The sequence below is a fragment of the Aplidium turbinatum genome, chromosome 9, assembly GCF_918807975.1.
Source record: "Aplidium turbinatum chromosome 9, kaAplTurb1.1, whole genome shotgun sequence".
In the NCBI taxonomy this organism is placed as follows: domain Eukaryota; kingdom Metazoa; phylum Chordata; class Ascidiacea; order Aplousobranchia; family Polyclinidae; genus Aplidium; species Aplidium turbinatum.
This window is the reverse complement of record NC_137480.1, coordinates 27,397,703-27,469,791: the sequence shown is the minus strand read 5'-3', so window position 1 is coordinate 27,469,791 and position 72,089 is coordinate 27,397,703. Positions and strand designations below refer to the sequence as shown.

The 72,089-nt window shown below is 38.4% G+C and overlaps 1 protein-coding gene across 1 annotated transcript; it reads right to left on the bottom strand.

Annotated features, from left to right (window-relative positions):
- Positions 1–17,505: 17,505 nt before the first annotated feature.
- LOC145777591 (DBH-like monooxygenase protein 1 homolog) lies at positions 17,506–65,772 on the bottom strand. Its single transcript, XM_082589012.1, has 15 exons — positions 65,688–65,772; positions 64,954–65,106; positions 64,514–64,604; positions 63,540–63,721; positions 63,141–63,218; positions 56,726–56,830; positions 56,085–56,187; positions 50,148–50,317; positions 49,884–49,978; positions 49,462–49,621; positions 48,152–48,282; positions 46,586–46,688; positions 45,946–46,044; positions 26,702–26,882; positions 17,506–20,940 (listed from the first exon to the last, which is right to left on the bottom strand). Exons 1-15 carry the CDS (start codon positions 65,766–65,768, stop codon positions 20,891–20,893), a joined length of 1,782 nt encoding a protein of 593 aa, XP_082445138.1. The 5' UTR covers positions 65,769–65,772; the 3' UTR covers positions 17,506–20,890.
- Between the last annotated feature and the right edge of the window lie 6,317 nt (positions 65,773–72,089).

The following is a 72,089-nucleotide window of genomic DNA, read 5'->3' as shown; positions in this document are numbered from 1 at the left end:
GGTTGGGGGAGCTGGCACTGCACCACGTTGGGGGCAAGTGCATGACTCCAGTTCTGGTTCGATAAGATTGTGCACCATTTCTTGCTTGATCTGATGTTCCCCTAGAGTTGGGAACTTCGGGGATAGGCAGAGATGGGCGTGATCTTGATCTTGATCTTCAAGATCACTTTTTTTTTGGTGATCTTGATCTTGATCTAAGATCACTTTTTTTTGTGTGATCTTGATCTGGAAGAACAATAAGATCAAGATCACTTTAAAATTGAAGTTTACTTCATAGAAAGAGACATTTTTTTAGAACTCGTACTGTACAAAGAAGTTAGTGACAACTACTAACATTAAGCCACTGTTAATATGATATGTGTCCAACAAAAGACGATTTAAAGTCTCCATCTAATCTGGTTAGTGTTGCCATTTCAAAATTGAAAAAAGTTTTCTGTGTTGGTCATAATAAAGAAGTTAACTTCCATGTACTTTATGTTGACCTATAATAAAAATGATTTAACTTTGTTTACAATTTCCATGTGTGAATTTTGAAGAAACATTTGCCTTCTTTGACCCAATTTTAGATGTTTCAAAAGTCTAGAATGCCAGTGTTAAAAAATCTGGACTCTAGCCGACTTTGGTCATGTAAAGTGGTTTATTGCAGCAAATCAACCAGACCAAGACTTGTTTAGGGTCTGAGTATGGAGCGGTTTGTCTGACCGCAAACCTCTGAACTTTTTTGATAGCAGACAACAGTATCAAGGTTGCTAGATGGGTAAATGGTGCAATAAACATTGACATAATACAGTGAAAGTTGAAACTACTTAGCGACACGTAAAAAAACTCCCACATGAACCAGACAAAAAATTGGTAAAAAATGATGCAGTTCAAAATTTCTTTTTATTTATTTATTATAAATAAACGTATAAAACTATTTGCAAATTTTGCGACTTTTTCGGTACTGCTGTAATTAACCTCGCCTTGGGTGTGACGTTGCGATTTTACGCAAACTACGTCAACAATTGATGGGCCCAATAGCAACAGTCACTAACTTATTGCAATTCTTAGGCCAGCGATCGAGTAGTTAAAAGTAAAAGTTAGCAATACCAAACAGTATATACCTTTACCCAAGGTGCTTATAGTAATTATTTTTGCAACATCATTGATCAAAAACTTCATTTTTTTTTCAAGTACACAAAAAGTGATCTTGAAAGTGATCTTGATCTTCAAGATCACGATCTTGATCTTGATCTTCAAGATCACATAGTTTGGTGATTTTGATCTTCAAGATCACCTATTCTTGGTGATCTCTTAAATGTATTAACAAAAGAAAAATGATCGAATGGCAATTTCTGCAACAAAATACACAACGTAAGATTGTTAAACTCAACACTAGAACTAGAACAAAAGAAGCTGTTGTTCGCTAGCCTGCCAGAATGAAATGATACGAATAAAACAGAGTAGGCTACTGCGAGCCAGATCACCTATTCTTGGTGATCTTGATCTTCAAGATCACCAATACTGGTGATCTTGCCCATCTCTGGGGATAGGGCACCTAAATGCAATAGTGTGTCATGAGATAAGTATAACTTTTCAACGTCTTGACTGATGTAAATCATGCTCCGACATTCAACATTGCAGCCGTGCGCTTTACCCCGAATGATGGCACGAAATGCTCCTGTAATGGAAATAGTAGAGCGATTTGCAGCTATTAGGTTTGGTGCGGGTACAAGGGTCTCTTGTCCAAAGCCGGATTGCACAAAGTTCTTCAGTGACCATACATTTATTTGGGCACCAGTATCTGCGATTGCTGTTACTTGTGCTATCACGCTAGTGTAACTGCCATGATGACATGAGTCATCCATAGATATGTCTACCCGAACTGTGGGATGTTCTCGCATGCGGGATGGTGTCCAATGCCCTTTTTGGAATGTGTGGTGAGGACCACGAATTGTTGAGCACATTGGGTCTCGGGCTACGATGTCAGTTTGTGTTAAGGCAAATGTGCCTATTTGAGGTACAGTAGGTGCTTCACAGAGTGCTCCGACTGATGCATCTTTAGGAGGAGCGCCCCATTTGTTTTTATGTCGAGATGACCGAAAGCATTCGAGACAAAGGGAATAAGGCGTAGTGTTCCAACCTCTGGGGCCTTCTCTGTAACGATTAAATAATCTATTGCATTTAGGGCAGTGAGTTTGTTTTGACCGATTGGGAGAGGAGGGTGCTGCCTGGATGTGTCCACGGTCTCTTGGAATAGGGCTTTGGCTTTTCGTGCGCTTGAAAGTCGATACTGCCGAAACGTCATGAGATGGTACCGCATTGCGAGCCATTTCTTTATTCTCGACAAGGGCGATGATATCGTTAATGGGAATCGACAATACTTTGTCCATTCCCATCATGTCGCGACGAATCTCATTGTCAGAAATTCCACTGAGTAGTGTGTCTCGGATCATGTGATTTGTATAACTGACTTTCAGGCCGCAAGAACATTTAGTAGTGAATGCACATATATCCGCTTTTCTTCGAGCACGAGCTGCAAAAGCGCGGAATTTTTCATCGCGCATTTGGTGCATAGCCATAAACTCTGTCCGTAACACCCCTGTGGCGACAGGTATAACGGCCAGTTGTCGCATTGCAAGCAAAAGTTCATCTACAGGTTTACTCACTGTTTCAGCGTCAGCTTGGAGAAGGCTGTCCCCTAGGGCTTGGCCGGTACATTGGAATAACTGGGCGGAAGCTGCTTCATCAGAAATTTTGCAACCTTCTTTGAAAGCCTTCCATCTTCTGGTGAACACGTTCCATTCTTCCGGAGAAACTCCAATGTCTACAGTAGGTCGAATAAGCTTCGGACCAAGGTTTACGGGTGCTGGAACGTTGCGCGTCGTAGCAGCATGACTGTACGAGTGTACGTGTGACTTTGCAGCACCACACAAGCAACCGCTTCGGGCACGTCGGCTGTTTCAAAATTACAGTTAGGAAAGGCGCATGTTATCACCACCATTCCACAAATTTCTTTAGATTAGCCTTATCCTATTGCGATTCGATCATGAACAAAGACGGTTATTTTTCTTAAATGTATTAACAAAAGAAAAATGATCGAATTGCAATTTCTGCAACTAAATACACAACGTAAGATTGTTAAACTCAACACTAGAACTAGAACAAAAGAAGCTGTTGTTCGCTAGCCTGCCAGAATGAAATGATACGAATAAAACAGAGTAGGCTACTGCCTCGCGGAGTACACGTGACAAAAAGAAGTGCAAAAGTAATCAAGGAAGCATGCTAACTGCAGGCATTTGTGCAAAACCGTTGTCCTCACGAACATAAAGCAAAAGATGAAATCACTGAACCAAACACGCCAACAAAAAATGTTTGCATTCACACGGTGCACCATTCAGTCACATTGCAGTAACATTGCACACACGCAGTCACATTGCATACTCGGACTGACAAAGCCTTGATAGGTTTTTCCTGGTAGTTTGAAGTGCTGTTGCCGGGGAATTATTCCATTCACTAGGTGTCGCTGAATGGAGAGCAGTCCTGAAATGCGTTGTTCAAGCGCACACCCCGAGAGTCGAACCAGCGCAGCTGCGCATTGAGGACATGTGGGATACAAAGAAAATTAAGTGAATGTGTCGCCACAAGCAGCGTAGCCTAATGGGTTAAGGTTAGGGCAAGGGAATAGATATTTCGATTGCGTGGGTTCGATTCCTACCCTCTGCTAATGTTCTTTTTTCTTCTGCAACTGAACTGAGTGCAAGAAGGATCTTAATTGTAATCTTGACTGTAATCAATTGAGTTTATAAGGAAAATTGTCCTACCTTTCGTAACCAATGCGTCGCGGCACAATGGCGGTAGCTGGTTCGAAACGGAAAACTGTCCTATGTTAAAGTGCCTACCAGGAGTGTTTATAGTGTCACGGCATAAAATTTGTTTTGACAGCGTAAAAGTAATTTTTTCGGAAAGGCTACATTTCAAACTTAACTAGTTCAAAAATGTAGCAAGTACTTTAGATGTCACCACGTCACCAACTGAGTAAGGCAGGGAGGGGTTTTAAGTCCTTACCTGTTTTCTTTGTATATAGACAAAGGTGGGCAAAGTTACTTTCAAAAGTAACTGAGTTACAGTTACAGTTACTTGACCAAAATAGTAACTGAGTTACCGTTACAGTTACCGATTTTAAAAAGTAACTAGTTACCGTTACTAGTTACAGTTACTAGTTAGTTTCAGTAACTCACAAATCTGAACATAAAATTCTGCACCTGGCCAGCAGCTCTGCATGCAAGTCCAGTTTAACTGCACTGTTTGATATATATAGTGTTAAAGCCATCCATGCTAACATAACAGCACAAGTAGCCTACAAGACCAACAATGTTTTATTTGAAAAAATTACTCAGTGGCTTATATGTTTATTTCCTTTGAGAAATACGAACATTTCAAAGTGCTCGTCACTTAGGCCTGCCCTTTTGGGCTTTAAAATGTCCTTGCCCAATCGTCGTCGTCGTGTGAGCTTCTGGGGCCGAGGATCTATCCTTTTACCGCCCCAGATTCACGATGTTCCCGAACTACACTGGAAGGCTAGGCCTACTAGAGAACAGCCAGCCTTTGGTTTCATCATCCATGATACGCAGACCTTCCACTCCGTTAGGTGGCTTGAAGATGGTACAGTCATTGATGATGTCCGCCAATTAATCAATCAATGACGTGGTCTGCGGTCTGTTCCTCGGCACCACATTTACAGGAGGAAGAAGAGGGCATTTCCCATTGGTGCATGGTTGATCGGAAAAGCCCGACGCCCGTACGGAGACGGTTGAGGCGCACCCATTTCTGTCTTGGTAGTGTCAGGCGTCGGGAATGAAGGAAAAAAGTCTGGTGATGAGCAAGTGCTGCAATGAAAACAATATTTCCACTGCAGCACTTGACGGAATGGGAGTGTTATGTTTTTAAAACAGTTTTTTCATCGGTCCACTTGTGAATCTGGATCTGCTTAACTCAGGGTCCGCTTCGAAATAGCCTACTCCTGTAACAAATTCAACGTGCATTGCTTTCTTTTCTTGGTTTTTGCGTAAAGTGGTACGAAAAAATCTTCGGTGGCTCTACCACCATCCACTTCAGTGTCGCTGCTACTCCCCTCTTCAGCAGAGCAGTTTGCTTCTTCAATTGCTTGAAGCATGTTCTGTTTTACTTTGGTCTTCAATTCAGCAGTGTCGCTTAATTGTCAGCCATTAAACACAGATAAGTCCAAATTGTGGGTGGAATGCAGTCGCAAGCTGAAGGTCACTGTCCTCGAACTCGAACTAATAACCAAATTTGGTTTGCATTGCTTCCACAAGAACGTCCACCAACGGCAAGCAAACAGCAATGCTGTTGCTGGTTTTAATGTCAGACAATCTTTTAGAGGCATTGCAAGCGTTACACTAAATGCAATAAATTTCAATTTCTTGAAGGTAACTAACTAACTGACTATAAGCATCAAGAAATTGCTTTTAATCGCTGCGTGTTACTTGACGCTTATAGTCAGTTAGTTAGTTACCTTCAAGAAGTTGAAATTTACTGCATTTTTATAAATATTTTCAGGCTTCTGATGAGGGCTTAAGTTAAACCGAAAGCGTTTGACTGTTAAACTATTTGTAAATATGTAAAATATATTGTTATAATGCTCAACCCTGTTGTATTGTTGTGTCTTGCCTGTCTTTGGTAGCCTACATATTGATTAATGTGGCGCCCGAGAGCTCTGACGTGACGTGCGTTACGTCAGAGCTCTCGGGCGCCACAATTAACGCCAAAAACAATTAATTTAGCCAAATCAGTTATTAAAAATCGCCAAAAAAGAGCCAAATCATAAATATGAAGCCAAACATCTTTAAAAATTCTCTAGATTTCTGGATTTTGGCGATTAATTCGCCAATATAGCAACCCTGCTCCACAAAACAAAAGTGAAACCGCGCATGCGCAGCGCTGATACAGCTGCAAATGCATTATTGCGCAAAGCGCAGCAAACACGCACAAAGCAAGACACAGACACGTAGGCTACAGAGAAATAAACGGCAATTAGAAATTGAAATTTCAATACAAAAGTAACTTGTAACTGTAACTGTTGAAAAAGGGCTAAAATAGGAACTACCCAGCAAACATTGATTGCTGGGCCAGCATTGGCTATATGCTGGGTATGTTGGCACAAGGTCGGCAATTTCGTCCAACATTTTGCCAACATTGCCAACAATACGCCAACAATTTCAATACTTCTTATTGAGCGTTGAAAAAGGTCTCAAAGATTTTATTTCAGGTTTATTTGTTTTAAACTTGAAAAATACTAACACAAACCTCTTTTCATGTGGTATTGCTTCAAAACACAGTTGTGTGATTGGTTAACATCGGTCAGAAGCATTGCCAACGTTGTGCCAATTCATAACAATTTTGGCGTTTTCTTTCAAATTATGCAAATGTATGCCATCATTTTGCTACAATTTTAAATTTTAATAATAGGCGATCAATGCTGTTATTATTTTCTGATACCGTACAAGTATATTATGAATATTTAAGACCAGCGTTGGTCAGAAGAGTAGCCAATGCTTTGCCAACAAAGTAGTTTCATTTCAGTTTGTTTATGCCAAACTGAGCAGAGATCTAGAAAAAGGTAGGAGCAACAAAACGCGAACGAGATAACGTGCTTGACCAAAACAGTTTAAAGTTTCCATTAGCCTACACGTTTCCACAAAATAAACAATTGCAACGTTGGCTATATGCTGGATGTGAGGGCACAAGGTCGGCAATTTTGTCCAACATTGCCAACAATATGCCAACAATTTCAATACTTCTTATTAAGCGTTCAAAAAGGTCTCGAAGATTTTATTTCAGGTTTATTTGTTTCAAACTTGAAAAATACTAACACAAACCTCTTTTCACGTGGTATTGCTTCAAAACACAGTTGTGTGATTGGCTAACATCGGTCAGAAGCATTGCCAACGTTGTGCCAATTCATAACAATTTCAGTGTTTTCTTTCAAATCATGCAAATGTATGCCATCATTTTGCTACAATTTTAAATTTTAATAATAGGCTATCAATGCTGTTATTATTTTCTGATACCGTACAAGTATATTATGAATATTTAAGACCAGCGTTGGTCAGAAGAGTAGCCAATGCTTTGCCAACAAAGTATAGTTTCATTTCAGTTTGTTTATGCCAAACTGAGCAGAGGTCAAGAAAAAGGTAGGAGCAACAAAACGCGAACGAGATAACGTGCTTGACCGAAACAGTTTTACAGTTTCCATTAGCCTACACGTTTCCACAAAATAAACAATTGCAACGTTGGCTATATGCTGGATGTGAGGGCACAAGGTCGGCAATTTCGTCCAACATTGCCAACAATTTCAATACTTCTTATTAAGCGTTCAAAAAGGTCTCAAAGATTTTATTTCAGGTTTATTTGTTTTAAACTTGAAAAATACTAACACAAACCTCTTTTCATGTGGTATTGCTTCAAAACACAGTTGTGTGATTGGTTAACATCGGTCAGAAGCATTGCCAACGTTGTGCCAATTCATAACAATTTTGGTGTTTTCTTTCAAATTATGCAAATGTATGCCATCATTTTGCTACAATTTTAAATTTTAATAATAGGCGATCAATGCTGTTATTATTTTCTGATACCGTACAAGTATATTATGAATATTTAAGACCAGCGTTGGTCAGAAGAGTAGCCAATGCTTTGCCAACAAAGTAGTTTCATTTCAGTTTGTTTATTCCAAACTGAGCAGAGATCTAGAAAAAGGTAGGAGCAAATAAACGCGAACGAGATAACGTGCTTGACCGAAACAGTTTAAAGTTTCCATTAGCCTACACGCTTCCACAAAATAAACAATTGCAACGTTGGCTATATGCTGGATGTGAGGGCATAAGGTCGGCAATTTTGTCCAACATTGCCAACAATATGCCAACAATTTCAATACTTCTTATTAAGCGTTCAAAAAGGTCTCGAAGATTTTATTTCAGGTTTATTTGTTCAAACTTGAAAAATACTAACACAAACCTCTTTTCACGTGGTATTGCTTCAAAACACAGTTGTGTGATTGGCTAACATCGGTCAGAAGCATTGCCAACGTTGTGCCAATTCATAACAATTTTGGCGTTTTCTTTCAAATTATGCAAATGTATGCCATCATTTTGCTACAATTTTAAATTTTAATAATAGGCGATCAATGCTGTTATTATTTTCTGATACCGTACAAGTATATTATGAATATTTAAGACCAGCGTTGGTCAGAAGAGTAGCCAATGCTTTGCCAACAAAGTATAGTTTCATTTCAGTTTGTTTATGCCAAACTGAGCAGAGGTCTAGAAAAAGGTAGGAGCAACAAAACGCGAACGCGATAACGTGCTTGATACCGAAACAGTTTAAAGTTTCCATTAGCCTACACGTTTCTACAAAATAAACAATTGCAACGTTGGCTATATGCTGGATGTGAGGGCACAAGGTCGGCAATTTCGTCCAACATTGCCAACAATATGCCAACAATTTCAATACTTCTTATTAAGCGTTCAAAATGGTCTCAAAGATTTTATTTCAGGTTTATTTGTTTTAAACTTGAAAAATACTAACACAAACCTCTTTTCATGTGGTATTGCTGCAAAACACTGTTGTGTGATTGGCCAACCTCGGTCAGAAGCATTGCCAACGTTGTGCCAATTCATAACAATTTTGGTGTTTTCTTTCAAATTAATCAAATGTATAGCCTACCATCATTTTGCTATGATTGTAATAATAGGCTATCAATGCTGTTATTCTTTTTATGATACCGTATAAATATAACTTACCGGTACTATGAATATTTAGGACCAGCGTTTTAGTTGGTTTATGTCAAACGAAGCAGAGATCTTGAAAATGGAAGGAGCAACAAAACGCGAGCGTGATAACGTGCTTGATGCCGAAACAGTTTAAAGTTTCCATTAGCCTACACGTTTCCACAAAATAAACAATTGTAAGGTTGGTTATTATATGCTTGATGTGTTAGCACTTCATTTCAGCACTTGTTTTATAATTTAAAAATACCAATAGCCTAAATGACTCTTTCATGTGGTTCAGTAGAAAAACATAGTTTCTCCAGCATATTCTGGCGCCAACAACATTATGATATAAATCGTTTGTTCATATTCAATTGCTTCAGATAATTTAGTGCAAGAGATGTCTTGTGATTCAGAGGGCACTTCCAGGAAGTTTACGCTTTGGCGCCACCAATATATTGTTAGCAACAGCTAACAAATAATAAAAATAAAAACGTGGTTGCAAATTCAAGTTGCCAGGTCTTCATTTTTTTTCCTGGAGTCAACAACAGCTTTATTAACTTTCACGTTTAACAATACTATAATGTGTTTTAATATTTTGTCAGGAGCAGTCATGTTGCGTCGAAATCTCTCCTCAATTTCTTGAAGCGAGATTTCACAAAACGATCGCTACTTTTCCTTTCAACGATCCGGCAAATCGTTTTTTCTTCTCCCGCGTTGCATAGAACAATACTGCAGGCACAATAATTGTTGTGAAAACTCCATTATGACGTCACTACTTAAACTTTGACTGGGCAATATGACGCGTTGAAGTGAAATAGGCAACAAAGCTTTAGAATGCGGCGATGTGTTATATCAACGTGAGGAGACGCAATTTAGAAGAAGAACTTGTTTTTTTTTATGAAGGAAGACAAAGGCCATGACTTAATCCTTTGCTAAAGGGATTATGACGTCACTCGATTCACTTCGACTGTTCAAGCATGGCGGTTGTGCGCAATACACAATTACGTGGAGAGCCGAAAGCACAATGTTTATGTGAACAGCGCTAAGAGGAATTTTCGCTTCTTGCATCGAAAATATAAAAAAATCGAATTCAATTGAGATATTACGGCCGAAAGGAGTTTTAGAAATAATCAAAATGAAACTATAGGAATGACTTACTACAATGTTTATGAAAACCTGGTAAGTGAATGTCTTTTATTCATTGAACCTGAAATAATTGAATACGTGAATTCAAAAAGGGCCCAATTCCACATTTTTCCAATTTTCACTTTTTTGTGTTTTTCTCCTCTTCTTGGTGTCCTCTAAATGATGCGTGCAAAATCAGCCGATTTACTATAACCAAAACGTGAAAAATGCTCGGTCAATATTTCTACTGAATGCAACAAGGACCCAACTGGTGGAATTGGGCCCTTGTTGCATTCAGTCAGCTAAAGCGAAAACAGTGTTGGCTTTGTGTAGTCTGCGGGACTTTGCTCGTGGGACTTTTACAGCTGTAGCTAAATATAGCAACAGCTTACTATTTATGTATTGAACATTATTTTTGCATTTTTAGATTTCTTTCCTTTGAATAAAGATTAGTAATATTAGAATTGGCAGCACTAGTTTAGTTTGTGATACAGTCTACTGGTCTGTGGTACTGGTTGAGTAGCCCACAGCATCAGCCTTGTCGTTATACAGTAGCCTGCGGTAGCCTTCAGTTTATTTCTGAATAAAAAGGTTAATTCCTATAAAGATGTCTGAACCAACAGTTACTGATGCAACTTGTGAAGAAGCTAGTGAAATAAGAGGAAGAAAAAGAAGGAATGAAAAATAATGGGGTCGGAATGCTGCTAAAAACATGAGGGCTGAAGGGAAAAGTTACACCAATAGCAAAGGAAAGAAGATCGATGCTAGAAAAACTGGAAACAACTGCAGGTATAATAATTTAATTTCTGTAGCAAAGAACAACTTATTTTTTATGGTTGAGTTTTTAGTTTTAGGCTAGGCCTAGCCTATAGCTTACTTAACATTACCGTAACTTACGTAGGCCTATGTGTTTAATTTGGTCTTTCCTTTCAATACTGGTAATCAGTTTCAACAATATTTTTTGTTTCTAGTTGTGCTTATGTATCATGGTATAGCCCTTCATGCAGCTATTAAATACCGGTATCTTTAACTGTCACTACAGTACTATTTGTTGGCACTGATAGGCTAAAGTGTTTGTTATTCTTTTATTAGATGCAAAAGAAGATGCATTATTGGGCTAACTGATGCCACAAAATGTTGGATACCAAGGAACCACACCAAAGGACAAAAGAGGGAAGAATGGCAAACAGATTACTAAAAGTGATGATATCAAGCTGAAAATTGATACTCATATTTGCAGCTTCCCCTACCGGGTGTCTCACTGTGGTGGTCACGGGAACAAAAGGCGCTATCTTGGGTCTGACCTCAATGTCCTTAAGATGTATACTTTGTTTCTCGAGAAACATTATCCACAACATTATGCTGAGTACAAAGATGGTAAAGACCCACAAAAGCTAGACTGTGAAGTGAAGTATCAGTAGGCTACTATTATGAGTACTACAGTACAAACTAAATTTCAATTATGGCTTTGGGAGACCAAAGACAGATGTATGCACAGTGTGTGCTGAGCATGAAGCAAACATAAAGCTTGAATCAAACGCTGCCGCTAAGAGAGCACTGAAAGTCAAACTTGATATACACAAGCGAAAAGCCAAAGTATTCTTTACGGCACTGAAAGAAAAACTGCACTGGCGAAAGACCAAGAGGACACAGAGTGTCTGTGTTTTGATTTTAAGCAAAATATGCCATATCCACACATTGCAACAGGAGATGTGTTTTATAGCCGTCAGCTGTCGTTATTTGTTTTTGGTATACATTTGGCAAAAACTGGTAAAAGTCGAATATATACCTGACCTGGAACAGAGGCTAGAAGGGGTGCAAATGAGGTCTTGAGCTGCCTTCACGACTACATCACTAATCGCCTTGATGCAAATACACGCAAATTGCATGTATTTACCGATGGGTGTCGTGGCCAAAACCACAACAATACCATGGTGCAATACCTGCATACTGCAGAGAATGCAGAGAAGACGAGACCATGTGAAGTTGTACTTCGGATGGAACGAAATGATACGCGAGCGTTTCCAGCTAACAGTCATGAAAGGAAATCAAATGAAAGATTTCAAAGCTGCACTTGGTTAATGCTACAAAACTAACGTGAAGGACTGGAAAATAACACAGTACAAAGTTTTTAACTATGATGCTCCTAACAAGCTACAAATCGTAACCTCTACAGATATGAATGGAACGATCGAACATAAGTTTCGCCTTTTAAAGCCTGCATTCACCCGGGTGGAATACCCCACTGAACCCCAACACAGTGGTCCATGTTCAGTTAATCCTAAGAAAGTAAAAGATGTGCAGTCACTGGCACGATATCTGGGAGAAGAAGGAAGAGAATACATGAAGACCTTGAATACGCACATGCCTCACGGTGAACCTGAAGAAAAGTCCGATTATGAAGAGTGACCATGACTTTGAAATGTTGTAAACATTGCTGCATGATAGTTTTGCCTTTCTCTGTGTAGTTGAATCAATCTTATTATATTCTGTGCCCATTTTCTTATTAATAAAATAGTCAAAAAAGAGTTGGTAGCACATACAATCTTGTTGATTTGTAAAAGGGCCCAATTTTGGTGGATTAACTTCCCCACAGTTTCGTAGCAGAACCTCCTCCTGATGAAATTTTCATGCTTATTACTACTTACCAGTATATCTAAACATATAACCAATATTGAAGTTCCAGCACAAAGATAAATGGCAGTAAAAAATAAAACGCGTTTATCTCAAAATCACATTTCTGGTAATTGGGCCCTTATTGAATTCATGTATTCAATTGTGTAAAGTCGTTTTTGTCACTAGGCTACGTTTACACAATTTAAAGAAAGTTATAAAACTCAATGACCAATGGAAAACTTTCATATGAAATATTCTCGTGACAAATTTAGTGCCAGTGCTCTTAGATGAGTGCTAAGAACAAATCAGCAAAGTAGCAGAGCTTGTGATGCCCCACAACATGTGTAGGGTTTTACTCAATCTTTGATTTTGCTGCTCCGGCGGTGTTTGCTTGACTGCTTGAATGTGTTCGTATGTTTATGTCGTGTGGATAGGTTTGTGATGGTTGTAGAGTATTTGCAAATGTAGCTTTCATTGCAATCAGCTGAATAATAATAATAATAATATGTTTTATTTTGCGCCCATTGCGACAACATATAGACTACAGTAGCCTACACTGCGACCTACATACGCAACACAACAGACGACTGGAATCCCAAAATAAACTTTAAACGTTGGTTGTCATTTGTAACAGTCGAAAATGTCTGTAACAAGTGCTGAAGCTTTTTAATATGATGGATGAAACCCCTGTCATTACATTCGATTTACATTTTGCAGGTGGCAAATTTAAGTCAAGTTGTTGGCAAAAATGCAAGCGATTGTATCAGTGAACTTATGTCAACTATTATTATCTAACACAACACAGTTCAAGTCATGTCGAGAACAAAGAAAGAAAAGAAAAAAACATCGTGAAGTCTAAGCACTCGTTTGATTGTTTAAAAAAGAATCTGAAAAAAGTTGTTCTTGGTGAGTACGGATAAATGTTTCTACTACGACTAAATGATTATGTCATAACTATGCCATTTTGCTCTTTTGATTAATGTATGATGTAATTGTGAAGAGTATTGAGTAATGTATGAAAATGTTTTAGTGGTGTACTCGCATTGATGTGAACAACGAACATGGTGGTTAGTAGGCTATGTCGGCATTTATATACTGATTTAACACTTCTTTTTTTACTTTCATGATTAGACATGGTGATGGCGCACGACAAAGCTGCTACCGTGCAGCAAATTGATGAAGAGTTTCAGAGTGATTTCGAAATTGGAAGGACAGGCAATTGGTGGCCGAAAAGGGCAAAAACTAACTTTTGGTGAGCTTGTTATATGTTTGAAAGACAACAGCGAATGTGTTGCTTTAGTTGTTGAATAACTACTGTACACGCAATTAGAATGTATTGGAACTTGATTATTGCTCTGCGTGGCGCAGAATCGAATGATAAGTTTTTTGTCACGCACGTTGGAGAGAGGGATATTACATTGATATTGCAGATTGTCAATTAACTTCGTATTATCCTGGACGACAACTGATCAAAATCCTACACTGTTGCCAAACAGCCCTCTTGAATTAAATATTTTTGTTTCATTTGCAGGAATTCAGAATGATAAAGATACACAAGAAAAAGCTGCTGATGTGCAATGAATCTCCATCTATCAATACGATTTGATGTGGCTTGTTTCTAATAAATGTGAAAATATACGAAGCTCGGCTGTTACTTTGCTTTGTCACAAAGGGAGTAGTGTTGCTTATAAATCCGTGTTGCTGCTGTTCTTTCGTCCAAGGATTAGCTAGGTTCAACAATAAACTTTTGGTGATGAGCGAGGTTTAGGTACAGAGACGTTTGGCAAATGTAAATGCCAATGCTGTTCAGATGTTTTATGCACCAGCTTGCTTCGCATGTCCTACCTTGGTCAAAGCGCGGGCATCACAATAGTCAATAGGTCAGAAGCAGCATCATGATGCATAAAAGTCAACCAGAATTTAGGCGCCAGATGAAGCAAACTGGTGTACAAGCCATCTTGCCAACGTTGGCCAGACACAGATGCCAACGTTGGCAAGATGAAGCAAAATGGTGCATAAAACATTTTGCCAACGTTGGCAAGATACAGAAGCCAACGTTGGCTAGATGCAGAAGTCGACGTTGGCTAAATGCAGACGCCAACGGTGGCAAGATGCAGACGCCAACGCTGGTCAGATGCATCCAAATGGTGCATAAAACATTTTGCCAACGTTGGCAAGATGCAGAAGCCAATGTTGGCAAGATGCAGAAGCCAACGTTGGCAAGATGCAGAAGCCAGCGTTGGCAAGATGCAGACGCCAACGCTGGCCAGATGCATCCAAATGGTGCATAAAAATTTTTGCCAATGTTGGCAAGATGCAGAAGCCAACGTTGGCAAGATGCAGAAGCCAGCGTTGGCAAGATGCATAATCCAATGTTGGCAAGATGCAGAAGCCAACGGCGGCAAGATGCAGACGCCAACGCTGGCCAGATGCATCCAAATGGTGCATAAAACATCTTGCCAACGTTGGCGTCTGCATCTTGCCAATGTTGCGGCCAACTTCTTGCCAATGTTGCCCCAACAATCAATGTTTACTGGGTAGTTACCGCGTTTCGTTACCTTTGGAAAATAGTAACGAAGTTACCGTTACAGTTACTCAAAAAGTAACTAGTTACAGTAACTAGTTACTTTTGTAACTAGTTACTGCCCACCTTTGTATATAGATGACTTATCGACTGAATTGAATTCCCTAGATCATTAGATGTCGGATGTAATACTGGTTCATCTCACTTGAATCACCTAATGTTTGCAGATGACTTGTGTGTATTTAGTCCAAGTGCTAAAGGTAGGCTACCCAAAAACTTATTGATGTGTGTGAATCCTATGCTTCTAGACATGACATTATTTTCAACTGTAACAAAACAGTTGGATTGGTCCATCAATGTCGCAAATTTAAAGTTTTGACTTCTCCATGCATGCGGCTGTACAATACATAGCCGTACGAGACCAAACCATTTTGGGGGGGCAGAAAGTAAATTTGCCCAAATGTGCACGCTTTTATAGAAATTGCCCAAATATAATGTATGCGGTGCATGATAACAGTGAAAAAGGAACATAACAAGTTCACCAGCAGTGGCGTAGCCAGTAATTTTGAAAGGGGATTTGAGGGCGTGTTTCGCTTATGACGACACCCAGCCGTCGGGGGGTCTGGGGGCCTCCCCCAGAAAATTTTGAAAAATTATGTTGAATTTGGTGCATTCTGAGAGTACTTTCAACAAAAATGTGGTTATGAATATTCCTGTAAAATGGTGCTGTCCGGTGGCATAGCAAAAGGATAAGATCATGTTTTCTTCGGTATTTTTCGGAAATAAAGCTACAATTTTCTATGTTTTCTTGTTGATAACTCCTGGCTGAGATATTTGAATGTTTGGTAATGGTAAAACTCGCTCTTTGCAATACTACTTCAGTTCAAATAAACTTTGCTCAATCAATTAAAGTAGTTTTGATGATACGAATTTTAGTACAAAAATAAAAAGGTCTGGCAGCACTACTTCTAAAAATATAGTTAGGCTAGGTAATTTGATGACAAAAATAACTAAGTTTAATATATTCTAAGTTTGCATACAGACGGTGACGTAGGATTCAAAGAACCCAATTAGCCTAACAGTTCGTATTTACATTGATTCAATGTCTGAATATTGAATAATATTCAATCATCGGATTTGCAGAAGGCGTCGTTGGATTTTCAAAAAATCGCCGAATAGGAAACTCGCCGAAAAAGGCTTTCGCCGAATAGTAGTAGAACCTTTTATAAAAGTAACCAAACAAAGCTGAGCAACACCTGAACATTACAGTACTTTTAACAGGTATATATAACATGTTTTTGTTAAATGTTGTGGTGTTGCTTTGCTATGTCCATTTATGGTTGAAAAAGTATTGTGACCTCCCCACCTGAATTGTTTTGTAAAAGTAGGCCATTTACCAGATTTATATAAATTCATATTTTGTAGTTGCCCAAATCAAGATGATGCATTTATGGATATTATGAAAAAAATTAAAGACTTTGTAAATTTTGATGCGAGGCAACTGCATCATGCCAATTTGGGCAGTTTTATAAATAGACTATGATCAGATAAATTCATATTTTTTTGTTGTCCAAATCTAAACGATACAGTTATGTAATTGGGAAAAATTAATGAATTTTTATTTTGGGGAAACTGCCTCACGCTAATTTGGGCAGTTGCATAAACAGACTAATCAGTTTCATCAAATAATTTCAGGTTTTTTGTTGCCCAAATCAACATGATGCATTTGTGAAAATTAATAAAATTAGGTATAGGCTACTGTATAGCAAATTTTGTGTTTTGATTTGGGCAGTTTCACAAAAGTATTAGAGACATATTTTGGTGGCTGCCCAAATTAGCATGATGCAGTTGGTTAAAAGCGTTTCGTACTAGTTTGATCACGATGCAATACAATACATCAATACGGGTGTGCCAAATAAAAGTTTTGCGGCACATTTCTTGTGAAAATAAGAGGCTGTACTTAGTTTGATAGGTAAAAGATATTAATTTATAGTTTTTCTTAATTCATGCAATTTTGTAGCTTGTTATATAGCAATTTTTGCCCTAATAATTTCAAGATTTTGCCCGAATTCGCGACGTTTTGAAACAACAGGGGGGGTGGCTGCCCCCCTGGCTCGTACGGCTATGGTACAATACACAAATTAAATTTGTTGGACAAGTGAAATATTTAGGTATACTGATTGATGATACAATCAGTGATGACGCAGATATTAAAAGGCAAGTGCGATCTCTTTATGTCGCTGCCAATCAGCTTAGGTCCAAGTTTGGAAATTGCTCTACCGAAGTTAAAAACGTAATGTACCAATCATATTGTATGCCAATCAGGGCCCGATTAACCATGAGGCACACGAGGCACAGGCCTCAGGCCCCTTGGCTTTGGGGGCCCCCATTTTTTTTTACATTAGTAGGGAAAGTACTATAATTTGGACCACCTAATGAAAAATCTTAATATTTTTAACAAAATCCACAACATTGGGGTGCAACTAACTTTATTTGATTAGTTACAGGCTAGTTGGTTTGCAAAAACAATTCCAATCAAAAAAACATAACACAAACAAAGAAAACAACATTATTATTTTTTTTATTATAGTGGTCCATATTATCAACTCAGTTTCTAAAATGGACCACCCTGTTTCATAATATGGACCACCATACTGTAATATGGACCGTTGTCATGTGAAAGTAAATATATCAAGGAAGTCAAACTTCAAAGACATGAAATAGAACACAAACACTCAATAAATAAAAATAGTCTGAAACGTTCATGATAGTCATCTCAAACAAGTTTCAAATCAATGATCGTTGGCACAGTTGTCACAATAGTAAAAATGAGCATTTAATATATCAGCACAACTTTCATGGGCCAATTTCTTGCACTGACAACACTGAATCCAATCCTCATCAGTGGACTCGTCATACACAAGACAAGTGCATGCAGAAGCAGCATTGCTTGGAATAACTCTTTTTTGAAGAGTTAAAGGTTAAAGCCTTTTCTCACTTGTTTTGCTGGTTTAGCTTTTTCTGTGAACTTGATTTTATGTTTGTGTGGCGTACCTGTCAGCACAGTAGCCTTTGTAGTTTTTTTTACGTTTTCTTTCCTTTGTAACTTGTTTTGGAAGTGGGCTTGTGTCCTCGACAGATACCCTGCATGAAATGCTAACTAAACAAGGTTGTAAGTTCTTAACACTCAATGACGATGGTCCTGTTGCTTGTGAGATTGCTTCATACGATGCATCAGCTAAAGTTCCAGCATTTAATTCTGTTGACATGATAGAATTTTTTGCCACTTTCTCAATGTTTACCACATCTTGTGACAAAGGTGAAATGTTTCGAGAAATTACATCTTGAGTAGACATATCTTGATCATCAATTATCAGTGGTGATACATTGTTTGGAGAGGTGTCTACTTCATGAGGCTTGTCAGTAACTTCAGCTGAGTGAAAATCACTTTCATCAAATTCAAGAGGATTAATGGGGTAAATTCCTGCTTTTTAAATCCATTTTAAATCCAATTTCCATGCTTAGACATGTCGTCAGAACTTAATCAAATTGTTTATAATGTCAAAGTGATTATGCAAATTACTGGTAGTAGCTTTTATCACTATAAGAAAGCAAGTTACAAGTATATTTTATGATGCACTCTAGAAAGTTTGAAAAAAATGCATAAATCTCATGGAACTTCATTTCTATGCCTGTCTTCATTACTGAGAAACAAATTTTTACCAATTGACCATAACCTGGACCACTGGTCCATATTACCAAACAGTTATGTGGTCCATATTACAGTTAGCATAATTTTATGTTGCTTCAATGCTTGGTGTCATTTAGAATTAGATTAGACAGTGGACATTTCTTCAAGATTTTGGCAGATAGTCATTAGCAATTCCTCTCCTGCAGATTACTTTTGTATATATAATAATCTTTTGTAACTGTAGCAATATTTGAAAAATTCTCAATAGTTTAGACCAGCAAAATAACATTGCAAACCTCTAGTAACAACAAAGAACCAGCTCAATCCTTTGAATGGGGACGAAAGCAAGTACCTCCACGTGGTCGTCCCCGCAAGTACCTACTCTGGGAAACTAAACTTGCTACAACTGTCGCTATAAAAGTCAACATGCGGAAGAACAATCATCAGAATGGTACCCCCAGACCAAGCACAGCGCCCTTGTCAGGGCGAACAGCACCAGCTGTTGTAGGTCAAGGAGTGACCATTCTGCAACTAAATGTTGAAGGCATCACCAACGCTAAAATAAAGACAACACGAGAGACAGGGTTGTCAGATTAGTTTTCGCCTTCCCTTCCAGATTGCACGCCAGTTTCATTCTAAATTATTCCAAATATATTCTAGACATTTCATTTTAAGTCTAAAACAAAATACCATTAAATATGCAGTGTATGTTGTAAATATACAATAAGTAGTGGTAAGAATCTTTATGTTGAAATGGGCCTTCAAGAATTTACTACTACGAATTAGAGTTCACTACAACGAATAGCATTGGCTGTGCAATGAAATACCAACTAATATGATTAAAATTACATAATCCGTATAAAAGTCTTCGATATCAAAACACAGTATGTTCATCCACAGCTACACAATATAAATATGGACATTAAATCTCAAGTCCCTCTGCCACTCAGGTCTATATTTTTGAGAGTACACTTTCTTTGGACAATAGCGTAGAGCCATATTCTTCCTACAATAAACTTCACGTACGGTAGGCTACCCTTGGATTTTTGAACTAATTCTTATCTAACTTCTTCAATGCAACAAAATATGAAAATCAATAAATATTATACTCAACAATAGCTACTGTAACAACCTAAAAACATAACAGACTAAAAGTAAACTTAACATGCCGTACATGGAATGAAGCCCAGTGCTAGTGTGCTGAAAGTCCTGTCAGCTAACCAACTTACGTGACAGGCAGGCTTTCGCGCCAGAGAGCGGGCAATTTAGCAACAAAGTTTCAAACAAAGAGACGGAACTAGGGCAGAAAGTTACGCGCACGCTAGGGTGTTGCAGGCGCCCCGACCCTCTCGGATTTTGCTTACCTTTTTTGTGGTACTGTGTTTAGCTCAGTAGATCACAAATATAAAGTTTCATCAATTTTCATCGACGTTTACCTCCACCGCCGAGGCCATTTTGAGGCCCACTTTTTGAAATTTTTTATGTATTTTGCCACTAGAGGGCAGTGTATAAGTTTTGCAATATTGGGGGTACATTTAAAAGATGCTCTATGATGTTCTGAATTGTTTAAAAAAAAAATTGGAGAAATGGGATAAGTATATCCTAAAATATTCAAGTTTTGTCACTAATTTTTTGCACAATACTGCCCCTAGTGGTAAAATAAGAAACTTTAAAATATCTTGAAAACTACTCATCATATTGTTATGGAACTTGCATGCACCCCCCATTTTCATGGGTAAGGAGTTTGATTTTAGCAATATTTTTGCAAAATATTACCACTAGAGGGCGGTAGTTCTAATTTTGAACTATTTTCCTGTGAAAAGGCGATATTGTTGCATTTCTTGAGCTGTGCTTCTGAAGAATACAATTTCATGGTTTATGCACAACAAAATTTTATGAAATTTATGAAACTTCATATTTGTGGTCTACTGATCTAAACACAGTACCACAAAAAAGGTAAGCATGGTGAAACCAAGATTTAAATTTCATGGGGCGCCTGCAACACCCTAGCGCACGCGCTACAGCTACTAAATGCAATGAAAAATATACAATTACCAAAACAATCTAGACTTGTCTAGACAATCCCAATTTGATTCTAAAAATTATTCCAGATTCCAGACATTTTTTTTCCCTACTAGACAGTTCGTTTTGATTCCAGATCTGGAATCAATTATTCCAATCTGACATCCCTGCGAGAGAAGAAGAATCCTTTGAATCTGAAATAGTAAAAACTAGGTCAGTAAGAAAGGTTAATTCAAGCTGTTCACAAACCATGAAATTGTTTACTTCAGTCATTGAAAAAACAGCAGTGGTTCAAATTATCAGGCGGTCCACTTGATAGCACTTTCCCCTACTGTAGGCGTAGGTAGTGAAAGTTGTTGTGCCAGTGTGTGCACACTTGTTATTTTTGAGTAACAATTTCAAACTGTGGAACGATTTTGCAGTAACAGTTGAGCACTCTGCATCGAAAGCGATTGCCAATAGGGGCCCCTAAACTTAGCTGTGCCTCGGGCCCCCGTGAGCCTTAATCAGGCCCTGATGCCAATGTATGGTTCGCAACTATGGTGTAACTATGAAACTTCTACTTTAAATCGCATACGAGTTGCTTACAACGACTCGTACAGAATTATCCACAATTTGTCGAGATGCGACAGTGCTAGAGTGTATCAGGTACAGAACGACGTGTTAACATTTGATGCTCTATTAAGAAAAAAATGCTATGCATTTGTAGAACGTTGCAAAAGATCAATTAATCCACTTTTGCGCAATGTTATGTCTTCTGATTGCTACTTTAATTCTACAACAGTATTTTGTACGTTGTTTGATGTAGCCTGCTTGATGTTGTGTTAGTCTGATATTTTGTGTGATAACTGTTAAAAATTTGAATTCTATGGACTTTGAGTCTGATTGCAAATAAATAATAAGAATAAGATATTCCTAATTTCTTCTCAATTCCCCATCCAAGCATTTGGGATAAGACAGCCACAGATTTTTACCAGATCGGGTAGGGATCTGACCAGATGCTCACAAGGTCTAGGGCTCTAGGCCATATAAAGTGGCTATCTGGGCTACCATAGAAATTAGCTACTTTTTGCTTAATAACCATCAACATGGGCAGCATATTTACAGTAAAATGCGATTGAAAAAAAACTTTCCTGATTAAAAACAAATGTTTGCATTATTGAATTCAGCGGAAAAAAATGATTCAGAATCAATTAAAACGTCTTTATGCTTATCGAAAAAATTTTCAAATGCAGCACAGTGCAATGTGTGCTTCGTCTTACAATGGGGCAGCCTATTTTGGATTGTTTCGTACTCATTACACCGCGTTCAATTTTCGAGCATGCAGCCTAAAGATTGATTCGTAACCTATGGAATCTAAATGAATTTACAGTGATGGACCTGAGTTGTAGAACTAGAGCTCGACCGATATCACTTTTTCAGGCCGATACCGATATTTATGAAATTTTTAGGCCGATACCGATATATATCGGCCGATATATATCAACTACGAAAAATTTGTTACCAACAAGGTTATTAAGCATTAAGCAACAAACCAGTCCAAGAAAGTTTATGCATTGGTTGCATAGGCGCCGAGTTTTCAAAATAGATGGGCGGGCGAACACATATTGTCACGTCACGTAACAGACGCAACTGTGATGGTTGAGACGACAAAATAGAGCATTTTAGCAGCAGAGTTAATTGATGACGTCGTTTGAGAGAAAATTACTCCTTTGAAGAACAATGCTACAGTTTTTAAACCGATTTAACATCTGGCGATGTTAAAACGATGTAACAGCAGTGGAAATTGCGGTCAGACTTTTGCTGTGAATGAAGTTCCTCACAGGTTTGCGCAATTTACTTGATTTATAGCACTGGGCTTACGAGTGGCAGATTGGAGACAAACGGCGCGGCTGGACACTTTTGCTCGTTTAACGGCGAATCAACGTTGTTTAACATTGCATGAATGTAACATGGCAATAATTAACGAAAACTAATCGCTTAATTAGTAGGTCTAGTAGGGCCTATCATATGGCGACAAAACCTTGCGAATAAGGTAAGTAGGCTAGTATTAGAAGGTGGCAGATGGTTACAGAAATTTTTGGACTTAAAATTGAATTAAATTTTTTTTGTAATTCCTGAAATGTCCGGCGGGCGCGGCCCACCCGCCCGGGACTCGGCGTAGGTGGTTGCTTGCTTAATTACGCCGCATAACTTCCACCGAAAGAGGTCGTGTGGCTTCTTGCGTCACAATGCTCTGGGCACGAATCGGAAAACTTCTACAATGACGCTATTTTCTTCTGTGCAAAGTTTCACTAGGCTATTTTCTTTGGGTTTATTTTTGCATGTCATGTGAACGAAAGTTAATTTTCCCTGGACCTTTTCTTTCTTACTGTAATACCAAAACTTGACAAATTTTGCTGCATCTTGCTGCGATAGCCTACTCGTATGATCTAATTTTGTAACGAATCTTGCCTTATCAATATCACTCGGAGATCAAAGCCAGGCATTATGACGTAAGAATTGAAATAAGCTGTGCGTGTTAGTGTAGAAGTACACCCGCACTCCCATCGATTCTTAGCGAAAAATTCACCTTTGTTACACTGATTCAATGTCATCAATCGTTGAAGCAACGTAAAACTCGAATTTTTTCCTGCTTGAATGGAAGCTAAGGGATACAGTATTAACATTTTCTAGATGCGCGCACTAGAATGGGCGGGAAATTATATTCTCACAGCAATTGTTTGAGCAACTTGTGTTTCTTCTAAAGGCATGTATGGCTGGTTTTGAATGTGCTTTTGCTGGCCGATGTTTATCGGCAAAAAATAGCCGATACGATATATCGGCTACACCTGATATCGGCCGATACATATCGGCTGACCGATATATAGGTCGAGCTCTATGTAGAACTGTTGATATCATATTGTGTGGAATTTGAGTTATCACCAAAAACATGCTGTAGCCCATGAACATGCTGCAGTAGACCACAAACATGTTGTAGTCCGCCCCGATAGCTCAGTGGTTAAGCGCCGGCTCAAGATCACGCGGCGCTGGTTCGACTCTCGGGGTGTGCGCTTGAGCAACACATTCCAAGGAGTGCTCTCCATTCAGCGGCACCTAATGGATGGAATAATTCCTCGACAACAACATTTCAAGAATCGGAAAATTTCACTCTGCCAATCTCGGTAACCAGCCCTGCGTCAAGAGCCTCTACAAGTATGTGAAATTACCAGAAATAAGCTGGGAATCAATTCTGCTATCAAGGCTTTGTCAGTTAGAGGATGAAGATTCAAAGCCAACCAACCATGATGGTTAAAGTCTTCGAGCAAAATTGATTTAAAAATGGCTCAATTTCGCTACAACACACGCTGGTGTTTGCTTGGAAGTAAAAGACTATACGACGTTGAAAGAACTTCAACTTGCTCAAAGTGATATTTTAAACGTATAGTTCTTCAAGTCATCAGATTTTTAATTTCAATTCGTTGAACTCTTCTTTTACAGTGCCACTCTGGCAATCTTGTGTCGGTTGGTTGGGTTTTGTGTGCGAACCATTGATCTCCAAGGCTGTATATTAGGGTGTCCCACTTTTAGGCGACTTTTCAGGAAAATTAGGTTCGGGTCAAATTCTGACTGGATTTTCGTCACTGATTTCAAAAATGACGTTATTTTTTCATTATGCCGTCATCTTGATGCGCTATTTCCTATTTGTTGTCAATAAAATATGAAACGCTAACTGCAACAGAAAAGGAGTTATTTTGAAAAAACATGTTTTTGGTCATTTTTGGACAAACAAGTAAAACATGGCAATTTTGCTTGAATTTTGCTACAGTGATGCGTTTATTTCGATTGTTAAGCTGCACCACCTTGTTTAAAAATTAAGTACAGTGGTAGTAGCTTAACAATAGAATTTAGTGACACTTTTATTTCGATTGTTATGTCATAAACAGTACATCCTAAAATAAAAATGATGCAATGTTGCATCATTTTTGTTTGGGATATTTTGCAAACAAGATTCATAAACTTTGTCTGGCAGATGGTGGTTTGATGAACAGAATTAAGAAAATACCAAAACCTAAGCCCCAACATCTGAAAATCCAACAAGATTGTAAAGTTTCTATCACAGATATAGCCGCAAATCATTTAAAAACCAAGATCTTATGGCTTTCTAAGCACAAGAAAGAAGCTAAAGATTCGTCTTTTCGGAGTGACCATATGTGTCTTCTTGCTCTGGCAGCTGATTTATTGATGGATGTTCCAGGATATTTGAAACCCTCACTTTTTTATCGTCAAGAAGGCGTGTCCCATGCGCGTTGGATAACAACAGCGAGTGGTTACTTAAGAATGCTGATTTTTGGGTATTGTGTTGAACCTCAGGATATCCCTAATCTTCAACGCATGGTTTCTTTCATTGTTTGTGTTCATTTGCCAGCATCTTTGGTCATTCATCTTAAACCTTCCGCTGCTGAAGGTCCCTCAATTGTACTGTTCACAAGAGGTTTATAACTTGCAGATAAATATGTTGATGAACCAGTATTCAACGCTGTTCTGATACATCGTTAAGCAATTAAGCATGCATCCTAATGGTTGAGCACTAAAAACGTTGCTTTAAGTTCCCACGCTGAAGCTCCGCCTTTTGCTGCTGATGCGGCAAGACAGAAAAGTTTTCCAAGAACGTTGATATCGAGCAGACGCTTTTGAAGTGTGGCAACTTGCGTGATTTTTACTCCGAAGAAAGTAAGATGGCTCTATGCATAGCATGTTTTTCGTCTCCATCAGTGTTTTGGCGTATGATTGACAACAACAGAGCGCTTCATTGGAAGACTGAAAGGCGTTGTGAATGGCTTGATTCGAGATGACCAAGATGATTTGGCCAAAACAGACTTGCGCATTTGTGCTGCTTTGCACAGTATGGCGTGATAAATAATCCCATTGAACTGTGTTGTGTTGTTGAATGGTGGTTTTTTTATAGATCTTTGAACTAAATGACCAAGGGTTTAACGTTTGCTAGTATTAGTAATTGCAACATGCATGCAAAAATCAATGCTGAGGTGATTAATTGTAAATACAATATGCTAGTAGACTACTACCAAGTACCATTGTACTTAATTGTTAAACAATGTGGCGCAGCACAGCAACTTAATCGATATAAAAGCGTCACTGTAGCAAAATTGCCATGTTTCTCATTTTTTTGTCCAAAAATGACCAAAAACATGTTTTTCAAAATAACTCCTTTTCTGTTGCAGTTAGCGTTTTATATTGTATTGACAACAAATAGGAAATCGTCACTTCCGGTCATTTTGGCGGAAGTTCCAACTCTCTAGCTCTTACCATATTCGTGATAAGGCCAAAATAGCAAAAATCCGCTAGCTGGCGCATCAAGATGACGTCATAATGAAAAAATAACGTCATTTTTGAAATCAGTGACGAAAATCCAGTCAGAATTTGACCCGAACCTAAATTTCCTGAAAAGTCGCCTAAACGTGGGACACCCTACTGTATATGCTGGTGGGATTGTCATAGAGCATAAAGAACACTCCTGTCACAGTCAAGTATAATTATGCAAAAAGAAGTTCAGCATTTGATGAGGCATACAAGAGAGATGAATAATGAGAAATTGATCAATCACCAATCGGTTGCATCGCCTAAAGTACGATTCAATGGAAATGGATTCTTCTTGAGGCCAGTTTTGAAAATGCAATAAAATGGAGTTGGAATAATAATCAGTCAGTTTTATGTATGTACTGAATATAGGCTACTTTGAACAAGCTTATAAAATCTTAAACACGTAGGCTACAAAAGTAGCGATAACAACAAGGTTATTGAAGCATGAATTAGTGCTGGTTGAAATACAATCCTGATAAATAATAATATTTAAATAAACAATCAAAACAATGCAAAGACGAGAAAGCTCAGGTTTGACGTCCTATTGATCGTGTCAGCAACTGATGGTTCTGTCACAATGATAGGTGAACTAACTTTTTGTGTTAGTGGATTCGTCGTTGTTCTTCAAAATGTGGGAATTGGTTTGCAGAGAATAATCTGCAGAAGCGCTTAACGATGCCACCTGAAGTGTGGGATTAGCTGGAGCTGGCTTGCACTCGACTGGCTCTTCCACATAAGGCTCAGTTATGTTGATGGCAGGTATGTAACGCTGCACCTGCAAATTATTACAAACATATTTTAAAAGTCGTTTGGTTTTGACAAAATATTGTGTCTGAGCATTAGAGGAAGATTTTATGTTCAGTAGTTTCGATTGTATTTGTTGTGTATTTTGGTTTGTTTTCGTTGAAACAATATATCTTGCTTCAGGGGCGGATTTACCTATGGCGCCGCGGCGCCCCCTAAAATTCTAAGAGTCTCGTGCTGTCTGTAACGCAGTTTCTAGCGTATTGGAGGAATGATTTTGACACGCTAAACAAATGGATTGATGAAGCCGAGGGTTTTTCTGGTGAACAGCTAACATTTCCTCGCTTACTTCAGAGGAGAATGATGTCAACAAAGCAATTCGGGATTTTTATCGTAAAAAAATAATTCTATCTTTTTTGGATAATCTTTTGGTGGAGCTTAACTTTCGATTTAATTCTCACAGCAAATATGCACTTGACTTCTCTAAACTATTGCCTGTTAATATTCCCAATATAAATGGAGACGACTTTGTTCGTTTAATAGACAAAATGAAAGAAATAGCCCAAAGCTTTTGGCGTTTTGTTGACCTTGGGAGGAAATTTCAGTGATGAGCTCGAACCGTGGAACACGACTTGTTCACGATTGACTAATCGACCAGAAACGGCTCTAAACTCTCTTTCGCTGTGCATCTCATTACATTTCCCTACAGCGCATGCATCATTGAAAATTGTTTCTACCATTCCAATTTCGTCTTGCTCAGCTGACAGATCGTTTTCCACCCTGAAATTGCTAAAAACAAAAATACATAGCTGCATGCGTGAAGAAAGGATGTCCAGTTTATTGATCATATGCTGCAACAAAGATGTAGGCTATCGGTTACGTCAGAAGAAATCTTAGACCGTTTCGCAAAAGGTGACAGAAAACTGTTGTTATGAACAAAACTGTGTTTTATTTAACGTTGATAGATCGGCTAATCCCATTTTGTTTTCGAGAAACTTGTGTATACATAAAAAGAAACTTTTTTAACTCAAGTTTAAATAATATAATGCATGGTAGCAATCCAGATCTTTGAGCAGTTTAGGCAGAGAGATAGAAGGGAATGCCATACATCAACCTTTTGGACAGGAAAGTTGGATCTGGTCTTGAACACATCTCTGCTAAATTTATTACGTATTTTATTCAAAACATGTTTGTGATCGAAGTACTTGTTTGAGGAAATCTAATGTCATTTTTATACGTTGTTACAAATTACAATTACGTATTGAGACGTTTTTGCAACATTATCAGCATGAGTAGTTTAATCGTATTGTTCTTTTGCTCAATTGCATCATTGTCAGTTCACAATATTTTGTTTTGGTGATAGGGCATAGGCCCGATTTCGCTTATTCTACAAAATAGAAATAGTAGACTCTTATTGCTGCAAGCGCTTTGTTCATATTTTAATTATTTTTTTATTCGCAATGTCTTAACTGAGTAGGCTACCACTCACTTGTAGGCTACTAAGTACACCTAGGCCTCACCGTTTGAATGTTCTTTATATGCATTTTTGGGCTATGCACCAGTGAGCTTCATGCTCTCTAGGTTGGTGATTTATTGAAATGGATTTTGGCAGTTACCCCTTTTCATTCACTTGGAGCAATCACTGTTGTATGGCCTAAAGTTTTAGAGGAAAATACATAAATTATCGCTTCACGTTCGTTCCCAGTCAGCAAGGGTTCGTGGGGCCCACGTGGGATTTCCATGGGCATTCGTGGGCTTGTGGGCTTAAGGTGGATTTATCTGATGTTTCCGATTAGGCCCCAAGTGCGCGGCCTACTTCATATTTTTTTCTTTACAACCGAACACCATATTTTATTGAATTTATCTTAATGATGTTATCATATCATGAAAATGTATCTGGGAATTTATTTTCATTTCTTGAAATAAACTTTCTGGGCTTTCTGTGGGCATGAAGTGGGCTACCCACCATGATGAAAAATTATAAAATATACGTTCGCACCGGTCCATTATGCTATATTAAAGTGCAATAATCATAAAAATTGAATATATACAACGATACAATGCGACGGCGGTTTACATTTTAATAATGGTTCCATGGTGGGCTGCCCACCCATTAGACGTAGGTGGGCTGCCCACTTGGGACATTTCTGCAAACCGTGGACACATAGGTACTGGGGCCCACGCAATACAATGTGGGTAACCCATATGCAGCCCAAGTGGACCCCACGAACCTTTGCTGACTGGGTTATTGCTTTTAATTGCCACGAGCGGCATTATGGCATTGCCTCAACTTTACAACTGATTGTCACTTGCGGTGTTGATTTGTGATGTGGGAATGACTGGTAGCCTACCTGACTTAGGCAATTTTATTGATAAAAACGCAAAAAATTTTCCCAAGCCATTCGCGGCGAGGTTGTTGCATACTTCTTTGGCATTGGCGGCCCCTAAAATTTTGCCTTAAATCTGCCAGTGCCTTGTTTTCGTTCCCCTTAGGTCTTCTCTTTTGCGTTTTTGTTAATCAGCGCTTCTCGTTTTGTTTCACACTATATTGTACTTTGGGTGCACATTAAAGCATTCTTGCGATTTTGAATAAATGTAGAAAACTTTTGTATGGCTCATGTTGAATGAGTTGAAAACCCAACAGCATCCAATCCCGATACATTCTCCTCACTGTCGGTTGTCTTCAACCCGAATAGTAACCTGGCAGACATTCACTAACATTTTATGGGAGACTTTTGTAATAGTCCCTCTTTTTCTTTCGTATGAGATGTTGTTGCTATTTTTCGGCTACACTTCATCTGGGTGAAAGGTCTGGGCACTCCCCGAGCAGCCACTTGATGATGGAGTCCTCCAGCGTTGGTAGACCAACTGCCCTTGGAGGGGTAAACGTCGGGCATTGATAGAGGATGTGGTCTGCTGTCTGTTCCTCTGCGCCACAGTTGCATGCCGCAGATGTTGATAGGCCCCATTTTTGCATCAAGGATGCGAAGCGCCCAACACCCGTGCCTACTCAGGCAGGTCGTCTGAGCTCCTTTCCTAGAGGCACTGGTTGGAATGATTATGGAGCTTGTCTACAACCGTAGCTTCACCCTCACTACCGGTCGCGGACAAACAAGCAGGCCAAGATGCCAAGAATGGCGTCTCCCAGGGACCCGTCATGGCTCCACTCCTTTTTAATGTTTGCATCCATGACCAGTGCCGGTTTTAGGGTATTTCGGGCCCTGTGCGGAATATGCCTTGCGGGTCCCAATGACAATAATCTAATTCAGTAGCCTAGCTAGGTATATTGAAAGGAGAGGGGTGGTTTGACGGTCAGCAGGCGAAGCCTGAAGGCGTGATCGTCAAAGGCGACACCCAGTGGCGGGGGGTCTAGCGGCATCTCCCCAGAAAATTTTGAAAAAATATTTTGAATTTGGGGCATTCTGAAAGCATGTTCAACAAAAATTTGGGTATGAATATTATGACACTGTAAAATGGTGCTGTCTTTGCTGCAAAAGGATAAGATCATGCTTTCTTTGGCATTTTTCGGAAATAAAGCTATGACTCTATGTTGAGTCTGGATGCAACCTATTTCGTCCCCTGAAATGGGAATAACAAAATCAAATTTCGACTTATTTCGTCCCCTGAAAAAATCGAGAAAAATTTTGAAATGTTTGCGGCAACTCCGATCAGCAACTTCGGCTCTGTTTTTTTTTTATCTTTTCAGGGAACGAAATAGGTTGCACTCGTTGAGTCGCTATATGTTTTCTTGCTGCTAATTCCTTTCTTGAATTTTTCCATTAGAAATGACAAAATTACTGTATTTTCTGAGTAAATTGCGGGCCTCCTAATTTGCGGGCCCTGTGCGATCGCACGGTTTACACACCCCAAAGACCGGCACTGCCATGACCGTCCACCAACAACGTCTAAACTGTATGCCTATGCCAACGATCTGGCTATATTGCACAATAGGGTGGAGTGAAAATAACTTTTTCGCGAAATTCAAAAACATAGCCCCCTAAAAAGTTGCTTTTGTTCATGAAAAACGCATTTGTGAAAAAAAAATTTAAAAAAAATAATGTCTTGGTGAATCTCAATCCACAAATCAAAGATGGCCGCCAACTTTGCTTGAAAATACAGTAAATTCACCATAACTTTGCCAATACTTGCCCAATTTTCATCATATTTCAACAAGGTTTCCTCGTTTATGTCATAAAACACTAGAAATACATATGATGACAGGGTGAGCAAATTATGGCGTCACCAAATCCAATATGGCCGCCAAATTCAGTTTTTCACATTTCCTATCGAAGTTACACACTTCTTTTTCGATTTGCCCCAATTCCAGAATATATTATTATTGCAACATAATGTGATATTATGACGTCACGAAGGTTTTTTTCCAGAATATGCTTTACTAATTCAAGTACGCGTTATTCTGTTTAAGATTGAGTTGCTTACGGTTTAGGTTTAGTCAGTTAATATGGCAGTATTAAGGAAAAATGCATTCTGTGTTATCCTTGGTGCATCAGCTGAGGTGCCAGAGAATATGCTTCCGACGTATCGAGATGTAATGAAATTCTACAGTTTCACTCAGCAGAGAATGAAGAATGAATTGAGGACGAATCGCCCACATAAAGAAATATCAGGAGTAGTACTAAACAAGGTAGCAGACTTGTGGCACAAGGCATCAATCCCTATTGTGGCGTATCTTAGGATGGAACAAATGATGGACTCAATCTACAAGGAATACACTACAGGCTTATTCTGAAGAACTATAAGCGAGATAAAGACAAAGATAGTTACAAAGAAAGACTTTGCAAGTTCAAGGAGAAAGCTGACCATCTATTTGACGTTTCGGCTTGCAAGTGTGCTAACTAGGCTAGCGCAAAATCTCGAAAATTTTTTTTTTTTCTTTTAAATCATTCGTCAGTTTGGAATATTGTTCCTTTTGGTAAATGTATCTCCTACACCAAATTTCACAAAAAAATATTAACGTTTGACCCTGGTTCACCTGGTTTGAATTTTTTCAAAATATCGAATTTTCGCTTATCCCTGAAACTGCTCACCCGCTATCTTCTAATGCACTCTAGCATCTTAATGGACACAATAAGAGGCAGTAACACAAACTTGTAGCAAGCAAAGTGGTTTAATTAGCAACTCCATGAACACTGACACATGTAGGCTATTACTCTCAAAATGTCGAATTCTACCACATTTCAGACATGATTTTCTTTGTGCACCCTTCACGTAATAAATATCTACTGCTTTCAGTTTCTTGAATCATTTGACGATGTTTATCGATTTTCACAGGCCAACAAAACTTTTTTTTATATAAAGACATGTGAGAGCCATTTTAAGGTATTTCGAGGCCCCTGATTCTAAAAATGCACTAAGTTTTCTCGAATTGGCTTTAGATTTTGAGTTAGGCTACAGCAAAAATATTTCTTTCGCAATTTTGAGCCCCTATAGATTTAACGTCATGTCGTTTACTACATACACAAAACTGGAAGTAATCCCAGGCACATTTCTGAGTTGTGTAAACGCTATTTGGAACCAATCACGCTGATTACAACCCAAACAAACAGCTATTTAACGTTTACTGGCCTAGTAACAATCAAAATATGATGTGAAGCAAGCCTGAGGATACAAGATGTAGAATATATAACTTGTGTTTTGCATTAATATATTTGTTGATTTCAACAGTCTCAGACTTACTAAGTAAGCTACTAAGTACAAACAAAATGCATACATTGTTTTGCTTAACAAACTAGACAAATAAACAAAACAAAGCTATCGATGAACAAACGCAACTCTTTATTATGATTGGCCTACTGAGCAACACCCATCAAGGTTTGAAGGCCATTTATATAATTACAGAATACAAAGTTATGTTCTTCAGTAAAGTAGCTGCTTAGAATTTTATCCTTGCTGCGGAAGAACGTAATCTTGGCCTTGGAGTCAAGAATGTCATGTTTATCGAGATGAGGTGCCAAGATTGCAGCTACCACTTTTGATAACTAAATCTTTAACTACCGTACTACAGTAGGTGGTAGAAATGGTTTTGAGGAAAAAACTTGACCTTGCTCCAAAACATTACTGAAGGTATTGAGGTTACTCTCAGTCATGCCCGTTTTCCTATTGTTTCAAGCAAATCACCACTTGAAACTAGAGAGGGCAAACAGAAATAGCAACATCCATGCAATGACTGCCTTGCACACTCCATGTAAACATGATGTTCCGACTTCCTTCGAACATCCTCACCGTGCAGAAGTATCAATTTTCATGGTGATTCCACGGCTCTCTTTATGCCATGGCACTCTGAACTTCTTAGCCTTGAGCCCATCAGAAACGGGTTTGAGTGCAATGTTTGCATACTTTAGGAGGAACCCAGGACTTATCTTGATCACCCAGCTTCATGTCAAAGTAATAATAATAATGCTTGTTTTCATATAGCGCTGTATCTATCGCAGAATGTGTTGGTCCTCTGCATTGCCTCATGCAGCAAAATATATCTGGGTTGTTTGTACAGCATCCTACTTGTCAAAGGCATATTTTATTAGCCTATATGCCATTTATTTAGCCTATAGACCAGAAAAAAACTTCTTGCAGCAAAGACTTGGCCTTAGCAAAGGTTTGGAATAAAACTTCGTTTGTACAAGTATCCATTTCATTAGGCCTACCTTTTCAATATAAAGCTGCATTCATAAACACATGACTTTCGGGATATTTTTCTTGTGATGTAGGCCTACTGATTCACAACTGTTTTCATTGAGTATTTATGACTCTCTTGCGTTAAACACAATTCATTTCAACCTTTGCTTGCGTTTTTAACTTTCGTGCAATATGAACCAATTGAACTAGACAAGTGCAATTATGACATCATATGGTAAACAGGGCTGAAAATAAGTAATTTGCTAATAGAAAGCTTTTGAGAAACGATTTCAAAAATATTTTCATTGTCGAATATCTCGAAAACTAGAGCCAATTCGAAAAAACTAAGTGCAGTTTCGGAATCAGGGGCCCTGAAATACTCTAAAATGACTCTCATCTTTTGAGCCAAAATTGTTTTGTTGGTTTATGTTATAGATTCACTGACTTGGGAAAAGGCTGTAAAATCAACTAAAATGACACTAAAAGCATGCACTATTAGTGACTCTCAGACTTGGAGTAGGGTGAAGATGTTCCACGTGGAAGTTAACAGAGGAAGTAACGTCAAAATCACGTGGTCAAATTTTGAGAAATCCTCTCTTCAAATACTGCTAAACCACTTCGAAATTTACTTATTTTTCAGAAAAATTCAGAATTTCTTCTTGGGTGAACCAGGGTCAAAGGTCAAAACCCAACAAAAATTTTTGGTTTACAAATATCAGTGAGCAAAATGGAACATTATTCCAAACTGACAAAAATTTTAAAGAACATCAAGGAAAATGAGCCACCCTAGTGCTAACTTGTATAACTGCAAGTGTGAGAAAGAGTGTAAATTGCCTAATGTCGAAAAGGAATTTCTGATAGATCAACGAAATGCTAGGCAAATGATTATTATTGGTAGTGTTGATAAAGCAGAAACATAAAAGCTAGAACGAAGAAACAAAAGGAGAACAATAATGTTAAAGCATTGTGAACTGACCCCAAGAAGTTGTGCAACTCAGTTGTCTGCATCATCTCAGGTTTATCATAGTGACAGTAGCAGTGACACAGAATGTCCTAACAATAGTGGTACATATATAGATGCTTCCTGTCCAAAGAAGAGAAAGGTCTTCCTCAAATCTTTGCAAACAATGGCAACCATTTGTGACAGATATGGAGTCTCAAAGCATTTATCATAAGATAAAGCCAGCACAAAGATTACAGGTTTATATTTTGATGGCCGAAAAGATAAGACAATGTTTAATGCAAAAGAGATTGATGGCAAATTTCACCGTAAAATAATATCAGAGTAACACATTACTCCAAGCTGCCCACTCTATGAGGTCCTGGTTAAAAGACTTCCTTTCCTGCTGCTTGCGTCACCTGCGCATCCCAAGAATCTAGAGAAGAGCCCTAGTGGTTGCAGTTCCAAAGCCGAAGAAGCCCCCAGGGGACCCGAAGAGCTACCGTCCCATCTCTCTGCTCTGTATCCCCTTCAAGATACTAGAAAGACTTATCTACGCCCATGTCGAACCGATAATAGATCCTCAGCTCCCTCGGGAACAAGCCGGCTTTCGCCACGGTAGATCAACTGTAGACCAGGTCACTCTGATGACCCAAGACATCGAGGACAGCTTCTCGGCAAAAAAGAAGGCTGGCGCCGTGTTTGTCGATCTCACGGCTGCCTACGACACTGTATGGCACAGCGGCCTTACCTGCAAACTACTTCGTCTCCTTCCTGACAGGCACATGGTCCATATGATTATGGAACTTGTGCAAAACCGCAGCTTTACCCTTTCCACCGGTAGCGGCCGACGAAGTAGACTACGTCGACTCAGGAACGGCGTCCCACAGGGCTCTGTCCTGGCTCCCCTCCTCTTTAACACTTACATCTATGACCTGCCTGACACCATCTCCAGGAAGTATGCTTACGCAGACGATCTGGCTCTCCTGCATCCAGCCGGAGACTGGCAGTCAATGGAGAGGAACCTAAGCCAGGACATGTCAACTATATCAACATATCTCCAGAAATGGAAGCTACAGCTCAGCAAGGCAAAGACAGTGTCGGCGGCCTTCCATCTAAACAACAAGGAAGCAAAACGTGAGATCAACATTACCACCGATGACGAACACCTCCCCTACTGCGCCGAACCCACCTACCTCGGCGTAACCCTGGACAGGTCACTCACGTACCGACGACACCTGGAGTCACTGCGCAAAAAACTATCTGCGCGCGTTGCACTTTTGAGGCGGCTGGCGGGTTCCGGCTGGGGAGCTGATGCGAAAACCCTTCGCACAGCTACCTTGGCCCTCGTCCATTCTACCGCTGAGTACTGCGCACCAGTGTGGTGCCGCAGCTCTCACACCCGCCACATTGACACCGCCATCAATGACGCACTACGCACTGTGACTGGATGCCTGCGTCCCACTCCAACGGACTGCCTTCCCATCCTTGCAGGCATCCAACCTGCTGAGCTTCGCCGTAAAGGAGCCATGATTTCCCTTGCCCGTCGCGCACTGGACCCCGACCACCTCCTCCACAGTACACTCCAGCGCCTACCTGGAGGACAGCAGCGACTGAAATCAAGACGCCCATTTGTGCCCGCCGCACAACAGCTTCTGAACAACGTTGAAGATCTTGGAATAAGTGCGGCACACTGGACGAACTACACATGGAACATGAAGTGGCAAAACAACACCTCCCGACTCCATGATTTCCTACCCGACGTCGATCCCCACCCTCCGGGAATGTCCCTCGCAAGACTTGCGTGGGTCCGGCTTAACCGCCTGCGAACCGGCGTCGGTCGCTTTCGTTCAGACATGTGCAGATGGGGCCTGGCTCCCTCACTGGGATGCGAGTGTGGTGCCACAGACCAGACAGTAGATCATGTCGTCCATGACTGCCCAATCCATCAACCACCACATGGAACGCTTGGACTGAAGACCCTGGATGACGAGACTGTCGAGTGGCTGATGACATCATGCCCAAACATATAGTCCCGAAGAACAGCTCATACGACGAAGAAGAAGAAGAGTAACACATAACAATTATAGCAGAACCAGGATCATCTTACTTCGGGCATGTTTGTGCAAGTAACGGGACAGGGGCTGAGATAGCTTCAAAGCTGTTAGATTATTTAGAAAAAAGTGGAGTAGATACAAATGAACTCAATGTAATTGGTACTGATGGAACAGTCGTCAATACTGGTGTAAAGAAGGGAGTCATTCGATTAATTGAAGAGTCACTAAGTAGACCATTACAATGGTGTATCTGCCTGTTGCATGCAAATGAGATTCCTCTCAAGTATCTTTTTCAGAAGATAGATAGTCCAACTACGGGCCCCCATGGATTTGCAGGACCAATCGGCAAAGCCGTTCATACATGTGACCGTCAACCACTGGTAAATTTTGACAAAATACCTTGACAAATTTAAAAAAATTTAGACCACATACAGCACCGATCAGAAGTATCTGTTTGAAATCTGTCTGGCTATTAGCAAAGGTTATTGCTCCTTGGACCTTTCACTCAAATGCCCTGGTACAATTAATCAAGCAAGATGGCTGACTTTAACAAATCGCATATTGCGGTTGTATATTTCAACAGAAGCACCGTCCTTATAATTGAAGACTGTTATCACCTTTATTTTGAAAGCGTATGCACCGATGTGATTCTCTATTAAAAAGGAATCTTTTTGTACAGATGGAGCAAAACATGTCTACAACATGGTAGACAAGGCCAGGTATCTTAAGGATGAGCTTAACCCTATTCGGACTAATGGGTGGACGGGTTCCATCCATACCTATAACTTTCATCGATTACATAAAAGCTACTGGCTCAAATTAACTGAAATTTTATGACTTTTCCTAAAAATTATTCATCTTTGATTTAGTAAAAGAATGACATTATTGTGTAATATAGTTTTTTAGTTATAAGCAGTTTTTGACACCCTACTCCCAAAATTATCTGCAAAACTAGTAAAAAATTAATCAGCGTGAAATTGAAGAGGGATTAAGAGGGATTAACTCCACTGCTGGATTTTGCGTCAGCAGTTGTCGAAAGAAAATAGGTCACGACGTCAAATCTTCGCTCTGCTTGATATCAGATGTGTTGCAATGTATTGTTCAGAAAAATCAGTGAACCATGACAAGTAGACTTGCATTTATGAACAAATGCAGTTGGTCTCGTGGGAATTGTGTTTTCGCAAACAAAAGTGCATGAAGTTTAGAACTCAACTTTGTCACAATTTTGTAATCGGTTTCTAGCAACAATTTCTCTATGTAAAAAATTAGGCTACAGAACAAAAAAACCTCTAAATTTTATGATAAACAACATGGTTGATAAATAATATAAAAATGTAAAGAAATATAACGTTGGTATAATAAATAAATACAAAGATTAAATGTAACCATAATTTTACTGCATACTTTTAGTTTATTTTTATGGCTTTACGAAGGTCAAAAAGAAGACTTTTATGTCATGTCAAACTTGTCATTTTTGTGACTTGTCTTCAAGTATGCTCTGTACATTTTACTTTACACAAAAACAGAAAAAGTTAGTTTCATTAGCTGTTGGAGCTTTTTTCACCGAAAATGACAGAGGTTGCCAAACAACAAAATGTGTCATTTTTACGTTGATTCAACGTCTGTTGACGTTGAATCAATTTAAAAATGACGGGTTTTGCTGCCTGGGTTGAAACTTCAATAGAAGTTTGAGGTTACAATTGTGTCTAATGCTAATAGGTTATCTAATATATAAATTTGCAAATTACAAACACTGAATAGAACTGTTTTTTTTTTTTTTTTTTTTTTTATGCAAGCAGGATTGCAGCCTAACGTAATAGAGTTTCATGAAATAGTAACATCAAGCTGTAGCCTACAAAATAACCCAATCGAGATTAGTCAACATCGCTTTGTTTTGTTATCTTGGAACTTCACTCTTTATTATTCTGCACGCAAAACAGCAGTTTGAACAAAATAAAATTGTTACAAAGTCTCCTCAGAAATGATTTAGAACAAACATCCAGCATAAAATTAGGTTAGGTAAAAGAAACGCTCAAGCTGCTGTGCAAACATCGCTGTTTTCAGAACATATTGATTGCATTCATTCCTTTGTCTGTGCTATAACAATGCCAGCAAAGTTACAGTTGTTTCTAGGCTAATTGGTTTTTACAAACAGTATGGTGCAACCAATTTCCACATAAATACTCAGAAAACCTAACATGTACATTCATTTGTGAGAAAAATTTGTGCATGACATACAACCACACTTCAAACGCGCAACATGGCTCGACAACAATTTTTTGCAAGCGAAGTTGTCGAACAACTGGAAAATTCTTTTGAGGAAAATATTAACGATGTGCTAATGTCTGATTCTGATGAAGAAATAGATTATGAGCCGTCGACAGAAGTGCTTAATTTAGAGCAAAGTAATGTGGAATCAAATGCTGGTAGTAGAAGAGTAACTGTAGCAGTTTCTAAACGACGAGTTCACGGTATTACTTCGGCCTTGAATGAGGAAAACTATGATGACGTGAATGTACTTAGAGCTCATAAATCGTACGTAGGAATATTAGAAAAAGGAAACCAAAGCAAAAAAGATAAGGAAATTGGCTGGACAACTAAGTCACCGCAACAAACTGGTCGCCAAGCGAGGTCATGTGTTATTGTGGGAAGACAGCCAGGACTCAAAGACACTGCAACGCATGCAGACAATTGTGAGAAGGCATGGAAGCTATTGTTTTCTCAACCAATGATTGACTTGATAGTTGATAGCACAAACAACCGAATACGTTGCATGAATTTAGGCAGAGACGATGATGATCTCAGAGAAACCAATGAAACCGAACTATTGGCATATATTGGTTTGGTTTATATGCGAGGTATGCTGGGTCTCAACGGTCATGAAATAAACCAATTATTCGCACCTGTAGTAGGACCGCCAGGGTTTGGAGCAACAATGAGCACAAATCGCTTTAAGTTTCTCCATGCTTCCTTGACATTTGATGATCAAGCCACTCGCCAGACAAGATGGAAGCATGACAGATTTTCTGCTATTCGCAGACTGTTTGAAATGTTCAATGATAACTGTTCCAAACATATTATTCCAGCGGAGTTTCTGGCATTGGATGAAACATTGTATCCAATGAGAAATCGTATTGGTTTCAAGCAATACAACCCAAGCAAGCCAGCTAAATATGGAATGCTCTTCAAATCGATTAACGCAACTAACTACAGTTACACTTTTACCACCTATCCTTATTGTGGAAAGCCGCTGGAAAATCCCACCGAGTATTATGTTTGTGGAACGGAAGAAACTGTAAAATACCTTGTAAATAAGCTACAGCTCAGTCATGATTTACAAGGACGAAACCTATCATATGACAGGCTCTATTCAAGTATTCCACTTGCTCAGTGGCTATTGAGTGTAAATATAACTTGCGTCGGGACATTGCAAAGCAACAGAAAAGGAATCCCTGCCGAAATTAAAGATGTCGGTCAGCGAGAGGAATTGTCTTATCAGTGTTATTGTGAGAGTTCTGAAAAGAAGTTAGTGCTACATTCCTATATAGTAAAGACTAAAAGTTCAGGAAAACGCAATGTTCTGTTGCTTTCAACAATGCAACCTCTCATTGGAACTACAAAAGAAGACCCAAAGAAAAAGCCAGCAATGTACAAGCTTTACGACTTCACGAAAGGTGGAACAGATGTCGTAGATCAAAGGATTGGCTTTTATTCTTGCAAAACAAAGTCACGACGTTGGTCTGCAACCGCATTTTGTTATATTCTGGACACATGTCGGGTCAATGCAAGCACAATTTTAGCTATGCAAAAAGGAATTGATCCCAAAACTCAAAATTCTTTTGATTTTGGTTGGGAACTTGCAATGATGCTGATCAAACCGCACATACAAATGCGGTCACGGTGCGGTCTTCAAAAATCCGTTCTAAGCAAAATAGTTACTATTCTTGGATGCGAAGATCAAACTGATGTTGCTTCAACATCTTCCAACAACTTATCTCAAAAGAAGCAATTTCCTACAAAATCAGACAAAGACAGACGTTGCTATTTTTGCAGCCCTCCAATCACTGGCTCACCAGCAAAGAGGAAAAGAAGCAATTTGTCTAAAAGTAAAAACCAGTGCCAGCTGTGTGGTAAAGCTGTCTGTGCTATTAATGTGACGCAGGCTTGTCCAGAGTGTGCAATAAACATTGATGTTGAAGAGTAATGGATGCAAAGTTTTAATTTATGCTCAATTGTTTGCAACAAAAATATTGTATGTTGTTCACATTCCATTTTGAATGTATTTTGATTTAGAATGATTTGTGAAAAAAAGCTTTTGTAGCCAATTATAACATTTTGGCACCGGTTCTACCACTCAGAAAGTTATACTCTATTCTTTGTAATTGTTTATTATCCTTTCATAACTGTTTGATGCAATGACCGAAGTTCTTCCTAATCCTAGTATTTCCATCAAAGATGCTACAGCTTTTCCTCATAAAGTTTCCATAATTTATCGGAGTTAGTTCAGCAATGCAAATTTTTTTGTTTTTGTTTTTTTGTGGCGCCCAGTTTATCAATAGGCCTACATAGGCTATGCTAAATTACGAAATTTTCTTAGATCGACCTTTTAATTTTGTTTGCTAGCTACTGTCGGCATGTCCGTACTCAACCGGGAAGTTACCGCAGTCTGCAAGTGCAATAAAGCAACTTTTACCAACGGGGCAGTAGCTCACTGTTCTCAAACTAGACAACTACAGTTGAAATTTTGAAGCACTATCAAGTTAGAAACTGTTTTCAGAATAATTCGGAGCACAATGAACTATTAGTGATTTGAATATGAAAACCACACAAATGCAATAAAGCTTGACATGCAAAATGAACTTGTAATACTTGCAATGCTCTAACTACATAAGATTTTGCTCAATTATAATCAAAAATCTTTGAAATGGATGTAGGCTACTCACTTCCTTTTGTAGCGCACTAATATTCTATACGTAATAATATTTTTTTAATATAGCACTTCTCTTATTTTCAAACTCTTGTCAAGCCCAAATTCAAATAACATAGGTTTGCTTGCAATAAAGCAACATTTAGCAAAGTTGAATCAATATGAACTAATAATAAGCACTTGTTTGATCTCGATCGGCGTCATAGATAAATTTAGTTGAATTTCTCTCAATCCGTCGACAACATCAGAAACGATAGCCTATATGCCAAAACTTTCTTTTGATGGAATTAATTTTGAGAAGAAAATATTTTCTCTAAGCTAATATCATCTGTAAACTAACATCAGCTTTATGTTCAAAAACCAATGCAATTGCTTTGGCTGGGAAAATTTTGGTTTATTCGCCATCAAAATTTGTTACCGAATTTATTTTATTGCTAAATCAATCTCACCTTAAATTTCCAAACATTAACATAGGCCTATACTGTATTATATAGGCCTAAATATAATTATGAAAAGCGCGATTGGAACACACCAATGGAGAAGGTTTAGGAGTAATGATTGACTGCAGACTTTTACACTGCTCAGTCAACTAAAACATCATCAAGGAGAGAATACTTTTATTGACAAAGCAGATTGGCTACATTTAGCAACGTCGTATAAACTATCAAATGACAAACATTCTTGCATAGCAATAGATAGAGTTTCGCTTTTAGCAGCATGATCGTTGATTTCTTCTTCACAAATGTATTTGCATTTGGAGTTCTTGCATAGATTACTCTAAAATAAATTTGGATTGAACAAAAGATGATTTTTCTTCATTTGCGTTTTTTAGTTTCGAATACATCACTACGTGTTTTCAATTGTTATATTTGTTGGTAAATCATATATTCAGTGGTTTATGGTAGCCTACAACAACATACAACTTTTAAAAAGTGCGATAAGCCAGCTTTCGACTTTGTTTTGATCGACAATCTACAAAGGGACAGAGAGCACATTACTAAGTTTAGAAGTAGGCCTATGCACTATACACTACAGCAGCCTACTTGTTTTGAACTTTTGCAAAAAACAAAGTTTTTGAAATATCAAGGACATTTTCGATGTTATTTCTACAATATTCAAACTAATAAAAACCCAAATTCAGATAAATTTAAAAGTTTTTTTGCTGAATAACATTTAGCAACGCTGAATCAGCATGAAGTAAACTTTCTAACAAATACGTTTATTTTTATTTTTGCCATTTAGCGATAATGCAGAAAAGATTAAAAATATGGATCCAAAACTAAACAAATTTACATCGATGGAACCAAGTTCTTTTTGACTAATATTTTTGCTAAAGCAACATTGTTTTACGTTGAAAGACCGTCTCAAACTTTTGTTGTACTGATTGCTTCATGCTATGGAAAGTTTACATAATTCATTCATCACCAATTTCTTAAGTTGATTTTGTGCTTTTGTTACCACACAAATCTATACTTCAAATTTGAAGTAAGTTTCATTGTGAAGCATGAATTGAACTAAACTGCTCGAAAAGTCTTTTGAGAGATTTTAGACTGCATCCTTCCACAGTATTCAGTCAACCGAAACACCCTTATTGTCTTCATGTGCTTGAGACATTTCGTTTTATTCACAAAGCAGATTAGCTACATTGAAACGTCGTATAAACAATGGAATGATGAGCATTTTAGTATGAACGCAAAAACTGATAATTACTCACAGAAACCCTCAAAATCAGTAATTTACTACGAAACCATATCAATTAAATTCAAAATAATAATTAAGTTGAATAGTTATCGAGACGTTTGTTGGTACGCTTGCGCTGTAATTTCTGACGACTTTCTTCATAATTCATACATGTTGCAACGCAATTCTAAAACAATTTTATTTCAAGTAACTTATTCCTTACAAAGTCACAAGCAGATTGAAGTCACAAGGAAATCAATAGCCAACGCAATAACTAAGCATTATCTGAAAATTGAAATATTACTTGTAAATGCAACGTAGGGATTAATGTTTTATACTAAACGACAAATGTTTTTCGAAGCATAATATTGGTTTGTGAGAAGTTTTGCGCTGGTTATCTGGAAAACTTTATCTTCTTGTACAAGCAAGTTAGCAAACATTTCTATTGTTTTGTGCGTTCCAAGATTTACTGCGTGACCTACATGACCAATGACCATTTCGGATTACATGCATGACTGGACCGTGCGTGCCTTCAACGAAGAGATTAACGATTTCAAGGAGATTACGGCGGAGACATCAGACAAATTTAAAAAGAAATGACTTTTTTTAGCAAAAAAGCAATAGCAAAAAACTGGTAGAGTATGTGTGTCCACTAAAAATTTTAACCAGTTTGTCAATAATTTTACTCTAACTTTGCGAAAAAAGCAACCTCGTAACGTTTTTATATCAAAAGTTATTAGACAATGAAAGTGTGGATGGAATAAGTCCACACGTCAGGCCATTACCTCACAAAAATCGCCTAGTCCGAATAGGGTTAAGGAAGTTGTTATGAATTCTATCCAGAGAAATGCCTTTTTTGCGCATCCTGAAAACGTTCTGCTGGCAATGTTGGCAGACGACAACATCAGTATCAGAGAACTGGCTCTCAGGCGAATACTGAAGTCCAGAGAACGCAAGAGCAGCAGTACAGTGCGAGTTTTTAGAGTGCCAACCTTGAACCTTCACGCTAAGAATTATATAGAAATAATTGACTGGCAGACCGAAGATATCAATGAACCTCCCGACACCAAGAACTTTAGCAATGAAGATTTGATTAATATGATCAAAACAAATCCATTCACGATGAGTCCTCTCACAGTTGAAAGTTTCCCCTGTCATAACCAGGCTGTGGAACGCCATGTTAAGCTTGTGACAGAGGCTTCAGGCTCCGTTTGTGGAAAAGATAACAGAGATGGTTTCATCAGGGCTCGATTAGAGAGCAGGCGCAAAATGCCAAAGTTTGACAGCAAGGCTGATTTCAAAGTTTAGAATTTCAGTGAAGGTTACATTGAACAGGTCATTCTGGGGTGAAATTCATATCCCTTGGACTTCCCAGAATGCCCTTGGGCGACAAACGTATTCCATCCCCGGTTTGTCCCCTAAAAGGTTCACATGTAGGACTGCCTCCACGTGGCGTGAACTGGAAACGTTAATTCTACGGGCTTAACAGCTAAACGTCCTATCCTACTCTGTTGCAATTGTTGAAGGTATTTTTAATTTCTAGACGAATACTATACTAAATAAAGCTTCCATCTGTATTTACTATTATCAAGAGGAACAATCGTACCCAAGACAGAAGAGAGGATAACACCATATAACTATCAAACGTTGGAGCAAATCGAAAAAGAAGTGTGACGTCCTAAATGCTGGAAATGTGAATAGGAAATGTGGAAATAGGAAATGTGAAAAACTGAATTTGGCGGCCATATTGGATTTGGTGACGTCATAATTTGCTCACCCTGTCATCATATGTATTTCTAGTGTTTTATGACATAAACGAGGAAACCTTGTTGAAATATGATGAAAATTGGGGAAGTATTGGCAAAGTTATGGTGAATTTACTGTATTTTCAAGCAAAGTTGGCGGCCATCTTTGATTTGTAGATTGAGATTCACCAAGACATTATTATTTTTTTTTTTTTTCACAAATGCGTTTTTCATGAACAAAAGCAACTTTTTAGGGGGCTATGTTTTTGAATTTCGCGAAAAAGTTATTTTCACTCCACCCTATTGCACAATGCTTCGGAATGGCTTCCACTGAAAATGAATCTAACCCGGGACATGACTAAGATGACAGACTACCTCCACAAGTGGAGACTTAAGCTCAGCAAAACTAAAACGGTGTCGACCGCTTTGCATCTCAACAACATGGAAGCAAAACGTGAGTTGAACATCAACATCAAAGACATCTTGCCCTGCTTACCCAGTCGCATTATGACGTCACAAAGACGACGCTATGCTGCATATAATAGATTATGCTTTAAACGCAGGCTGTCAAAGATTGCGATGCTAACGATATCATTTTTTGTCAATTTATCGCAAAGCCAATGGTTGGGCTACCAAGTTTAACAAGAGAAGCGATACGGTCCGATGGGAATCGGTTCCTAAAGACATTGGAAAAGGATTGAAAAAATTATGGCTAACTTAATCCCACGCAAAAAACAAAATAGCCAATTGGATAAAATATGCTCAAAACTTTGGAAAAATACTTGAAAAATTATTATTGGATGCAAAACGGCTTTAAAGTTGTATCAAAAAATAAAATCTCACATGACCAAAACAATATAGCCCGTTCCTGCATCTAAGGGTCAAAACTGAACGACTGCGATGACTACTGAGACTTTTAACGTAGAAACATAACCGAACTAACAATTTTAAAAGGTGCAAAGTGATAGTTGGGGAATACATAGTTCTTATTGCAAAAAAAACGAAAAAAAAACTATTGTAGTCTACTAAAGATCCAAACGAGATAGCATGTCTTTTTTATGAGGGACAATCTCGTCTTCTTTTTAGCTACATTTCCACCTTATTCAACTTACCCCAGGGATATGGTTCAATTGACTCACACAGAATTGCTCTCGAGGCATATCGCGTAAGTCTACGCTCAACTGTTCAGCTGTCACTTGATTCCATTCCATCTAAAATAATATTTTGTTAATAACCAAGTTTCAAACGCTTTCGTATTTTGCTTTCTCTCCAGGCCTACCAGTTCAATCGCAATTTGGTTTCCCTTTTTATTGAGTCACCTACGAGAAGCAACGTCATTCATGATGTCATACCCTGTGTCATACCAACGTCATTCATGATTTCATGCTGCATAAGGAGGCCGTGGGTGCATTATTTCCCAAATAACTGTTTGCTAACTTTCACTTTGCACATAAGGAAAAGCTTCTTTGAGAGATATCGGATAACACAAAAATAATCACATTTTTCAATTGAAATGTTCAAAAACGTCAATGTGGTAAAAGGCAGATATGGTTTGTTGGTACACAGCGCATCTAAAGCATTTAACGCCTCCTAGATATTAAAAAACTTACAGAACAATAAATGTTCCAATGGGACAGTGAGGTTTTCTTCTTGTGAGTGTAATTCATTTAAAAGAAAACATTCTCGGATGAGAAACCAAACAAATTTAGAAAAAGCAACAGTTTCAAAGTTATGAAATAAGGGGCTTCTTACCGAATTCAGGTACTGGCCGAAAGTTTGGCCGGTAATATTTTCAGGACCTGTGATTATAAAGTTGTCCAGTTCCTCGTTTGCTTTCATTGGAGGATACAAAGACCTGAAGCAATCGGGTTCAATCACTGAACGGTTTATTTGTTATGAAATTGGACGTGTAGCCTATCTTACAGCAAATAAGTTAATCGTCTTTTTCCGAGTTTTTTTAAGTCTTAAAAGTTTTCAACAAACATAAGATAATATGGAACACAAACGGCTTTATTATTATTATTATCATTATTATAGAAACAAATAAAATTCATGCAAAATAAATTCAAACGTTCGTGGCACAGCGTTGTACCTTCATTGAGATGAATATAATTCAACAATATCTAAAGAAAAACATGGCAGATAGAAATTAGATAATATGAAACCAAGGAGTTTACAGAATAGTTGATAAAACTACCATACAACGTTTTTATAGGTAGAGAAAACTTTTTCTCAAATTGTTTCAAAAAAAATTTTTATGATCAGATCCCCACTGCAATGCGTGATGGAAATTTACAGGAAAATCTGCATCAGGCATTGCAGAGTGCAAAACTAGTGTTGCAGAACGCGTTTTCGAATATTGAATTCTCATCAGTGCAACTACGTTTATGTACGCAATAACAACGGTTAAATTTAAACTCAATACAATAGATTACAAAGATTATAAGGACATATTCTCAGTGTTCAATTGAATATTAATAAATCCAGAGACATCAGAAAATCACTTCCCACATGTAATTCCAGACCGACATTACTCGCTTAAGGTGTTTTTTGTTAAAACAGACTTAATGTTCAAAGCAAAACAGCCATCACAATGAACATCTACCGAAGTATAGGCCTACTAATTTACAGTAGGCCTACTTATTAGTCAAGCAATGAAAATTAATAGACGGTATTGTTATTAATATCAATTCAATATGATTTCAGTGATTATAACACAATGTAGTATAGTAGCGTATCCAATTAATTAGCGACAACCTTTTAAAGTACACGTTAAAAGCTTTTACTACAGGGGTAGCTTGCTACAACCGCAAGCAATGCATATGAACTAAAGAGCACAGCATCAGAAACAAATTGAAGAAGTGCACAGTGGAGTGGAGCTGCACAAATTTCCAACAAAGAAGTCACATGATGTATGTCCGTTGGTTATCATGAAGCCATAAAGGATTTTTTTGGGAAGTGAGTCATCTTGTCGTGACCAGCCCTGTGAGTAGAACGAACGCGCGAAAGGAGGAACTGCAACGAACCTCGGCTCACAACGTTCAGATTCCTTCATTTCAGATAGCAGCAGTTCCACAGTCAACAAATAACGTTGTTGCGCAGTTCGTTCAACAATAACACGCCGTTTAAAAAGCTCACAACACAAAGGAATGAGCTACAAACATGCGGTTGTTTAGCTAGAGATCGTTACGTTTAATGTGGAGAGAAACCATTCTTCAGAAACTTCAGAAAAATGAAAAGTTTAATTCATGAGAAGACTGCAGGGCAAACCATTTTGGTTTATTTGTCGTTCTGTTGTAAATAAAAAGAATAACTAACTTTAATTCGTCGATTCCAAAGTATTGTACTAAGTTTGCCGTTCGAGGAGCTCCTAGACAAAAAGCCAATGGGATTTTAGGATAATAGAAAACAGCACCGAAGCACATCTCTTGAGTAGTCTGAATTCCTCCCTGGATGAATCAACACAAAATAATGGTTTCTTCCTGATTCGCATCACAGGAATATCCAAACATCGTAACAATTCGACATCGTAACAGATTTCATACTTGAAACGTGGAAACTAGTTTGCAAACTGTTGCAAGAACAAAAAGAACTAGAGTTGATTTTTATTGCTACGACCTGATAAGTGGCAACAATTAACGAATGACGATAAAAACGTTGAAAAAAAAACTAAGAGGTTAAAATGAAACCATTTTAATCTCAACGTTATGTTGCTTCAAGCATTGTATTTGTATGTGCTTCATAAGTGATTGGACAGACTACTTGTTCGTGATCATTGCTTGCATGTGTTGGTCGTGCAAAGAGATAAACAAAGAGAGGTGAACACAGCCGCGTGTCGAGAGGTTTCGATAAACAAATAAACTTATGACTGAATCGGGAACCCATTTCAAGTTTGGAATTCAAGCTAATGAGATTCGTAAAATTAATGTGTGATTTTTTTTTTTTTGCTTGCCGCATGCTTGAAGTGTGCATCTTGTTCATGTTTGTAATGTTCTTCATGTGTTCACTATATGTATTCGCCGCATGCTTGAACTGTGCATCTTGTTCATGCTTTCAATGTGCTTCATGTGTTCACCATGTATTCGCTGCATGCTTGAAGTGTGCATCTTGTTCATGTTTGCAATGTACTTGCATGTGTTTACAATGTATTCGCCGCATGCTTGAAGTGTGCACCTTGTTCATGTTTGCAATGTGCTTGCATGTGTTCACCATGTATTCGCTGCATGCTTGAACTGTGCATCTTGTTCATGTTTGCAATGTGCTTGCATGTGTTCACCATGGATTCGCTGCATGCTTGAAGTGTCCACCTTGTTCATGTTTGCAATGTGCTTGCATGTGTCACCATTTATTCGTCACATGCTTGAAGTCTACATCGTGTTCATGTTTGCAATGTGCTTGCATGTGTTCACTATGTACTCGCCACATGCTTGAAGTGTGCATCTTGTTCATGTTTGCAATTTGCTTCATGTGTTCACCATGGATTCGCCACTTGCTTGAAGTGTGCATCTTGTTCATGCTTTCAATGTGCTTGCATGTGTTCACCATGTATTCGCCGCATGCTTGAAGTGTGCATCTTGTTCATGTTTGCAAGGTGCTTGCATGTGTTTTGTTGTGTCTCATCAACTCACCGTTGTAAATTTGTCTCGAACTCCCTTTGTCTTGAAATTGCAAACTGTTTGCAGGCTATCACCCGGAAGAATGGTTCGCTCTTCAGACAATGCTCGTAATTCTTGGTAATTAAAATCATAACCTTCATCTTTGACCAAATATGGAAGTTCGGTGGTTCCCCTGAGATACAAACAACAATGACGACATCAATGAAGCAATTATAACTTCACAATGACATGAGACTTCTGGTGTGATTTTCCAACGAAAACGGAAAAAGTGCAACTGAGATTGTAGTTTACTTCGGTTAATCGGACCACAATCAAAATGGTTTTAGACAACGCCATCATCAATATCTACATGTTCCACCACTATTGCCACCAGATATTCCACCAGTTACACGTTCTAAGCGGTAACCAATTCCAACAACCCTTTGTGGCCTCACCTGATGTGTCTCATTGCCATGCCTTTCGCCAGCAAGTGGCTGTGAAGAGCCACGGCAAAGACGTTGATGTTGTCCACCCCTCCGACATCCATCGCCTGCATAGATGGAACTTTGAGACTTTGTCACAAATACAGCGCTGGGGGGGAAACTTCATGGTTTAAACAAATATTAGGGGAGCCATAACAACATAATGATCTTTATGACATTTTAGTCGTAACAATACTAAACCCAGCAGGAATTAAAAAAAAATTTCAAACTTCTCACAGCTGACAAGCATTGATCAGAACAATCCCCGTAATCGTAAAAGGATTCCGCGTTCGGTGGGATGAGGTGTTGTACAATAGCGATAGTGTGTCCGACAAAAATGGCTCCCGCGTCATACTCGCGCAGTTGCTCGGTGTATGTGAACCGAAATCCCGAAGAATCGATCGCTCCTGGAATCAACAGCACAGTTTAAAACTTTCAAAATTTACAAGATAAATAGACTCGTAGATTAATTTTAAACCTGGACTCAGCAAGTGACGCATGAGATTACTGGGAGAATGAAAACAGTCTCAGTGAAATGACGTAATATCATCATCATCATCATCGGTCATGCCTGAATAAGGCGTCGGCTACCGTGAGTCTCCATAACGATCGATTGTCCATACTTCTAATTAGATTTTCAAAATTTTGGTTTGTCCATGTTGAAAGATTTTTGAAGATATCCAAACGTGGATGTCCCCGGTGCCTATGACCAGGAAATCCGCCCCATCATTGCCGAGTGTTCAATTCCGCGTTTGCGGTAGACATGCCCGATAAATGTCGTTTGCTTTTTTTGATAGTTGTGATGAGGACGCCAGGGGTGCACCCAGAGAGTCTCCACACTTCTTCGTTAGTGATTTTATCCATCTAGTTAATTTCCATCATTCTACGAATCAATCCATCAGCCACCACATGAAACGCCACATGGAACTGCCCAATCCATCAACCACCACATGGAACGCTTGGACTGAAGGCCTTGGATGACGAGACTGTCGAGTGGCTGATGACTTCATGCCTTCATGCCTTCATGCCTTCATGCCTTCATGCCTTCATGCCTTCATGCCTTCATGCCTTCATGACTTCATGACTTCATAAATGTCGTTTGCTTTTTTTGATAGTTGTGATGAGGACGCCAGGGGTGCACCCAGAGAGTCTCCACACTTCTTCGTTAGTGATTTTATCCATCTAGTTAATTTCCATCATTCTACGAATCAATCCATCAGCCACCACATGAAACGCCACATGGAACTGCCCAATCCATCAACCACCACATGGAACGCTTGGACTGAAGGCCTTGGATGACGAGACTGTCGAGTGGCTGATGACTTCATGCCCAAACATAATCCATCAACCACCACATGGAACGCTTGGACTGAAGGCCTTGGATGACGAGACTGTCGAGTGGCTGATGACTTCATGCCCAAACATAGTCCGGTTGATTCCATCGCATTCAATTGCCATTACATTATCGTAGCTAATTTTATTGGATCCAAGATATTCAAGAATCCCGGTAACTATTGACACATTAGATCAGTTGGCTGCAGTAAAATGACCAATGAAATGATAACTTGGCTCATCAAGTAAAGTAATGTGTTCTTCAACTGCGAAATGTTTTCGAAGTCGCCCAGTAATTTCATTTTGTTTGATGGTTTAATCTTTTCGGCCATCAAAATATATGCTTTGCAAATTTATGCACATGATAGGCCTACTTTCCATTTGAGTTGTAAACCTCATTTTTTTCTCGCTCTTCTCACTTTGCTTTTATCTATGACTGATTGAGATTCGCTATCCGTTACAACTCCCGCATCTTGCAGAAATGATGAAACAATAAGTGCTGCAGACCTATCTGCAATACCAGTACGATTGCATGATTCAGCAAATACTACTAAACTGAAATACTACTAAATTGGATGACAAAGTTTCGGAGCTTGAATAAGTTAAAGGTGTTTTAACCAAAGCGCTACTTGTGCCTGCTCCTGGGTCTTCACGTAAAGAACAGAATTGTCCTGATCTTGCGACTCTCCTCGGAAAAGGTTTAAAATTAGATTTTGTGGCCGATTTATCATGTTTATCAATCACCATTATGCGAGTTGTTCTTTGATCAAGAAAGAACTTTTGTTCTGTAACAGGGAGACGATTTTCCTGCGGGCAAGTACATTGTAGAAAATTGGAACACTTAGGCTCGATTTCAAATATTTTTACTTTGCAGATTCTTTCATTTGGTCCAAATTTTGTTGAAATTTAGGCCCACCTCTAGAATTTGACTTCAAAAGGTTATTCATTTTTTTTGTAACTCTTTATCATAAATATGTACTGTTGTTCGTACCTCATTCGTATCATCCTGCAAAGTTAATGGACAGAACATAAATGAGCGTACAGCGTTAACATCATCTCGTCCTTTTACGACAAGTTTGTTTATTGAGCAATGACAAAATGGCATCTCAAATTGGTGAAAATTCAGCATTTTGGTCGTCGATGCGGGGCAGTAAACCTTAAGCTTCGAACATGCCTTTACATAGGAAAGTTCTGGGTACCTCTCACTTACAATTTATAAATAGCTAGTAGAAAAATTATAGCCTACACAAAATTATGTTAAAACGGAAAGTGAAATTTCTCCTTATTTTTCAAAAAATTGAAAGTTTGACCCCCCTGCGGGGGCAGAAGATGCACCCCCAAACCGAAAAAATTTTGCACACGTAATTTTGTCATGCATGTGCCACTTTTAATGACTAGCCGTTTTTGAATTTCAAAAAAGAGTAAAAAACGGCCCACCCTACTACCCAGTCTGGCATGAAGAGTGCAACACAGCAACTTATTCATGGAATGAAGATGAAGCAATCGGTCTGCTTCTCTCGTATAGAAAAGCTTTTCAAGTGAACCGGCCCCTGTAAAAAAGATAATTTTTTTACTTTATCTGTTGCAGGCGCAGTCATATGAAACGCAAGAACCATAAAGCCCAATCACCCAACAAACAGGAAGCAGCGAGGGTTGTTATCAGTCACATAACTACTTCCCGTTTCCTTAGAGGGATATTCCAATGTGTATAAACTGTAAGTCATGTTAGGAAATTTCGCTAATATCGTGATGTAGAATGCGCATGTGAAGAAAAGGCGGCAACAGCAGCTCGATAATTTTTGCTGTCACACTTAGTGAATTATGGAAGAGATCTAAGACTGAATTTTCCTCACGTTTTCTATTATCTTTGAAGATGATGACCTCGATGAGAAATTGAGCAGCTAGAGTCCAGGGATGTCCAACCTGCGGCCCGCCTGAGATTTTTATGCGGCCCGCTAGATTATTTTCACTCCAAGAAGTATTTTGAACTTTGAATCTTAGACTAATTAAAATGTAGGCTACCAGTCAGTTTTTAGGGGCGTAGTAGTAGGCTAGTATAATATGGGAGCAAAAGGATTATACATAAGTCCGATTGTATTTAAAGTCCGATGGCTCAGTAGAGCAACCACCTTAAAAAGATTTCAATTATTGTTAGGCTATCCTAAATAAAACAGTTCATGGAGAAAAAGAAACAAAGTGTGAACTTTATAGAAAATGAAAAATGGTTGAATGATTTGTCTTTCTTAGTTGAGATCACAGAAATGCTAGCTGAGCTCAATTTGCATTTACAAGGGAAAGGTCAGTTGTGTAGTTCAATGTTTGAGCGAATAAGTAGCTTTACCAGGAAATTAAAACTTTTCATAGCACAACTGAAAGCTGGCGCAATTGTATATTTTCGTAGTTTATCTGAAAGAGCTCAAAGACTGTTCTGTAAACTATGAAAAGTATGCTAAGTTATGTGAATTACTGGTTTGCTTGTAGAATTGTAGAGTTGGTTGAAGAATTTGCAGTCAGATTTTCTCACTTCAAAAAGATTGAAATTGAATAAAAATTATTCAGTGACCCAGCTTCATTTCAGTGTGATAAAGCGTTGCTCGAATTCCATCTTGAACTGATTAACCTGCAAAGTCGAGAAAGTTTGAAAACTGTCCACAGTGAACACACTCTTCTTTTATTTTATAAAGAATTACATTCATGTAATGATCTGAATTTATTAAATTAGTTGGTTTGTCCAATTAGTTAGTTTGTTAGTTGTTCTTATTTTCAAAGATAAAATTAACGGTTTTCAATTGTTACTTTAGGTACCCATTTTTCTTGAAATTTAATAGGTTCTGCGGCCCATTGAATTATTTCAAGATCTCCGAGTGAACAAAACTCGATTTCGAAACACAGAGGAATCGAATATTTTGTCGTCTGCCTGAGAAGGAGCTTGGAAACGGCAATACATCGAAGGCCTTGATTTGGTTCAAATTGAGCTTGATCGAAGATTCGACCAGGTGGATCTGCTTACAGCAGCCAACAGAGAGAAGGCCCTTTTGAGCTGTGCAAACGGTGAAGAAAGATCTGATATTGAGATCAGCTTACCCGATGCCATCAGAAAAGATCGCCTACAAACGGAACTTACTTTGCTCAGCGATGTTATGTGGAAAAACCGCGAACTCCGTTCAAAAGGTTGCTGAGATACTATCGCAACTACACCCTCAAACACGAGACCTTTTCAAAGAAACGCGAAAATTCGTGGAGCTCTGCCTTTGCCTCTCGGTTTGAGCTGCATCACCAGAACGTTCTTTTTCTGCTGTAGACGCCTGAAAACATGCTTGAGAAGCTCAATGACACAAAAAAGACTTACTCATCTTGAGTTGATGCATGTCCACCAAAACACTGTCGATGTCAAAGAACTCATGACACAGTTCATAGAGAGAACACCTGAATCAATCTTAAATTAAAAATATTTTGTATGTTTTTCAATAACGTGTTACACTGTTCTGGTGCGAACTAAGTTAAATTATCACAAGATCTATAAAGTGATAATCTGCATTTATTCCGACGGTTTGTCAAGCAGACACAAGTGACTTCTTCAGGGGGCTAGATGCTGAATAAACTTCATTCAATTTTTAGCACATGTGTTTTATTGTGATTTATGTGTATCAGTGGCATATTACCTTGTTTCAACGCATTACCGCCTTTTCCTCTTTCTATTTTATGAGTATTTTCCTAGTATGTAGCACGACTGGGATCTTTGTCTGACACAAACAAAGCAAAATAAAAAAAAATGTATTGTGTTTCTTTGTACTGTAGCTGTGTGGATCACACATCAGAAAAGACGGCAAAGCGCTGGGGGGTCTGGGGACGAAGCCCCCAGCTCCTTGGATAAACACAAAAAATTGCTTTTCCCTAATGGAAATCTGTTTAAAGAGGCCTTAAAATATGGCAATGAAGTTCTTCTTCCAGAAGCCCGAGGTCCACCTTCAACACCCAGAAGGTCCGGATTCGGACCGCGGTCCGCCAGCTGAGTAGGCCTGAACTAAGCTAAGTGAACGAATCGCCGTCACCGGCGTAGCATAGAGGATTAGAGTTTGGGCAAGAGATACATAGTCATTTCGACTGCTTGGGTTCGATTCCCACCTCTTGTCTTTATTCTTTTTTCTTCTGTAACTGAACTAAGTGCAACAAGAATGTTTGGCTGCAATTAGGTGGTTTCAAACATCAGTGATGTCATATGCCACGCATGATTGCGTTACTGCTTTGGGAAATTGCAATACGTTAAAGTGCCTACCATATTCAGACACCATTTAGCAATACAATAACTCCTATAGCATCTGATGCATCATTTCAATAGTCAAGTGCGTTTAGGTTTTGTGCTTGTACATCTAGGTTCAACTTGAAGTAGCCTACAGTCATAGTGAAGACCAACCTGTGCCGTGCCAACAGTGCAGAACTTGATTTATTGACGCGTGAAGATGAATTTAAAGTGAGTCGGCAACATGTCGGTCAAATCTAAACATGTTTAGATTTGACCATATCTTTGCTGTGATAGTTTATGATTCCTTAGTATATCTTTTAAAAAATATTTTTCTTATGGACTTGAAAAGGGCTGTACGACTAGCCGAAAACGTTAGCTTATTGTTTTTGTTTTTATAATGTTAAATGTAGTGTTGTTGCTATTATGTCTGTTTATGGTTAAAAAAAGTTACCTTTCTACTCAAATTGTTTCACGAATATGTTTGATGTATAACTAAGATCCCGCAATCGTATTCTTCAAATCTTTCTTCTATCACAATTTTTGTCAAATGACGCATCGTTTTGTTTTGTTATTGATCGTGATTTCATCAAAAACTTTACCTGATATTTCTTCTGGGTTGTTGTAATGGATTTCAATCCTGATGTGTTTTGGTGAGTCTTCCTCACCAAGGGGAAACCCCGCTTTAACAGGAAAGTAAAACGCCTAAACAAGAATAAAACAAAAATAACAAGGTCTGCTCAGAACTACAAGACAGCGGGTGAGGTCCATAACCTTATCGGGGCGTGTCAGTATTTGATCGGCCAACGTCTTATCTAGGTTGGTTTAACGTTATCATGAGTTTCTACCTGTGATTTGATTCAGGAGGATCGCATGTGGCCTAGTTGAATTGCTCGAGAAGGTTGGAGGTGACTGGGGAAAATTGTTTAAGAGGATTGCATGTAGTTTGAGTGAATTGTTCGAGAGAATTGCAGGTGGCTGGGATGAATTTTTAGAGAAGGTTGGAGGTGACTGGGGCAAATTGTTTAAGAGGATTGCATGTGGCTGGAGTGAATTGTTTAAGAGAATTTGATGGGGCTGGGGTGAATTGTTCAAGAGGATTGCAGGTGGCTGGAGCGGATTGTTAGATGTAAACTTCAGCCGATGTTGCTACAACGTCATGATGTATTGTATGAATGACATCACAAGTTTCATCGGTAGTTATGACACCTTTTAACATACAACCTTTATTGAACCGACTTACCCCTCCACCAGTAGCCCAACCGTGGAAGCCCACGAGACAATTCCAAAAGTCTGCTTCCATGTGGCTATTGTAGCAACGGACGTTTATTCCAATGTTTTCGCTGTGCTGGAAAATCAAATTTGATGTGAACTACAAAATTTTGAATGAAGCACTCGACAAAACAAGACTATTGAAATTTTTTAATTTTTCTGATTATTTTTTTCACTTAGTTAACTTAAAACTTAAAACTAAGAAGATGAAATCAAAAGAAGAATATCACTTGGATGGCAAGCCTTCGGAAGAGCAAGTACGATATTTAAATCAAAACTGCCTCTTTCCCTCAAGAAACAAGTCTACGATCGATGCATCCTTCCAACCGCTACATATGGTGCAGAAGCTTGGAACCTTACAAATAAATTAACACTTAAATTAAGAACTATGCAGAGAGCACATGAACGAATCATGATGGGTTTAACATGGCGAGATAAAAAGACTGCCAAATGGATCAGAAATTAAACGAAATTACGAGATATATTAAGCACAATCAAGAAACTAAAATGGTCCTGCACTGTTACGTAAAAGGTGCATAAATTTCCACCCCTAGGGGTGGTCTCTGTTTTCCACCCTATGCCTTTGTAGGGTGGATCTTTCCACCAAAAGTGGTGGATTTTTCCACCCTTGACCAAGGGTGGAGATTTCCACCCCAGCAAAATCCACCCTAAACTGTGGAAACTTCCACCCACCCTATACACTTATAGGGTGGATATTTCCATCACAAAAGTGTAAAATTCCACCATTCGTCTAAGGTGGAAATTTCCACCTCAGCAACATGCACTCTCAGGCCTTCCAAATTTCCACCCTTCAGGATGGTCCTATTTTTACCTCATTCCTTTTGCTTGAGGTGAAAATACCCACTCTATAATTCAAACCGTTTGTTTATCGCAAAAATTCCGTATCCCTGTATTTTTTCGTCCTACTTTTAATTTATTCACTTTTTATCAATGTGATATCTGGGCCTGTTTGGATGAACACAAAGTTGATATTCGGACAAGAATTGCAGAAAGACAAACGCAAAGCTATTGTGATTTTAATTTTCGACTGGTGTTCCATAGAACACCAGTTGAGTTAATAAATTTCTTACGGAACAGCTGTTGAAAATCACTGCCTTACACCAGCACTACCAAATTGTTATTCAAAACTGATTTATTAAAGGCCTACTAAATGAAAATTTCAAATCGGAATTAAGCATTGAAATCAGTAAACTGAACATTCAAGAATACATTTCAAAAACAATTACCGAAAAAAAAAAGTTTTCAATGGCGCTGGCATGGCCCAAAGTCCAGTGTTTCATTTATTTTCATTTTTTTCAAAATGACCAAAAAGTACAAACACTGCTCGAGAATACGTCACTACAGACAGCAATAACAAAAGCCACGTAACCACATCTGATGTTTTGAGCAAACTGTCTGCTGTTTTGACGTTGAAATCTGATGTTTTGATGTACATACATACATAGCCTACAGTCAAATCGCCCGCAGTAACAATTATTGCGCGATTAGCTGATTGCTATAGTCTGTAGTGACGTAACTGTACAGTCGCACGCTTCGTTGCTCAGGCTCAATCTCGTTTTGAAATCTCTGACAAAAGCACGCGCACAATGGTGGTCAGACCGCAATGGGGCAAAATTTTATTGAAAATCGTTTTATGGTAGCATGTTAAATACAAAGAACGCGGAAAATCGCCAAGTCAGGTTTTTCCTTTAGTACCCCTTTAAAGCTTGCACAAGTGTGCTAATTGCAACGGAAATGTCACACAAGTAACTTAAAAGTTGTAACGTTTTGGCGACTTCTTTGGGAAAGTTAATATCAAATATCCAATATGTGTGCAAAAGCAGAAGCACTGCAGTTTCAGGCTCCTCGATATGGCATAGCAGTTGATTGTGCACGTATAGAGAAAATCCCGTGTATGTGCTTGACTGGAGAATGGGATAAGGAGTTGTGACTTTTTTCAAGCTGAAATTGTCATCCTGTAAAACAAGATGTAACATTAGCATTGATCCACCTTATAAGACTGATAGGCCTATGGTAAAACTGATTATGCTTGAAAAGGTATAGACTTCCCAGACAGCAAAACCCGTCATTTTTACATTGATTCAACGTCTGCAAACGTTCAATCATTCTAAAAATGACAAATTTTGCTGTCTGAGTTATATGATGCCAACGAATTGTGTAGTTGTGGCACACTACCATCTCTATGGCACACGAACAAATAAGCTATAGTAGAATTAATGGCAATGTAACAACTTCGTGCCAGTATAAAAGTGGCAGGCCAATGAAGCATTCAGCAGCGAAATGCGACCTACGAAAAATAACAGACTATTTATGATCTGATTAATAAAATATTTATTCAATAGAATTCAATAATTCAAAATTCAATTTTCATCATCTCATCTGCATTTCATTTCATTTTTAATTTCATCTTCAATCAGGCAAAACAAAACGTTTTTTTTAAAGCTGTAACTTTAATACTCATTTCATATGTGTGCAAGATAAAGCAGTTTCTCAATTGTTCAGATTAGGTCATATAGTTTCGGTGTTATCCTGTTGTATATTTTTGTCTAATCTTCAGTATTTCTTATTCAATGTGTAAGGTCTTTTAAAGGCTTGATAAGGACTAGGCCTACTAGATGCATAGCCGAGAACGATTGTTATGTCGTTTTTGCTTTCACAATGTTAAATGTTGTGTCGTTGCTTAGTTTTGTTCTCAAGCCAAAATAATTTGTCAGCGTCCATTCCTTGGAAAGGCCAGTCGCCGACGGATGACCAAACGATATTTCAAAAGTTGTTTAGATTTATCATTACAATACTAACTGCGTTTTTCCTATCGAAAATATTGTTGCCTCAATGTTTGTTTCACACTTTATTGGGAAGTGTGATTATTCGTTTTGTCTGCTCTTCTGTTTTAACGAAGCCCAGCTGTGCAAAATTTGGTTGTTTGGAGTGCGATGTCTAGCACATAAGATTATGGCCTGGGGTTACAGGCACTTGTCTTTGTTTTGATTGCATGCGTCTGTCTCTCACCTTTGTTTCATTTCGCCTTTTGAACATTGCAGACAATTATGCGTAGCAAAGAAGAGATATCAAAAAAGACTCAATTAAAAAGTCAGACGTTTCTACATTAAATCAACGTTTGTGAATGTTGAATTAACGTAGAAAGGACTGATTTCTTGACCTGGTATTTTAACTGAACGAAATGTTTTCTATCACAACTTTCTTATAAACCAAATGATGTCTATATAACTGCCTACATACTAACAGCTATGTTCATTGTTCACAGCAATGCGAGTTCAATAGTAAAAAAAAAAAAAAATACGCCATTAAGATATTTTTATACATTACTCATCACAGTTACATCATCCATTACTCAAAAGAGCAAAATGGCATAGTTATGACATAATCATTTAGTCGTAGTAGAAACATTTATCAGTAGGCTACTCACCAACTACGACCTTTTCAGATAGAATCAAACGAATGCTTGGACTTGCGGATATTGTCGGACGATCTTTTTCCTTTCTTTGTTCTCGACATGTTTTGAACTGTGTTGTGACAATAATAATACTTGACATAAGTCGACTGATACAATCGCTTGCATTTTTGCCACCAACTTGACTAAAGTTTGCCGCCTGCAAAATATACATCGAATGTAATGACGGGGGTTTCAACCATCATATTAAAAAGCTTAAATAAAGCTTACATAAATTCTCGACTGTTACAAATGACAACCGACGTTTAACTTTATTTTGGGATTCAGCTGACGGCAACGAAATCTATATTTGCAAATACTCTACTACAACCATCACAGACCTATCCACACGACATAAAAATACAAACACATTCAAGCAGTCAGGCAAACACTCCGGAGCAGCTAAATCAAAGGTTTAGCAAAACCCTACACATGTTGAGGGACATCACAAGCTCTACTGCTTTGCTGATATCTTCTTAGCACTCATCTAGGAGCACTGGCACTAAGTTTGTCACGAGAATATTTCGTATGAAAGTTTTCCATTTGTCATTGAATTTTATAACTTTCTATTTGATCAACAATTGTGTAAACGTAGTGACAAAAACGACTTTATACAATTATTTCAGATTCAATGAATAAAAGACATTCACTTACCAGGTTTTCATAAAAGTTGTTGTAAGCCATTCCTATAGTTCCATTTTGATCATTTCTATAACTTGTTTCGCCGTAATGTCTCAATTGAATTCGATTTTTTATATTTTCGATGCAAGAAGCGAATACTCTCTTCATGCTGTTCACATAAGCATTATGTGCTCTCCGCCTCTCCACGTAATTGTGTATTTCGGACAACCGCTGTGCTTGACAGTCCAACTGAATCGAGTGACGTCATAATCCCTTTGGCAAAGGATTAACTCATGGCCTTTGTCTTCCTTTATCAAAACAAGCCAAGTTCTTCTGCTAACTTGCATCTCCTCGTGTTGACATACCGCATCGCCGCATTCTAAAGCTTTGTACTTCACTTCAACGCGTCATATTGTCCCATCAAAGTTTAATTAGTGACGTCATAATCGAGTTTTCACAACAACAATTGTGCCTGCAGTGTTGCTCTGTGCATCTATGGTCTAGTTTTTCTAATATCAATTCATCTGCGGGAGGCGAAAAAAACGATTTGCCGGATCGTTGAAAGTAGTTGTGAATCTCGCTTGTGTTTCGGAGTTTGTGATCGCTGATCGTCATTTTACAAATGAAAAATTGTTTGCAACATCATTCTTCAAGTCGTGCATGTCCCATGAGGAAATCGTTATAATAAATGTATATTATTTTCTTTGTAAAAACTTTCTTCCCTAGCCTAAGGGTCGGGGGTCTGATTCTTTTCATCTTTGTGGCTTGGATTGAATGTCAAAGTAGACTAAGTGTCGAACAGCTATTATGTGGTTCTGTCATAAAAATCACGGGCTCTGTTTGGGCCAAAGCAGATTACTGACAACATTTGTGAGATTTGAGCTGATGTTTTTCAGCAGAACATGGTTTTCCATAGGGATGGTGAACATTAGGCTTTGGCAATTCATATTTGTTTTGGTCGATTCTGTAAGTTCAAAGTTAGTCATTCGATATTTACATAAATTCACAATCCTTATAATGCCGCAAAACTATTTTTGACTGTCTTAATTCAAGTAGTTTGTCAAAGTCTATTGCTTTGCATCACTGTATTTGTTGTTTCCGATGGTGAGCCAAACGCGCAATCAGCATTGTCAAAAACCTGAACCACTGACAAAATATGATCGTACCCTACACATGAAAAATAAGTTAAAATATTTTCCAATAGATTCGTGGTTCAAATTCAATTGCTAGGAACGCTGAACGCTAATAGAAATAGGAACTCTATCAAGTTTAATTTGCAAAAAAAATATTCCAAATTTTTCATATTCGCAAGAAATCATATAACGTTGCATTAAAATTTACTTTAAATTAAAAAAAAGAATGATTACCGCAAAGCTACTGATGCTATACATTAAGTATCTCTATTTTGTGATGTGAACAAATTTTAGATGGTGGAACAATCTACCCTTTCCTTCATTCCACCTTTGCTGCGAGAAATAACCATCCTCAATAATTTCCAACTCAGCCTTTCCACCCTCGTTGTTAAAAATGTGTGTATTTCCACAGTTTAGGGTGGATTGAATACTAAACGGTGGAAATATCCACCATTCTTTTCGCTTTCCACCTTTGCCTCGAGAGATTTCCACCCATGGAAATTTCCACCCCAAGGTTTCCACCCTTTTGATTAACAGTGTGGGCAGGTCATATAGTAAGATATCAGGATAGTAGATGGACTAAAAAATTAACAACATGGACACCACGAGAAGCCAAAAGAAAGAAAGGAAAACCAAAAGTGAGATGGAGGGACGACATTGACAAACAATGCAATAAAACCAATTGGTACCAACTAGATGTAAATTGGCATGAAAAGGGGAAGGCTTACGCTCTGCAGTGGGCTCTCACAGGCTGAAAATGATGATGATGATGAACTTAAAACTGAAAAAAAATCAAAAACCAAAAGTTTACAATAGATCCCACATTGCCACAGATGAAGAATACTGAAAAGTTTGGGTGTTCATCAGGATAATTATCGTTTCTTGCACTAGTTGCAACGTTCATCTGATGAAAGTGAAAGTAAAAGCAACAAAACAGGTTGATTTATTGCTTCACTGACGTTTCGCACACCATGACAATGCGCACCCTCAGAGCGAATAACATACAAAATAAAATTTCACCAGGTTATATACTGCAGTGCGATTGAAGGCAAGAAAAAATAAAAATAAAAAAACACATAGTATTTTAAAGATTGGCCAATGATGTGTGGGTGGTTACTTTCCACATTAAATTGCCCACACTGCTTCCAACAATGTCTCACCATTTCAGCGTTGGTGCATTGGTATAGCACCATATGGTGGACAAAGCGCTCATTGCCTGGTGTGATGATGGGTTCGATCTGCAAAGCAAAATTAATTCAACTTTTATCAATCTGTAAATATCCCAAAGTTTAGTTTTACTTGAGGGGGTGCAAGTTTCAAGTTACCTGGATGTGTTGTCATAATGAATAGGAAAATAAATATTTATTTTTTGTTGTAAAATTAACGCAAATTTTGTAAAAGAACAACTTTTATCGGCACAAATGTCCCGAAATATTACAAAAGAAATAATTCATCTCAATGTCAGTGATTTGAAGCGAACATACAGATACTTGCACCACGTGATATTCACATCGAGAGCTGTGTTCATTGACGACACAAGAGGATTGTTCTCATCTCACCTTGACAACATGTTGCTTGGTGGTGAATGTCGGGAGCTTGAACAATCTACAGTTGTAATAAGTTTTCTCTGATGGAATTTCAAAATCTGAGTTCAAAAGGTCAAAGCTTGAATGGATTTCTCCTTCGGGTAACTCCGGACACCCCGAAGGTTCCGCATCCAAAAGAATCAAACTTTTAGTTCCTTGAACAAGAAAATATGACTAAGTAGCGACACAGGGGGAGACACACTAAATATTTAATACTACCTGGACGGAACGTAGTTTTACAGGAAAAAAAGCAACCAAGGAAAAATATGGTAAAGTTTATTGGAAATGTTTTTTTAAGGACAACCCTGGGCGGGGAAACTTTCCAAGTAATAAAAAACTTTTCAAAATAAACATAAAGTTTATGTAATCCCGACATGAATTTGAATCAATTTTATGAAACAGAATTACTCTGCTGCAGTTTGTGCATCACTTTGGTTTGAAAGTATCGAAAAGCCTTCTAAAAAACTACGATCAAAAATCTCTCGTGCCAACGTATGCACTGCGCATGGCAAAGTGCACCGGACAATCTTCAATTGTGAAACTTCCTGTCAAATACCGAGACGAGCGACAATACATCGCTTCATTTCGTTGTTGATCGTGCGTCTTCAACAGAGTTTCCTCGCATTCTCCAATCGAACTACCAACAAATCCAACAAACAAAAGATTATCAAGCGGCGCAGGTTCGACTCTCGGGGTGTGCGATTGAGCAACGCATTATAAGAACTGCTTTCCATTTAACGGCACCTAATGGATGGAATAATTCCCCGGTAACAACACTTCAACAATCGAAAACTTCATTCTGCCAATCTCGGTAACCGGCCCTGCTTCAAGAGCCTCTACAAGTATGCGAAATTACCAGGAATCCCCTATCGAGGCTTTGTCAGTCCGAGGATAAAGATTCAAAAACCAAACCAACCGTTCTTTCCATTCCTTTCATTTTTTCCTACCTCTGTTACTTTGATAATAATCGAATTCATCAAGATTGTCACCTTCTGGATCTTTGTCTCCAAAGGCGTAAACTATCTTCATTGTGTCTTTCTGCATAATTGAATAAATACAATGTTTCACAAGGACCAAGAACCGATGGCTTGTTACGTTCTGCAGCAGAATTTAATCGATTTGTTTCAGTGGGGGCCAGCATAGATTCGTAGACTACTTGACAGCAGCCAGTCGTTGATCATATCGTTCGAAACGGGTTCGAACATTTGTTGGATGAAAGTTGACACAGTCTGTTAGCTTCAGTCAATTGTAATATTTCAATCCTCACAAACATGTAAACTTCTGCTTTGAAACTGAAACAGATTCAAACGACTTTATAAGTTTATGAATCACAAAGCACTCACAGTGATATCACAAAGCACTCACAGTGATATCACAAAGCACTCACAGTTATAGGAAGATCGTATCCCGGCTCACAGGAGGCAAGCTGTCTTCTGTACTTGATCATTGTCCATCCATCCTTCTCCTCCCCTGCAAGCAATTCCACATTCTGTTGGGGATCTTTGGGAGGGTACTCGTTGTAATCCGTTTCATGTCGATCCTGGGAGCGAAGGGCTTGTTTGATCATAATTACAATAATAAACGGAAGGCTTTCCGTCAATGATCACAAATCTCACTAACAACTAACAAGAAAGTCTCGGAGCAATAAATTCATGAAACGATTTCAAAAAGACATAACAAAAGTTTAGTTTGAAAATATGATACGTTCTTCCATTATAAACAAAGCTGAACTATCACAAGGTGATTCAGGTGAAAATGTCAGTCGTGTCTGATTGACAAAATGTCGGAATAAATGCGAATTAACACCTAAAACATTTCGTAAAATTTGGCGTAGTTTACATTACAACAACGTATCATATTATTGAACTACAGTAAACGTCTGCTTATTTCATTTTGAGTTTAGTCTATGATGGAAGCCAGCCATGAAGGTTTTCAAAGGTTTGTTTTCAAAACTGCATCATAAGCTGCCTCCTTGTCTGTGGGTTCAATCTGATTGCAAACTGCGGGTCAAATTTTCACCTTTTCTTGTCCTTTCCAACCCGTTAATTTAAAAGGTCCTTGTCTAAAACTAGCCTAGCGGCTGAGAATTATGAAATTTATAATTATCTACTGCCATCTTACAGTGATATACACATTTCCATCTTTCACCCATCCCACCACCATGTCTGACTCCTCCTTGCCCCCGTTCGGGGAGACCCCCATTCCCACCCATCCTGTTGTGTTAACGTGGAGCTGAAACGTAAAAAAAGCTCCTTGAATGAAAATAAATTTTTGTCAAACTAAACTTCCGGAACATAAGAGCTCAAAGTCACAAAATCATGTTGCAAGTTTCCTGCATTAAGTTGACATAAAACGTTTAAACTTAAACCTTAAAATTAAGGTTACAAAACCTTAACAAGCATCAAAAGTTAAGCATAATGTTGAAGCATAAGTTCATGCTCTCTCACCAGGAATTGTACCACGGACCATCACATTGTCTCATTACCTCAAATGTGATAGTGAAGTCTTCGACTTTCCAATATAACTTCACCATGGAATTCGGATCCAATATGGCAAAGGTGGTGTAATTTTCGGTTGGGGGGATATCCCCGGCGACAATGCTTACCAAGCACAAAGCTAAGACTAAACTTAACATGGTGGTTTTCCAAGCAATGAATAAATTCTGTAAAAAGTTTTTTTCTTTTAAAAAATTTGAAACCGGTTGCTTTGGATTAGAAATTCTTCAATCTTTAGATAGTTTCTGTGTCCATTCTCACTTGGAGTCTTAGAATATGCCTTAGGGTTAGGCTATCTGACCTTGTGCAAATCGAATTATTCTTGAGAGAAACCAGTCTTTGATTTCAGCATCCATGACACGCATTATGCTCCGTCTCATGGATGGTACAGTCGTCGACATGGTTTGAGGTCTGTCTCTTAGCACCACACTCCCAAGAATAGAACGAGGCAGGAAGAGATGGCAGAATCATTGAACGTTTGTTACGTTAAGCATCTTGGAAGAAGGTTCACGGAGGATGAAAACAAAATCAGATCAAAGATTGAGACAAGAAAATATCAGAAGTTCTTAAAAAATAGAATTTTAGTGCAGCTCAAAAGCCGAATGCGATATAACATGATGAAGACTTTGATTGGGAGTCCACTGGGATGTCCAATAAAGTTGATTTTTGATTGAAATAATAAGAAGCAACATCCATTTGATTAGTGGCACTCTTCAACATGATGGATCAACAAGTAACACAGTTGCATGGAAGATAAAGAGAAACAAAATAAGAACATGAAATCTTGAGATAAAATGGATTAAATATGGCGAAACGAAGCGCAAACAAGAAGACAGGGATGAGTGGAAGAATCAAAATCTGTCGAGTAGCCGAGGATTATCTGGTTATACCTTGTCTATTGTGACAGCATCATTATACTGTACCTTGCATATTGTGATAGCATTATCATGATATTTTTGTTATTGTGACAGCATACAATACAATTTGGTTACAGATAAAACACACCAGATTGCTAGAAGTTGAGTAGTAATCAAATTAAATGCTTCTATTTTCTGGTATCTGAACATCTGTGCAGTGTGCAACGAACATGAATGATCGTTTCTCCATGACGAAGTGCTTCCTGTGATTGCTGCAATTTCCTCCGATAACTCGTTGGAACATAAGGCCAGGAAACAGTGGCGCGGGAACTATTTTTCTCTAGGGGGTGCTGAAGCTGCCATAGTGTTGTTAGCTTCTGGGGGGCTTCGCCCCCCAGACCCCCTTATGTGGGAGAGTCAACAACTGAAAAGCACCAACAACGAAGCAGCTGCTGTTCAGGAAATTAAAATGAAAACGATCAAATTCGGAAGTGATATGGAAAGGACGGTTTGTGGAAATGAGCTTTCACACGCTTCCGAAGATTGATTCAGGTGTTCTCTCAATGAACTGTTGTTCCCGACAATTTTCACCTATTCAAACGTCATATAAAAACAGTTCAAGTCTACTGAATATTACGTCATGGAAGTTGCTAGAAAATGTGCCAAAATTCCACCATCGTTAATAAGACTTGTGTCAAACCTGTTTAAACCTGTTTGGACCTGTTTGGGCCTGTTTCGGTTTGAAACCTGTTTAAACATGAATACATTGGATTACATCAGCTTTAAACACCTGTTGAATGACTTCATAATTGTCTTTCATTATTGCGTCACAGTACTGCATACGTGAATTTGAGATATTGCTATCTATTCTGTTCATTTGTAAAATGATTGTTTGAAAGTTGGCCGCACATTTAACTGTTTGCTTAGTGCTTGCTAGCTGGACAAAAGTTCCGTCTTTTATCCAAGTAATCTGTTGTGTAGTGACAGTTTAAGTGGTGTAGGTGTTGCACCCCCTCGTTTTCGGTAGCCGCGGGCTAATTTTACAGGAATACACTGTTTGAAAAGAAGTTCAAGTGTGTGTTTCTTCGGTCATTATATACAGACGAACGGATTCGGGAACTTTATGTTAAAATTTTCCCAAGAAGAGATTATGGTTTACCGCTGTGACCAACTGTGTCATGAGTTCTTTGACATCGACAGTGTTTTGGTGGACATGCATCAACGCAAGATGAGTAAGTCTTTTTTGTGTCATTGAGCTTCTCAAGCATGTTTTCAGGCGTCTACAGCAGAAAAAGAACGTTCTGGTGATGCAGCTCAAACCGAGAGGCAAAGGCAGAGCTCCACGAATTTTCGCGTTTCTTTGAAAAGGTCTCGTGTTTGAGGGTGTAGTTGCGATAGTATCTCAGCAACCTTTTGAACGGAGTTCGCGGTTTTTCCACATAACATCGCTGAGCAAAGTAAGTTCCGTTTGTAGGCGATCTTTTCTGATGGCATCGGGTAAGCTGATCTCAGTATCAGATCTTTCTTCACCGTTTCCACAGCTCAAAAGGGCCTTCTCTCTGTTGGCTGCCGTAAGCAGATCCGCCTGGTCGAATCTTCGATCAAGCTCAATTTGAACCAAATCAAGGCCTTCGATGTATTGCCGTTTCCAAGCTCCTTCTCCCGCAGATGACAAAATATCCGATTCCTCTGTGTTTCGAAATCGAGTTTTGTTCACTCGGGGATCCTTTAGCGTCGTTAGGTTATTGGCAGACGCAAAGACGTTCGCTACTTCCATAAGCTTAGAAACGGATTCATTTTTTCTGAGATTTTTTATTCGTTCGCGGAGAATGGTGATTGATTCCAAAGCTGAAGAAGCAGATATCTTGTTTTGGAGCTGTCTTGCGACGGTTTCTGCAGGCTGAAAAACTTCGCCGCTGCAGGTAATCACAAAATAAAGCCGCATCGTGCGTGCTTGATATACCAAGCCGAATATGTTTACACGTGCGTCTGCTCTCATTGCATTATCTTCTGTCATGTCGGTCAGATATCACAAAGCAATATCATGTATTATTGTAATGTTCAGAAGTACAGCATGAAATGTAGATATTGCAGAACGATGTCCAATAAACGATGGACAGCCGTGTTAGTAGGGAGGGTGGTAGACTGGTCTACTGCTACTGCGAGATATAGCTCCTTGTGATTGACGACTCTTTATTGCGAATGATGAGCGCGACCACACGTAACAGGAACTCGATTCATCGTAGCAATTATTGTTCAAAATTTTTCTGAAAATATGTAATGTAGCCTACCTTAAATTGTAAGAATTTTGTAGGGGGGCTGAAGTAATTGTTGAAAACTCCAAGGGGGGGGGGTGAATTTGCTATAGGGGGGCTGCATCCCCTTGAGCACCCCTACTTCCCGCACCCCTGCCAGGAAAGCACTCCGACGACACTTATTGCGGGTTCTATTCATCATCAACATTATTGTAAATCAAACAGTGGCTGTATGAGCATCAATCGACACATTGTTGTTGTCTTGTTATGCTCGGTCATCCCATTGCATAAACAAACATTTTATTTTTCGCTGATATGTGAAACAGTTCGGAAATATGCTTGAGGTGGGTTTGGAAAGGTTGGTGTGAACTGTACTTATGCCATGGAGCATATCTTCTCTGAGCTTTGCAAAGTTGTTAATGTTTTTAGTAACTAAGTATATGTTCTGGTGTGCATGTGCAGATTTCAAAGATGATGCAAGTGCGAATAGCGGAATTCACAAAGTGTTATTGTTTTTTTTATTAGGCTAATTATTTCTTTTTAGGTTGGAACATTTTTAGGTTGGTTTATTTAATCTGGCCCGCCTGATGTTGTACGAAGCGAGTGCTTTAACCCAATTCATTATTATGTTTTTTCTAATGCACACACAATCATTTCATCTTATTAAAATTTTGTTGTATAGGGTCTATCTACGGTTTATTGTTCCGTCACAGTTAAACAATTGTTGCAAATTTGTTTAATCACATGATTGATCTGTCGTAGCTGGCAACAGGGCTAGCCTAGAAAATCTGTTAATCTCACAAAAAGTTAACGGACCTGTGGTCCAAAAAGCTTGCCCACCCCTGCTCTAGTATTTTCACGGCACATTTTACTTTATAGCACCAATAACACTCAAATTTAACAAGTTAATTGTTAATTAACTAGGCTATTCAAGTGAGCAATGTTTACTTTCATTTCCTTAATCCGCTTCTGAAACTGTGCATTCCCGAGGTCGGTAGTTAGGTTAAAAAAAATGTGGTCGAATTAGCAAAGCGAGTGAAAATTTTTTTCAAAATTGGAAAAAAAATATATGAAATGTTAAACAAAAAATGCTCAATGCCAAGCAAAAAGTCAAGCAGAGCGAATTACATCAAATACAATGACTATTCTCTAAGACAGGGGTTCTTAACCTTTTTTCTTTCATTACCCACTTCCGCTACTTAATAAACCTCTATTCCCCACATACTTTTAAAACAGACTGAAAAATCAAAATGAATCCTAGTAACCTGTGTGACATATCCCAAAGCACAATGGTATTTAACAAAAAGAACAATTTCAATGAGAAGAATAACATTAAAGATTGTCCATTAATGTCAATGCGATTTTTGTTCTTGCTTTTCAACGACGATCGAGTCAATGTCAGGCTCTATTTTTGAGATTGCACAACGCAAATCTGATTCCAGATGAATTGTAAAACAATGCACTAGGACTCGGTGTTTGTTAAAAAATATTACTTTTGTGACCAACTAATCAGATTTACTTCCTTGGATATTCGAGTAAAACTTAAAACAATTTCCCACTTCCAGACGAGAAAGAATTTCCCACTGCATGGATATTCAGTAATTTCCCACTGGTGGGAAATTTCCCACCGTTTAAGAACCACTGGAGTACAGATAGAACAACAAACCCAACTTCAAATTACCCACTTGAAATCCTCAAATTCCCCACTAGTGGGTGATTACCCACAGGTTAAGAACCCCTGATCTAAGACCTCTACTCTACAGCCTGTTTCACCCTAAAAGGGAGATCATCAGAAGGTCCTTTGAATAAGTTAAAACATATTAAATGTTATATTTGAGCATATTAAATGTTAGGCTACACGTAAAATTACAATCCGAAAAAATGCTGCACGAAGTAAATATGCTTGGGCCTCTAGAGTCTAGACGAAGGTTGGCCCCTAAACAGGAGTTTGGAAAACAGTAGGCTAAATCCGACTTGCAATCTTTGATTATTGCTCAGATCTATCAGTCTAGCTTAGGGATGTCCAACCTTTTATACTGCAGTGGGCCGCATTGTCACTTGAAATAATTCAATGGGCCGCAGAACCTATTAAATTTCAAGAAAAATGGGTACCTAAAGTAACAATTGAAAACCGTTAATTTTATCTTTAAAAATAAGAACAACTAACAAACTAACTAATTGGACAAACTAACTAATTTAATAAATTCAGATCATTGCATGAATGTAAATTCTTTATAAAATAAAAGAAGAGTGTGTTCACTGTGGACAGTTTTCAAACTTTCTCGACTTTGCAGGTTAATCAGTTCAAGATGGAATTCGAGCAACGCTTTATCACACTGAAATGAAACTGGGTCACTGAATAATTTTTATTTAATTTCAATCTTTTTGAAGTGAGAAAATCTGACTGCAAATTCTTCAACCAACTCTACAATTCTACAAGCAAACCAGTAATTCACATAACTTAGCATACTTTTCATAGTTTACAGAACAGTCTTTGAGCTCTTTCAGATAAGCTACGAAAATATACAATTGCGCCAGCTTTCAGTTGTGCTATGAAAAGTTTTAATTTCCTGGTAAAGCTACTTATTCGCTCGAACATTGAACTACACAACTGACCTTTCCCTTGTAAATGCAAATTGAGCTCAGCTAGCATTTCTTTAATGTCAACTAAGAAAGACAAATCATTCAAATATTGTTCATTTTCTATAAAGTTCACACTTTGTTTCTTTTTCTCCATGAACTGTTTTATTTCGGAAAGCCTAACAATAATTGAAATCTTTTTAAGGTGGTTGCTCTACTGAGTCATCGGACTTTAAATACAATCGGACTTATGTATAATCCTTTTGTTCCCATATTATACTAGCCTACTACCACGCCCCTAAAAACTGACTGGTAGCCTACATTTTAATTAGGCTA

What these genes read in the sequence shown, in the direction of transcription:
- LOC145777591 (XM_082589012.1), bottom strand. Translation starts at nt 65,768, where the DNA reads ATGGGGGTCTCCCCGAACGGGGGCAAGGAGGAGTCAGACATGGTGGTG. An exon ending in AATGCACCAACGCTGAAATG is followed by an intron (nt 56,831 to 63,140) that starts GTGAGACATTGT and finishes TTGATTTTCCAG; the next exon opens with CACAGCGAAAACATTGGAAT. An exon ending in CAACCCAGAAGAAATATCAG is followed by an intron (nt 50,318 to 56,084) that starts GTAAAGTTTTTG and finishes TGTTGATTCCAG; the next exon opens with GAGCGATCGATTCTTCGGGA.